General features: G+C 39.7%; 2 protein-coding genes across 4 annotated transcripts; one reads left to right on the plus strand and one right to left on the minus strand.

The window, feature by feature from the left end:
* Positions 1-356: 356 nt before the first annotated feature.
* LOC121896739 lies at positions 357-4,994 on the plus strand. 2 transcript variants are annotated; one of them, XM_042410696.1, is made up of 3 exons: positions 357-569; positions 1,747-3,146; positions 3,290-4,994. In XM_042410696.1, the coding sequence occupies exons 1-2, from the start codon at positions 497-499 to the stop codon at positions 2,367-2,369; spliced, it is 696 nt and encodes a 231-aa protein (XP_042266630.1). In that variant the 5' UTR covers positions 357-496; the 3' UTR covers positions 2,370-3,146; positions 3,290-4,994. The 2 variants fall into 2 exon arrangements, with proteins under 2 accessions (XP_042266630.1, XP_042266631.1); XM_042410697.1 differs by having other exon boundaries at positions 3,293-4,994.
* A 1,037-nt stretch (positions 4,995-6,031) lies between these two features.
* On the minus strand, positions 6,032-38,619 carry fa2h (fatty acid 2-hydroxylase). Of its 2 annotated transcripts, none has more exons than XM_042410694.1 (7): positions 38,166-38,619; positions 13,474-13,605; positions 10,511-10,653; positions 9,634-9,734; positions 9,292-9,464; positions 8,679-8,931; positions 6,032-8,570 (listed from the first exon to the last, which is right to left on the minus strand). In XM_042410694.1, the coding sequence occupies exons 1-7, from the start codon at positions 38,445-38,447 to the stop codon at positions 8,503-8,505; spliced, it is 1,152 nt and encodes a 383-aa protein (XP_042266628.1). In that variant the 5' UTR covers positions 38,448-38,619; the 3' UTR covers positions 6,032-8,502. The 2 variants fall into 2 exon arrangements, with proteins under 2 accessions (XP_042266628.1, XP_042266629.1); XM_042410695.1 differs by lacking the exon at positions 38,166-38,619 and adding an exon at positions 15,471-15,802.
* Positions 38,620-52,875: the final 14,256 nt, after the last annotated feature.

Genomic DNA, 52,875 nt, shown 5'->3' on the forward strand with positions numbered 1-52,875 from the left:
ATTTGAGAAGCTCGAGCCAACAAGCGTTTGGCACATTTGCTTGAAAAATGACAAAATGATTAGTCTAATCAATTATCATAATATTTGTCTGTTGAATGACAAATCGTTTTAATAATCTAATATAATCAGGCCTTGATCTTAAATCTTAAAAAAACGAAATAAAATCTTAAATAATAATAAAATAATAAAAGAAAATAATAATAATTACTATGATTTAAATCTATTTAAATTATTGTATTTCAATGAATTCATTACAAATTAAATCAAATGTTTATTATTTAGTTTCTGTAATTTTGGCTACACGTCACTACGTCACTGGATGTCATGGTAACGTGCCACTATAAAAACCAAATTCCACCATTCCAAACTCATTCTGCACCTGACCTGCTGACAGGAGCTGAAACTGTGAAACCAAGTGGTGAACTGTTGACCTGTGAAAATAAGAAGTTGCTGAACTGTTGAAAGCTGAATAAGCAGCTGTTGAAGTGAGGAAAACATGGCCTCCTCTGGTTTACACCGAGAGAAACACCTGCTGACTTTAGGCATCCTCCGTGTAGATGCACGATATGGTAAAAACAAGACAGGCCACAAATATATCATTAAACCTGCTGTACACCTGTTATTTAGGTGTAAATTTATTATAGACGATGACATTTCATGAGTGTGCACTTGACAGGTGGAAAATATGTGAATATTAATTTAATAATTGAGAAACAAACACATTTTTAGGGAGTGCACCATTGTCGTCGAGTTTACATTGAAAGTATAGGACAAAGATGGCGACTGGGCCATTTTTCATAAAATGCCAAAAGTTGTGTATAATATGCGCGCCATGGAAACGACGTCAGGTGTTGGAACTAGCCAGAGACAGACGTCTGACGTCAGTGTAACCTGGAGCCCCGCTTTTGTATGTGACTAATTGAGTTGCATGCATCCATAAATTCAAACCATTCAAACCTGTAGAGGCGCAAATTCATCCAAACCTAAAGTGATATTATTAATAATTATTAAAGCATATGACACAGCCTGATTGTCAGATTGGGCCTTTGGAGAGGCACCGGAAGATCAGTGTTATTGAGGTTGGAGGTTGTGTTATGAGAAAAGTTATATTCATAATTTATGCGCAGATCTAACTGGTTGGTAATAACTAGAGAAACAAAGCCTATCAGTTTATAATATATATGTTGCAGGACTGTGACTATGTCTTTAGTAAAGTGATTTAGGGAAACAGTGTTACAGAATACAAGTGGCTTAAACAGACTTTTACTTCACTAACACAACAGAACAGGGACATTAGTCTTGAATATACGTGACTAAATGCAAGAAATGTGGCCAAATGGGACCTAGTTGGTCACTTAAGTCCTTTGTTATTGCCATTAATCCATAAATCAGAGAAAGATATGAAATGAATGATGATGATTTGTAATTAATTTATCACAATTTGACATGTGCTGCAGTTACACTGCTTCAGTCCATGTGTTTGTAAATGTGCAAGAAAATTATGCTTTCACTTTAAAGTACTTACGTTTTTTATTAAAATGCAGCTAATAAATGATTTCAGGCTTCACTGCGAAAGCAGTGGTTTTATCTCTTAATCTGATTTTAAATGTTATGTTAATAAAAGTATAGAAATGAAACAGACATCAATGGTGACATTTTATTGTAAGTGGGGCTGAATCTGGATTCAAAGCTGTTTAATGACAAGCTGGCTAATGTGACTGTTTTTTTTTTTTCTTGTCCATTTAGCTAACCTTCCGAGGCCAGGACCAATCCTTCAGCTGTTTCTTACAAACCTAAGAAACCGACCTCTGAACACTGCAAACATCAACTCGATGAGGGAGTCCATACTTAGCATGTACCACAGCCTCATCACTGGTTCTAAGACCTTCCCTGTGATTCCCTTCAAAGGATGCCTCCGTTCAGTTCAGACGGTCACACCCTTTCTCCGAACTGAGCAGGAGCAGAGAGAGAACACCACGCCGTCTCCTTTAACGGACGCACCAGCAGGTGTGATGGTGCCAGCTGCAGACTCCAGCTCTTCTCCTCCAACCATGATAACTCCAGTTCTTCCGGAGAGGACAGCGATCGCAGCCCTGAAGGCAGACCGCAGGAACTGTGTCCGCAACATGGAGTTTGATGGCAGCACTTTCACCAGAGTCATCTCCACTGTTTACTGCTCCGAAAGCACTGAGATGGCCAACCGCTGGAGAGTGACGGACTACAGCACAGATGGCCACGTTCTGATGTCTGCCCTCTGTCAGTTTACCAAAAACTCGGCACAGTGTGCAAGGACTTCAACACGGACGAAGAGGAAGGTGACAGAGGAAGAGAGCAGCCTGTCTGCACCAAAGAAGCGATTGAGACTGTGATTGGAAGACTTACGGGCTTCTATTGTACATTTGTATATAGTTTGTATATAGTTTGTATATAGCTGTTTCATCACAGGTGTGGTGCATAGGTCAGTGTTTGTGGTGCGTCGTGCACCGGTGCATCCTGCACCTTTCTTTATTTCTTTATGCTGGCTTGTGCATCCAACACGGTGGGAACTATGACTGATTATATGAGCTCTCTTCGAAGAAGAGTCAGGACATTTTTATTGTGTTTTTTCCATGCAAGATGATTTGGAAACCCATCCAGGATTTTCCTACACCTCTTGCCCAGTGTATGTAGACTGGCACCAGTCCACCTGCGACCTTCAACAGCAAAAGCGGTTTAGATGGATTTCCTCATTGTCCTCTAAAGCCATTAATACCCTTGGATGTGTTTTCTTGAACCAGAAATACATTCAGCTTTATGTAATGGGGCTGACTCCTCACCAGTTAAAATCAAGCTTCAAATTTAAGCCTGAACTGGGAATGAGAAGATCAGTCACAACCGGGAGCATTATGGCTGTAGGGACAGTGACAAAACTGGCAACTCTGCTGTTATCCATCAAAACAGGCAGGTGGACACGGAAGGACGAGCCAATAGAAGAAGCCCAAGATGACAGGAACAACAAGAAAGAAGCCAGTGAAGATATGAACCCACCACCTGCTTCTCTCCCAGCTAACTGGAGCAACCAGCGGTGGAAAGGGTGAAAACACTTGGCTGTGACATTCTGACCTGTGAAGGAAGACTTTTACACATCACCAAAAGTTAACAAATTGGTAAGTAATCCTTTACAAAAAGTCTAAAAGTTAAAAATATGCTTCCTTTCTAAATACTACACATACCATGATGTCCCAAAATATTACAAACACTTGAAGGTATTAACTGTTATCCTCCCTTATCTGCCATTTGTCTTTAAAAGAAGAGAGGAATCGAGATGAGAAGAGACAAGAGAAGAGGATGCAACGCAATGCACTACAAACTCTCTCATTTCAAATGACAAATATACATTTATTTGATTTCTGATTTCTGTTCTTCTGAGGTAAGTAACTATTCCCTCTTATCTGCCTTTTGTCTTTTAGAGAGAAGAGAAGAGAGGAGTTGAGATGAGACAAGGAGACAGTGTGCACTGTGAACCCTCTCATTTAAAAAGATAAGTGTACATTCATTCTTTGATCAATGCAAAATTGTCTATACTGATTTATAGTTATTCTGTTTACCTCATTGTTGGAGTTATTAACTGTTATCCCCCCTTACTGGTATTTGACTTTTAGAGAGGGCAGAGAAGAGGAGAGAATATATTTTCTAAAGCATCAATAATTCTTCTGTTTATGTCATCTATGAAATGTATTAACTGTTATTTCTCTTTATCTGCCATTTGAGGAGAGGAGACGAGTCAGGACGAGACAAGGAAACAAGAAGACAATGTGCTTTGTGATCTCTCTCATTCAAAAAGATAAATATGATTTTTTTTCTATGTCATTATCTTCTACAGATGAATAGTTCTTCTGGTTGCTGGAGTTGGTCATTTTCTATTATTTCCCAATTTCTGCCATTTATCTTTTAGAGAGGAGAGGAAGAAACAAAAGACCAGATCAGACAAGCAGAGGAGAGGAGACAGCATGCATTGTGAACCTTCTCATATAAAAAGATAAATATACATTTATTCTATGTTTTTATCAGAATTTCTATACCAATCAATATGTCTTCTGTTAATGTCATTGCTGAAGTTATTAACTGTTATTCCCCCTTATCTACCTTTTGTCTTTTAGAGAGAGGAGAGCTAACAATATGAGGACTCAAAAAGAAGACATGCATAGTGAAACCTCTCATGAAAAAAGATAAATATACATTTTTTATCTCATTTTCAGAATTTCTGTACTGATATAATAATATAATAATAGTTCTTTTGTTGCTGAACTTATTAAGTGTTATTTTTCCTTGTCTGTCATTTGTCTTTTAGAGAGAGGAGAGGGAGACATGAGGATGAAACAAGTCAAAGACTAGATGAGACAAGCAGCAAAGAGAGGAGACAGCGTGAACCCTCTTATTTAAAAAGATAAATACACATTTATTCTATGTTTTTATCAGAGTTTCTATACTGATCAGTAGTTATTCTGTTGAAGTTATTAACTGTTTATTCCACTTAACCTGCCATCTGTCTTTTAGAAAGAGAAGAGGAAGAAGAGGAGTCGACACGAGACGAGTCGAGGGGAGAGGAAAACATCACGCACTGCAAACTCTCATTTAAAAAGATAAATATATATTTTTCTGTTATTATTTATCACAATTCATATGCAGATGAATAGTTCTTCTCATTGTTGTTTATTAGCTTTTATTTCCCTTTTTCTGCCATTTGTCTTTCAAAGAGAGGAGAAGAAACAAGACAAAGACCAGATGAGATGAGGCAGCATGCTCTGTTTCAGTTTTTAAATTAGTTATTAGTTATTTTCAATTATCAAGGAAAAAAAATCATAAATCTACCCTTCTAATGAGTCCTGTCTGTGTAGCCACATGATGAACATTGAAGCACAAACTATACAGAAAATACCTGCTACTAAAATAAATGAATTGTTGGCTTTAGTCTCCTCAGGGATTTGTTGTTAATAATAAAAAGCTAAATATCACCAGCCTTGTCTTTTAAAACCTTGTCTCTACAAATTAGTATATACACACACATACATACATTGTCACTAGGAGTCTCCAAAGTCATACATTTTCATATCCTACACAATGTGTAAGAAAAAACATCAGTTTACATGATGGGAATATAATATAATGGAAAAGTCATGGCATGATTAGTTCATTAATGTAATTAAAGAGTTAATTTGGGGTAGTCGTGGACAATATATTCTGCATCTTCAGGATGTAAAGCCATACTCACAAACAATAGATTACACATATACATATACGTAGAAACACCTTGTAATACAGTATAACGTGATATAATAGTCCTGTCTTAAATACTAACTCTCTGAGGCTTATAATATTGATGTTGAGACTTTGCTTTGAGTCATTATTTTGTATTAGATTACATTGTACATTCAGTAAAACACTGAGTAGACAGTAAAGTTATATTATTATTATTATTATTATTATTATTATTATTATGAAATAATTATATACTATTGTTCCTAAGCTGCAGTTGATATCACCATTCATACAGGGACCAGTCAAAGGCTTTAAAGGTTGACTCCAGTGATTTAGTATTGCACTTCCATAAAGTTGGGCAGCTTCAGAGAGAAATATTTAAAAAAGAAAGGTTAAAATCCATGTAGTGGAGGCCCAGATATACTGACATTTAATCTCTAGCATGAGTAAATGCCAGATCCTACATTATCCATAATGCAAATTGGTATACTCTTTTATTAGACCCTCCCTGCCTGGTAATTGCCCACATCATTCAAACTCCATGGCTCCAGTCTGTAAGGCAGGTGTAAAGCAAAAAAATTAAGTATCCATGGCCAGAGTGAGGCAACCCTGATGACATCACTATGACATCATCAGGGTGATTTTCTTAGCCTTGGCAGCCTGCAGAGGAACATAAAACATTAAACACTGTTTTCATAAGACAAATTTTAGTGTGTCCCTTTAAGAAAGACACTGTATAATTAACAATGTATAATAAACAGTGATCCAACAAAAATTACAAGTCAGGCCGACATCAGAAATATACAGACATTTATTTACAAATACGTTTTCATTTGCATAGACATTTAAAATTGCAAACTAATAGTCAAAAGATATCATAGTAAACAGATGTATGAAATATTATTTTGCGCTGCATAATTTAGAAAGAAAATTCACTTGTCAGAATCAAAGCTTACAGGCTGTTGTTTTCATCTTTATCATATAAATATACATAAATAAGATCTGTGTGTACTTAATGCTAACAGGTGGAATCATTTCACTTTTGCCATGCAGCCATCACAATCAGTAAGTATTATTACAGTCATAATCATCATCATCATGGTCATTGTTGTCCACCATCATTATAAACATCAAAAATATATTTTTGGTCCTTTCTGTACTCTTTGAGTTACACAGTGATCATATCAAATTTATGATTCCTCTTTCTTGGAAACAGTGTTTTGGTGCCACAGCCCTCTTAAATTAAAGGTTTACCTGAAGACTTTGTTATTATTGCTGCAGTGTATATATCAAGAAAAAAGGAATCCAAATGCAAGCAGCTTGCTGTATTACTGAATTTTTCTCTCCTTCAAAATTGGTTAAAATTTTCTGAAAACAGATTCTGCATGTTATTTTACATATGTAAGAATGTATGTACATATATATTATAGAAGTAGGAGTCTTTATTCCAACTAGAAAAGTTGATAAAAAAATTTCTTATTCTTATTCTCACTGTAGTCTACAGATGAGTGTAAATTGATTAAGTTTGTTCTGCTTTAGTTGTCAGCGGTGTTGTCAGATGTTCAGAGGAGACATTTTGAGGATCCGTCAGTCACTATCAAGACCTCTTGCTGTCCAGTCAGATGGTTCATCGTCATCCTTCGAGGATCTGCAGGGTCATTTGAGACCCAAATATGGTTCTTACTACTAAAAGGTTAAAAATCAACCTAAAACAGACCTTAATTCTGCCGAGTCTGTACTCAGAACCTTGTCCATCTTAAAATTAAAAATTTCCAGATGAAAATGTCAACGAAAACACATAACTTTTGTCAGCTAACTGACTCTGTGACCTTTGACCCCGAGATCCCCACAGCAGGAAGTCTGACAGGCTGACCTCATGCCTTCAGCTATGTCCCTCTGGCATCGTGACAACACTCTACCGTCCATCTTTTTTTTGTATCCAAATGCATCTGCACACACAGCACATCCATCCACGGATGCGTTCACCATGTCCTAACCAACAAGAAAACACCTGCTGACAACCTAAAACTGCTACAATTAAAGAATCTCCTCTTCTGTACAAAGCATCTTACAAAATATTTTTTAACATCTTTGTGGTATCATTAATGAAAAAGAGACAGAGAACGGAGGAAATATTACAACGACTTGCAAAAATATATTGCATTTAGAGCTCTGCTTTACATGACATTAACAGTGTACTGCATTAGCACTCTACAGCATAATCTCACTTCTGCGGCTTTGCTGATAAGTAATAAGTTAAATCTAAACTGCCAAATGAATCTCAGCATGTTCAAATATCTGGAACCAAACAGTGCATGTATTCTGTTCACTGCTGTTCCAAAAACTAAAGTGAGGCCAAACATGGTGGAGGGAACTTCTGTCGACTGTAACCTGCAGTGTAGCAGTGTGTAGCAGCGTGTAGCAGCGTAGCTGGGTAGCTTAGTGGACGACAGCGAAATGCTGACAGCTGTGAGGAAGAATATTCAAACAGCAGATTGTGAGGAGGAAGGATTAAGATTTTTTTTTTCCTGAGTTGGTTCACCTGGTGAGATGATACAGTCTGGGGGCTCTCTCTCGCTCTCTCACTCTCTCGCTCTCTCACTCACTCTCTCACACACTTCTGTCATTCTTTCCTCCCCCTCCTTCACTGTCTTGCACATTCACCTACCATCTATCACTTCCTGTTTCCTTTCTCACGCTCTGAGAGAAGCTAAGACAGTGTGTGTGCATGTGTGTATGAGTGTGTGTGTGTGCGTGCGTGTGTGTGTGTGTGTATTCATGTGTTATGCTGGAGGCCAATTTTTAAGAGGCAGAAAACAACATGCGTTATTGTGTCATGTGTCTGCGTATGTATTTGTGTGTCCCTCTCTTTCTGTCCTCCCAGCTGCACATTATGATGTTCTGACTGGCATCAGGTGATGACTTGACAGGTCAGGTCAGCAGTGGTAGACGTTAGTTTGGCTATTTATAAAAATGTCACAGGAATGCCTTAAAACAACGAGGAAACAATGTGGACTGGTCCACACCCAGATGACCGAGCACAAGAATGTGGTACTGGCTGGAATCAGAAAGCAGGTGGTAAAGTATGTGCAGGTGGATAAGTTGCGGGTCGAGGAGTCTTCAGAAGTGAATCTTCCTCCTTGGATGTAAAAGCTATGGCTGCAGAGACTGGACTGAGGGTGTCAGGGTGGTTATAGCATGTGGGCTGTTTGCTAAGAGGGTGGTTGATAAGTCCTGTGGCCCTTCAGGAGAGCTGGTACTGCGTTAGAATTTCTCATCAGGGATGACTGTGTTGAAGGGGTGATCCCAGAACGTGGAGGTGATTCCAAAACCTGCAGAGACAAATCAAGTTAGATCAGACATAAAACAGAAGGGGGGGACAAACAAGCCTAAAAATCAAACAGGTTCTGTCCATCTAACGTCACTTTTCCGGCGCTCACCTGCTCTCTGGTGCTCAAAGTGGTGTTTGACGTGGTAGGCCTTCAAGCTGTACATGTACGAGCCTCTCTTTGGAGAACCGTAGTGAAGGTAGTAGTGGATCATGTCATAGACGACGTAGCCACACAGTCCTCCAACAAACACGGATACCCCAAGGATCTCTGGGAGCACGCTGTTGAGGATCACGTAGAAACTTCCCACCACCAGAGAGGCCAGCACGGGCGGGAAGACCAGCCGGGAGCCATCAAACGGAGACTGTGGAGAAAGAAGTTTGATGTGACAGGAGCCGCAGGTAGAGAGTGTGTTTTCTGGAGCAGATGAGGGGTTAAAAAGCCAAATTCATTTACACAAACACAGTGATGTATGTTACTTTTTCTGCAGTTCAGAAGAATAAAATAGCTGTTCTTAAACATTCATAGTAAGTATTCATTCAGATCAGAAAAGTTTGAGGAATTGAAACTATGTGGAACAGTGAGAAAGTTATTTATTACCTAGAATATAAAATGATTCGTTAATTATTACCTCTCTTTTGTACCATTATACTTGTTTAGTTTCATGATTAAACCAGGTTTACAATCAGTTTTATAGGTCCTGTTCCTCGCGGTGTGTGTGTACCTTGTGATGCTGTCCGTGCAGGAGAAAGTGTAGCGTGATGAGGTAGTAGTTATGGGCTGGTGGTTTCATGTGAAAGACAAAGCGATGGATGCAGTACTCGATGAACGACCACAAGAACCAGCCCATCAAAAAGAGCAGCGGGAAAGTGTACTTATGGATCGGGATAGAGACGTCTGGGAACACGAACATACACACACACACACGAAAATTATGAAAACAAACATGTATGTGGATGTGTTGTCAGTGAAAATGAAAATGAGAGTCTCTGGTAGATGTGTGTGCATCATGCAAGCATGCATCCTTTTTTGCTGTGTACAAGCAGGCATGTGGTGTGTGTGTTACCTGAGGTGACAAGTAGCTTGGTGGTGCCCTTTGCCAGCGTGGTGTAGCAATACCAAATGAGGTAAAATACAATAGGAAGCCACACCACTGGTACCCAGTACCTGTAGCAAGAGAGCATATAGCGATGTGATCACACTCTCAATCTTGTAAATATATCACATTTGTTTGTATTTTCCATCATATTGTATTGAGTGGGATGGAGCCAGGACGTTGGAGGAGCAGACCTATTCAGATAAGCTCAAGTACCCCTTCAACAACACAACCCAAACGTGTCAGTTTTTATGAACTCTCAGTCACAGCACGTTGTTGTGTTTGGGTGTTACAGCTGAAGATCAGCATCGCACCAATTTGTAATTCTATTTATGGGTTTATTTTCCTCCTGGAAATGGATACACATACAGTACCTAAGTAATTTACGACATTATCATTTAAATTTTTTCAAATTAACTACTGCCTGACAACTGCAGAACAAACCTCTAGTATAGAAGTTCAAGTGTTAGTCAATAGGTACAATAACAGTCAACCTGCTGCAAGTTTTGAATTATAGATGAGGAGAAACTGCAGCAATTCATTGATTTATATTAAACTTATCACCTATTAATATGTATAATAATCAATTATTACTCATATTCCTATGTGGAAACTTCAGGAATGAACAAACAGTTGATGCATGTCTGTCACATCCAATGAAAAACATGCACGTTTTGTCTGCACAACTGAATTCCTGTTTGTGATTAGGTAAACATCATATTAACTGTGTCTCTAAATAAGACTTTTTTGTTTAAGAAGTAATATTTAGAGGCAGAGTTAATTTCTTTAGTTTTTATTTGATCACCTTCTCATCAGTAATATAAGAGCAAAACAAAGAGCCTCCTACCAGGAAGTCTTGGTGCTGGCCTCCAGGAAGGAGTTTCCAAACAGTCTGATAGGCCTGTCGACCGGCTGGTGAACCCATGCATCATATTTCTCTCGGAGGTGGCCTACCTGCCATGCCAGGGGCTTCCGCCAGTCCACCAAATCCTGACAAGACAACAACGAGAAATCAGTGAAAAATGATCTATTCAGGTAAATGTGATGGTGCTGAAGAGAGCACAAAGTGTTTGAGCAGAATAGAAAATGACTCTATTGCCTCCAGCAGGTGGCAGCAGAGAGTTATAAACTGCTCAAGGACCAGTCAAACCAGGAAGTGACAGCTTGTGTGTGTTTGTTGGTGTCTCTGTGTGCTCTTGCAGGTTTACTTTTACTTTTTTTATTTTGAGACCAAAGGCCATAAAACAAGCTGTTTTTACAAGCTCTCTGTGCTTACAGCCACATGTGTGACATGCAGCTGAGGTGTGGGCCAACAATGCAGACAGTAGTCAGGTTTCACCCTGATCTGCGGTCAGTTCAACATCCACAGGAATGTTTCAGGTTAACTGATCTTGAGTCACAATTTGCTCGGAAAAGCTTATTCATGAGGCAGACGAGTACAGTAGAGCCATGATCTGTATAGAAGAAAGGCTGAAATCACAAGCATGAAGTCAACTTTTGCACTTCTAATAGTTGCTGATTATGATGGTGTTTCACCCAAGACACACATCTGAGGTCGGCCGGGTCGGGCACCAACTGAAACAGTCACCAGAGGTTGATTGCTGGGGCTGGGGGAAATTAAAAGTAACTACAGGTGGGTAAGTAAGTAAGTGGGTAGGTAGGTACAGCCTGGGTGAATATGTGTTCATCACATACTGTCATTTAGACACAAACAAGGAGAAGATGGTCTTCAGCCTCCTCTGCTGTAAATTCTACCATAAAATGTGTAGCTGTTGTGTTTTAAATCCTGACTTCAGCAGTGAGTGTCATGTAAAAACATTCAGTCACACTGACAGTTCAGACTGCCACGGCACTTTTGCTGATGCTGACTGGTCAGCGACCTGTCATATCACTCCAGAGTTTACAAGCAATCAACCCCAGATCGCTGCATCAGAACAACCATGTCTGTCCCTTATTACCTCCATTCATTCAGGACAAAGTGAGAAACACAGCTTACTCTGCTATCCTGCCAGTGGTAAGGAACACTGTACTGTGAAGAGCTCTCTACTGTTACATGTGAAACAATAAAAGAATGACAACAAAAATAATAAAAAGCCTAAACACTAACACATATTTTGTTAGAAAAGAGTTAGAAGAATGCATTTTCTCTTTGCACAAAAAGGTGTTCTGTCACATTTTGTAAACAGCTACATACTTGTGGAGCAAATAATAATAAGGCTAAATATCCATTCATTCGGAAATCAAATATATATATATATGTATATATATATATATATATATACAAAAGAAAAGTCACATCTGTTGTTTCCCCAACTGCTGGAGAAGTGAAGGGGGTTAGTTCCAAAGCTAGCAACAATGGGTTAGCCTAACCTGATGACGCTAAATAGAAACAGAAAATGGAGAAATCTTTACAATAAATTTAGTCTTGTATTAAACAAAAAAAAGAAGTGAGATTGTCTGTCACATGGTGGGGATAATCACACTTGTGACCAGTGAAGGAACTTCCCAGAAACAAGTAATAATGTCTGAAACAAGGTGGAAAAAGTAACATAAATGAAGAAAACAACACTACATTCAACTCATTACCATGTCACTGAGAGATATCATTATTTATGATATTTATGACCTTCCTGGTAAATACTAATAACAAAATACTATTAATAATAAACACTAATAACAGTGTTTACTCTGAATATCAGCAAATGTCATACTGACATTCTAAATATGTGACAGTTGAAGTTTGCTCACATGAGCAAAGATAAGGCAGCTGGTTTCTTTATCTAATATTAACAGGTGAAAAAAGACAAAAGGAGACATTCATGTGTGAAGAAATGCATCACATTCCCAAGACAGCTCTGAGAAAATGTGGTAACACACACACACACACACACACACACACACACACACACACACACACACACATTGCTGGCCTGATGCTTGGTTGAAAAAGAGCATGTGAGCATCCAAATAATGTGAGCAGCGTTCCTGCTTTACCAGTTTGCCTCTTATGAAAACTGTCAGTCTCTAGGCCAAGTGCTGAGTGGACCGTGACAACAATACAACATTTTTATGATGTGCAGTGGCTCGTGTGTTTTTTAATTTTTTTTAATTGCCAGGCAGGGAAGCACATGATGAGTGTGGTGACACTGCTAACAATGCAGCCAGACTAAAACAAAACTTAGCAGAAGGGTTTGGTTATTAAAATCAAACCACACTGCAGCTCTGAGAGTGGAGCATCTGCGTAAAATCCTTCTACATTCTTCTACAATGTCCAAACACTCAAAATGGAAATACTGGCATTGAATTGTGAATTTCACTGAAATTGGTTTGACTCTGAACTGTTTGGTACAGCTGTAAAGTCAGACGGACTGTGAGGCTGTAAGCTTTATAAGGCTTGGTCAAGGTCTGGTTTACGATGTGAACAGTCGAGAGCAGTCCATCTAACTCAGTATATACTGATGCCTGGCAACGCAGTGAACAAGACAGACTGGTTGAATCTGTCATCACATTGTGCTGCGCGAGGGGCTGGTATGCTGATGATGTCTGCAGTTAGTGGAAAAACACTTGTCAAATGAGTTGATCACATGAGTGTGATTTCAGTGAACGAACGGCTCATTATGTTTAGTATTTAGGTAAGAGGGAAACATACACTCATAGTGGTGAGGCGTGTGCACGCCCTGGTGTGGCAGTGTGAGAACGTTAGAGCGTACTGACAAACAAGGACAATTTTGGAACAAGGCAGGGTGAATAACCTCATGACTGTTCACCCTTCTTCCACGCTGACATGCTCTCTCTTCTACACACACAAACCTTGTCCAAGTCCACAGAGCTGAGGCGGTTATACGGGGAGTTCTCGTCCTCCTCTTTCAGTTTCTCTTCTGTTGTCTTTTCTGCCGTCTTCTTTTCTGTCTCTTCACTGGTCTTCCTCCTCTCTCTCAGAGTCTGAAGCAGAACAAAACAAAAACAGATGTGATCAGATATGAGGAGATGGACCAGTGTTTGTATCTTTTGTTTCTGCTGAAAAGAGAAGTGGTTAAAGGGGTCATCAACATTGTGGTTTTATTTTATATCTTAGTTTTTAGGTTGCTGTATCATCCCTGCTTAAGAGGAAATACAATAAACCCACATTTCTGCGTTGCTTCAAACTACAGACTGCTACGGTCAAGATGTACAAATACTGATCACACAGTCCATGACATTCAGTCTAACTGCAGCCATATGTGACATACACCATAATGCTGCACTACACCTTATATTTGTAATCTTCAACCTTTGAACATCTTTGTATCACCTGAAAACCAGCTGCAGCAGTCTCTGCAGGCTTATGGGCAAAACCTTCAATACTGCACATCATTCATTGATCTGACATGATGTTTCATGTGTTAAAAAACAGTGGAAAAAATGCCATTTACAATTTCTGTAAGCCCACAGTCACATCTTCAATATGCTTGATTTGATGTTGATGTTCAATTTACTGTCATATATGACAAAGAACAGCAGCAAATCCTCACATTGGAGAACCTGAAACCAGTGAATATGAGACGTTTTTGCTTGAAAAATGACTGAAACGATTCATCGATTTTTAAAATTTCTGTTAATTGATCAACTAATCATTGCTGCTCAAAAGGTCTAGTCGGTCCTCATTACAAAGTCAGACTGCGTACATGCAACAACATGGGCTGCAGTTGGAAAGAAGACCACGTGGGCCATAATGAGCCAGAAAAGGTTGTTCTATCAGTTGAGGTCTATTGGTGGCACAAGAAACTTTTTTTCAGATCAGATTTCTCCACTGACTGGAAATAATGGTCTACTTGAACAGAACATTAGTGGCTTGCATGCGATCATTTAATGACAGTAAAAGGAAGTGGCAAATGTGGCCACAGCCTATATTTATGTGGGCACAGCCTGGTGCTCTGTATGGTATCTACATGCATGGTATCAGAGTATTTTGATGCAAAATGCAAAAAAATAAGGTATATGAAGAAACAAATCAGCTTGTTTTACAGGCTAGATCAGTATTCATGTAAAAATAAAAACAAAGTGTCCTCATCAAAATAGAGACTCACAGTAAACAGAATACCAGCACAAGTAAACACAAAGCACATTTCCAAACCAAATATGGTGAATACTGCTGTTCGGCTATATTTTACAACAGAGAGACAGCCTCCATGTATACACAGTCAGTGAAAAGATGCAGATCCACAGCGGAGGGCATGAATGAAGGAAAAGACATGTGAATTGAAGGATGGTGGGTGTTTGACGTTGGCGGCATTGTCCTCTACAGACAGTGGTTAGCTCGAATTCATGTCAGTTAAAATGGTTTCCTATGGTGACCCAGTTTCACCCAGAAAACCTGCTCGTTGTTTCTTGCGCTAATTTTTCACAAAAATGTGGACAAATTTCCTGCTCTCGCTAGCACAGTAACCTGTTCAACAACGACGACCAATGAGAGAAGTGTATTTAGACGTATGTTTAAAAAGATATGTGTTTGAAATATGGACAGGATTATGCCACAGGAGTAGTTTAAAAAGTGACTGGTTTTTATGCTTTTTGTTATGAAACTGGGGTCTATTTCTTCTTCTTATTTCTAAAATCACCCTTTTCTGATGTGCAGTTGGTTGCCTCTGCTCATCCTTTACTCCGCCACTGGCTGTCACTTCCCATCAGTCGGTGAAATATTTATCAGCTGGTTGTTGCACAAGCACACAGACACACTCACGTATATACACCGATCAGCCACCGCATTAGAATCAACTGCCTAATATTGTGTTGGTCCTCCTCGTACTGCCAAAACAGCTCTGACCTACCAAGGCAGGACTTCCTCTGGTATCTGGCACCAAGAAGTTAGCAGCAGATCCTTTAAGTCCTGTAAGTTTCAAGGTGGGGCCTCCATGGATCAGACTTGTTTTTCCAGCACATCCCACAGAGATCTGTGGAATTTGGAGGCCAAGGTAACACCTTGAACTCTTTGTCATGTTCCTCAAACCATTCCTGAACAATTTTCGCAGTGTGGCAGGGTGCATTATCCTGCTGAAAGAGGCGACTCCCATCAGGGAATACTGTTGCCATGAAGGGGTGTACTTGGTCTGCAACAATGTTTAGGTAGGTGGTACATGTCAAAGTAACATCCACATGAATCCCACCCTTTGACAGGTGCCAGTGTAACGAGATAATCAATGTGATTCACTTCACCTGTCATTGGTTTTTATGTTGTGGCTGATTGGTGTATATAACACAACACACACGCCTACTCACACACAGGTCCCCAACATCACCTTAGCAATTCAACACCTACAGAGGCAACGTTACACCCCTCATTATCACATTGTACTAAAACAAAAAAAAAAAAAAAAGAAACAAAGGGAGCTTTAACCTGTCTCATCCTTGGAAAAACAGATTTGATGTTGTAACTCTGGACAATAACGTCTGGTAATGTGAGATCAATACTTATCAGTCTTGTTTTTAAATGGAGGTACTGAAGTGATCCTGTATTTCCAGGCCTCATCTACGATGTCAACAGTAGAACTTTATGTAGCAATAATACAGATAACACAAATAATGATGTAATGTATATGGTGTTAATACAGTATTATAAGTAGAAATTTGTCAGGACAAAATGTTTGGGACAATGTTGATGCACTAAGGTGGTGAAGGAGATGTAGAAAAATATTTAAAGCTTTGACATAACTCATACATGTACTGCGTAAAAGAAATAAAGACGTCATAATGCACAATCAGTGAGTCATTTCTTCCGTCCTGTTATGGATCTCATATCAAAACAATCACACTTGCAGGAACCAGATCAGAATAGCAAAGACTACTGCCTCAGCACACACACACACACACACACACACACACACACACACGCTCCATTTCATTTTTTCTCTGCCTTTTACATACTCACACACCTAAACAAGCAGAGTGATAACATTATGTTGGTGAGAGCAATAAGCAGGCACACCCTGTGTATCAGTGGCGGTAGTGGCAGCAGCAGCCATGTGAGCCGCTGAGTAATATGTGATCCCAAGGTTTTATGAGCTCTACGTTGTCCCACTTTAAACATTATGGGAATGGCATGATAAAGGTATCAATGTATTCTGCAGGCGTGGTGCACTGTTTGGCCAGCATTGGGAATGTGAATATCCCATCGGGTTTTCACCAACATAGGAGGAGCACCATATTTGGCAAGACATCAACATCATTGTCATTTTCAAGGCGGTAATTTGTGGTGTGCAGTCTAATACGATACCACCATAATGTTTAACCTGAAAACATATTATAGAAATGAGTCAACAAACTACTGAAACAGTCTGACACTTTTGGCAAGGTAGCAGTATTTATTGAGCTGTTGCATTGTATTGCATTATATGGTACAAATTGAGGTATTTTTCTGGACACTCATTGTCTTTGGACTTTGAATAAACACTAATATGATTCCCTGTAAGTCCATAATCATACAGCTACTGCCTGCATTGTTTTATAAAATCAGGGTGTGAATATCTTTCTGTGTTCATTTAAAAACAGCTATGAAACCTGTTCAAAAACTTACAGCTAGTATTTCTACTACACCGACGTGACCTGGCTATTTCAATCAGAAAATCAAATAGCACTTCCGTTCCACTATCACAACTGTGAGTAAAATCTGCCCAGATTTCAAATATACTCACATATTTTATGCTCAAGTCACGGTCAACGTACTTGACAAACGTCCAAAGCAAACACACATGTCACGCTTCTGCCTCAGCAAATATGTGCAGACTTCCACACACCATACATACATACATACGTTGTTTAATATAGACAGTCAAGAAAATACATACACACGTTCATACTGCATTGTGTAATACTCTGATAAAGCAAATCATTCCCACGGTGCAACACAGAGGCTTACTCTCCTGGAGCTGACAGTGGAAACAAATAAGTAAACAGGAAGTGCAATCACATGGCTCACATCTACCCATCAGAACAGTACAGGAACAGAGCAACACACAGTATCGAGTCATTTGCGTCTTTAACGTACCTGCAGGTATGTTAAAGATGAAGGGATGTTTTAGTGAAGACAGATTTCTTACATCTTCTTATAACTACACCTGGCAACTCAGAAACAACACTGCAGCTACTGTTGTCAGTGATAAACCTTTACAGCACATGACTTAGTACACGTTACTCTCATATATTCAAAAATCAAACAGTTTGGAATCCTCCACCAGCTTATAACGTGCTTTCACAGCCCCCCAAATCACACATCAGCAGCCCAAGGACACTTCTGTACCTGCCTGACTCTGGACTAACTGCATCTGGAGTCCTGCAGTACCCTGGTTTATCTACATGATGAGTTCATGGGAGGTGACACAAGAACATGAAATTGTTTCAGATGCCTGTGTTGTGGAGATCAGGCAGCCATGAATGATCCAGGGATGCAATGATCATAGATTTTGATACGATTATAGTCTGGGGAAAAAATGATTTCAAAATTATTGTGCATTAATTTATTTCACAATACAGATGGATAAAATCACATGAGCATGCTTTGTTTCGAAGAAATAGCATAGCAACAGGATGTAACACTGGTCACATTGAGGCCCTTGAGGTGATTACGTTGAGCATTAATTTATAGATGGTGTGATACTTGGTGTATACTCCTTTTCCTGTTTTGTTGCTGTTGCTTTACATTGCAATGAAAACCCAACTCTTAACTCACCACTACTTCATTGATTGCAAGTGACATGTTTATATTTAATTCCCTGCCAACTCAATGTTCATCAAGTAAATTGCCACTAAAGTAATGTTTTGTTGTTTTTTTTTTAACTTGTTTATTACCTTCATTTGAGCATGTATAGCTGGATGTGATCTCAAAGTTGCAGTCAGTTCCGGGTGCTGGATTCTTTAGTGGTGACTTTTCTTTGGCAAGTTTTACAAATTGGAGATCCATCTTCTTGAACGACCCCCTAGCCATTCTTTATGTATCCAAAATACTCCCACACTGATGACTTAAGGCAGGTTTTTTTGTGTGGATAGAACGCTTCAATTTTGGGTCCCTCAGCCACTGCCTGAACACTTCTCGTCTCCTTTAGATAATGTAGCCCTGCTCAAACACAAATGAGGGGAGTCACTCTTGTGACAGCATGTGTAACTTTACGTAACTGAACTTGTTGCAGCACGGCATTTTAAGCTGGTGCACCAGGTTTGTTTTGGTTCTGCGGCGGACCTTCCGCCTGCAGTCTGCCGGTTGCACCTATGGACATTTTTTTTAACACGACTGTCTAGTTTAGTTTAATTTTCCTCACAGCACAACCGTTGTAGAAAAATAACGTACCATAATATGTCCCTTTTTTGAGAGTGAGAACAGAAACACTCGGTGTAGCTCAGCCTTTATGGTTACAAAACCATGATATTTGAAAGCGCGGTTAATAGTGTGATCAGTTAATCACTGAATCCCTGGATCGATCAAGTGGTGAAAACACTGAGTACTGTTTATTAATTTAGCTCACCAACTTCATAATCGATGCATTCCTAATTAACAGTCAAAGTTGGTTATGGTGAAACAATTGGTTGTTTATAGTTGATAATAATTTGCCTTTGTGTTTGTGTGTGTGTGTGTATAAGTGTGGGTGTGTGTGTGTTAACGTTGCATGACTTGGCTAAAGGGAACAGAGTGTGTCAGCAGGTTCTGAGAAGAGGAACATAAAGTCTAAAGAACAATAAAACAAAACATGACGATCTGAGTTTTGTCATGTGGATTACTGGAGTCAGATCAGAGGACATGAGTTCTTTTGTTGCAACTCTTATCAACACAAGTTAAATGACTTAATACTCTCACAAGCATAATCGTCTACCATGCCAACAGCTCTGTGAGGCTGTACTTGGGCACAGCAGTGCAAACATGCTTGTAATGGCAATGCTAGCATATTGATGTTTAGAAGATATAAAGTTTACCATGCTCAGCATCTTAGCTTAGTGTGTTAGCATGTTAATATTTAGTAATTACCAGTAAACAAAGTACAGCTGAGGATGATGGTAATGTCATTAGTTTTGCAGGTATAAATCAAAGTATTGGACAACATGAAAATTTGACCTGATCATGACGCTGGATGAAAGGTCAAGAGATCACAGTTATTACAATTCATCCTCTGGGGACCATGACAGTGTGTACCAAATTTCCTAGCAATCCACTCAATAGTTGTCGAGATATTTACATAAAAATCCAAAATGCCAACCTGGTGCTAGAGGAAAAGTCAGGGGATCACCAAAGTCTTTAGAACATGTCCTTTGGTGACCTTGAATATCTGTAGCAAATTCAATGGCAATCCATCCAGTATCCAGTATTGAGAGTCTGGACCAAAGTGGTGGACAAAGAGAGTGACTCACGACTTTCTATCCCTAGAACCACTAGCATGGCTAAAAACTAAAAGTGTAAGCAGAACATAAAAAGAGGGGCTATAGCAATGTTACATACCCAAAATAATTAAAAGAGACAGCTGCAATGAAACACTTAGGCTGAAGTCAGATACACTCAAAATGATCATCTATTGATCATTTAATTTAATGAAGTTATTTACCCTGACACAAGACATTCAAAGGAGGTGGTTTCTGCTATTAAATCACTCTTTGTAGCTTGAGGGAATTTTGTTTTCATTTTCTAGCACTATAGAAGTTTGAAGTTTTAAATGGGGCTAAATTTTAACCTGTGATAACACACTTTAAGATAACGCACGCACACACACACACACACACACACACACACACACACACACACACACACACAGAGTCCTGAAAGCCATAAAGGTGAATGCATCCACCTTTGAAGGTATCACATGGCCTGCTGCCAGAGACAGTCTCTCTATACATACATACACACACACACACACACATACACATACACACATACACACATACACACTGTAAATTATTAGGTGTTAAATATTATTTAGCCATAGCTTACTTATAGTTTGTAGTGGAGCATGGAAAGGTGAGTGACTGAAAAGAAACACAGCTCATTAGGGACATTCAAAGCCACAGTACTGCGGGTACATGGTGTTCCTCAGCCTGTTCATCCACTGGGATTAGAGCCTGACCGATATAACGGTCAACTGATATTATCAGCCGATATTGGCCTATCACTGATACATCGATATCAGCGTATATTTTGTCCAATATGCACCAATATTTGTTTTTATTTTTTCTATAGGTTCTATAGGCGGCATTTTATGTATATTTGATCCTTTTTCTTAATTAAAATTTAACATATACATACATGTTTATTGTTCTGTGTTTTTTATTTATAGTAATTTATAATGATTAAATTCCCAGTGAAGTTTACTGTTTCAGTGCACTGATATAATTTTATACAATAAAGTTTATTCTTAAACTGTAAAATATCATGCCTCCTATGTAATGGAGGCACCTAAGTTTTGTTGTACTCCGCAGCTGACCAGGAACAACCAACCAATTTATAGTTATGACTACATCTTTGAACAAAATAAAAGGCAGTTTTTTGGCAGAAAAACATTATGCTGTTTGGTTTAGGTGAACATAGATTGAATATTGACAGTTTGACTGAAAATAAGGAAAAGCATTATAGGTCCCCTTTAACTACTATTTAATCTGGTAGATTGACAAAGATCACAGTTGATTATAATTCATTGTGTTCTACAACTGGGGTGGTCACTAGAAACTTGTCATGCTGCCAGTACCAGAGGTCAATAACCTGTCTTAAAATATGTCAACAGTTGATAGAGTTTTATTGGTGTGCAACCATATATCTGTGAAAAGAAAACCACATTGCCCTCATAGGTGAAATACTTCTGAAACCACATTTCCTCTAACTGCAGAATCTGTAAAACAAAACACTGGTTGACCCATTTGGTGTCAGTGTTTGTACATCAGAGGAGCTGTATGCACGAACCTCCACCACATTTGTTTGACTTGAGTTTCTATTCATTCATTCTTCCTGCATGATAAGTAGGGCTGCCTGTGGTCAACCAAATATGTCAGTATATCTATACCAACATTTTTCTACTGAGCACGCCCAGGTTAACTTTTTCCTGATAAGCAAGACTTCAATATGGTTGAAAAATTCAAGAGAAGAGTCAAACAGACAAGGACAGCAACAACACCACAAACACGCCTTGTTATCTCCCCTTCTGTTCCTGAGTGATGGTGTTGAATAATGGCCAGAAAAACTGCGGAACATTATGATGTCACAGTGAAGTTGACCTTTGACCTTTTGAACATAAAATCTCATCACTTCATCATTTTATCTTATTAAGACATTTGTGTGAAAGTGTGTCATAATCAGCATATGAATTCTTGAGTTATGGCCAAAAACGTGTTTTGTGAGATAACAGTGGCCTTGAGCTTATACCACCGAATTCTAATCAGTTCATCCTTGAGTCCAAGTGATCGTTTGTGCCAGGTGTAATGAAATTCCCTCCAGGTGTTCATGAGATATCATGTACACAAGAATGGGATGAACAAATGGACAACCAGAAACCATAACGCCTCCAGCCACAGCAGTCACCTGCACGGAGGCATAAATATGACAGTCAAGTTCATTTGACACCTCTCTCTCAGAGCAGGATGGAGTATTTATTATGTACATTTTGAAGTCATTGATATTCATGTTAAATCTATTGTGATTTCCATTATGTTTGCTTAAATTCAGCACTGTGTACTGTGATTATACTGGAAACTTATATTTATCCTCATACTGCTACTGCAGTTGTAACTCAGGTAGAGGCTGCTATGGCAACATATCAACTGTTTCCAAGGGATGTGAGGACTTAAGCAACCCCCCACACTCCTTTCCTCTCTGACTCCAACTGCTATCCATCTCACCGTCTCTATCTGACCCTTTTTCTTTCAGTCGAACCTTCACACTGCTATCAGCTCTGTCTCAGTCACATGTTGCGTGTGACACATTTTCTACATTACTCCCTAAATGCAAAGCCAGAAAGCTAAAGAAGTAATGAATGGCAGGTGAATTGGAAGTTGTTAAGCAAACACTGAAAGCAGGAGGAGGGAGTTCAGTATCTCATTGTTGGCGTGTGTACACTCTTAAGTCCTGAGCTGAGACAATAGATGTATGCCTGTGCTGTTGACATTTCTTTCACCCGTTGGCCCATTGTCATGTCAAGAACACCTATTGACTGCATTGTACTGAAGAGGAACACTTAAGACCTTCCATTATACTGCTTTTGCTTATACTAAAACCATTCTACAAGCTAACACATCATTCATCCATAATATACATCATAAACCTGCAAACATCCTTTTTGTTGTCTTTTTGAAATCTCAATTACATCACACATAGAGCTGTTGCAATAACTGCAATATTGCAATACCGCACTATACACAAGCCAACTGTGGGGAATGGCAAGCAACTGCCACGAGCCACTTTTTTTCAAGAGGCTAGGCCTTTCTTGTTTGACAATTCAAAGCGTGTGTATTGAATGTTTGGTGGCTCCCCTGGTCCGGTCTGGCAGCTCTGGAGGATCCTGCCCACCACGCACAGCAACTTGCACACTGAGTTTTCTCCACAGAGCCTCACGCAGCCTCTCACAGCTAGCATGCAGGTTAACAAGCTGACCTGGCGCCAAGCCCTCATAACCAAGCCAGACTCAGGATGAACTGACCGGGGGTCGGTGCTGTGGTAGTTAGAAACAACCCTGTATAAATATTATGTTTAAACTCTCCAGGGTCACCGTGCGGCTGAGCAGGTTGCCATTTAACCTGCAGGGTAAAGTAGTTTTCCACCAATCGTACAATCTAAATGCACGTCCAGGTTTAAGGGGACTCAGCTGTAGGCCAACGTTTCCTGCCACAACACAAGTGTTTTCCGTGTTTGTCAGGAAGTGCTGCTCCATTCAGCCAACACATAATCAGACTAACATACCTTGACTTTTCACAAAAAAAAAAAAAAAAAAAAAAAATGATACTGCATAGACCGCATAATGTGCTGTTGAGCTACCCTCAATCACCACAGGGGAAATTCTCTGTGGTGATTGAGGGTGGCTCAACGGCACGTTATACGCCACGCTTTCTTCTTTGAATTTGTTGCTTAGGTAGATTATTGACTTAAAACATCAGCTTCCCCTCATATCACACTGCTTAAGAGTCAGGTTATCACATTTTTGAATCTTGTCCCTATAACACATTAATCCACGTATCACGTTGAATGGAAACACTTTAAATCGAGAAGACGATTCCACGACGCCTTGTTAAAAGAGGGCGGGTTGATGAACAGTCTTATTTTACTGGAGGAGAACAAGGTCAAGGAGAGAGACATAAGGAGTGGGGGGAAAACAGAAACCACACTGGGTTGCTCTGTCACAGGAGGAGGAGTAGAAATATAAAAGAATGGGAGACAAAAAACAAAGGAGATGGTTAGGGTAGGGTGGCGATGTGGCCTGGTACCATCACAACACAGAAACCCTAGTCAGGCTCCGTGGGGAGAGGAGGAGGAGGAGGAGGAGGAGGAGGAGGAGGGAGGAGGATGTGAGTGGAGGAATTTAATGAATGGGGTGAAGATGAATAAAAACAGATTTGAGGGCAGCAGGGCACTGAGTTTGGTTGCAAAGAATGTCACTGTAATCAGTATAAACATTAGATAAGCAGGATGGACATCACAGTGTGCCGATACAATTTATTACTTTTCTTGTCTCACGAGGCTTTAAAATAAAACCAACAACCAATAAACATTTTCATGAGGCCAGTGCACATAACAATGAGGCCATTAACATGACTGAAACTGAAACTTATTACTATCCAGAACATTCATTTATCTGACTTACTATGTCAATTTACAACCCTGATAATCACAGCCTACACTGTAAATCCATCTACTCCCTGACATGTAGATTTGTTGATTTTGCACTTTGAGGTGAAATAAAAATAACTTCATAATTCAATTTTATTCCGCCAGCAAAACTGTTTAACTCTCTCTTCTGGATGTGTGTGTTTCATTGCTACATTTTATGACTGTACGTTTTATGACTGGTGATAGTGAGAGTGTTGCAACTAAAGGTGGAGGTACTGTATGTTGTGTAGGTTGTAGTTGCTGTTGTCCTCTGGACAGCCACTATGCAGGGCTGTGTAAGCACACCTGGTCATGGTTTGGGGAGTCAAGATTTTATGATGGAAGGATGAAGACTGTGGCGTATGCAGCACTCTGAAGTAGAAGTCTTCACGGGTCCAAAATGTTGGACAAAACCTATCCGAACCCAATGTGCAGCAGCCGTGTGATGTGCTATCAATTAATTTGATCAATTAACAAGCAGCCGCAGTGGGAAAAAGCAGCAGTATTATAATAATAATGCCCTGAGAATGAATGTTAAGTCATAGAAACAAAAATCATTTGTTTATATGCTTCAAATACTGATAACATGTAATATATTAACTAAAAATCCCATTCCACCTCCTGTACCAACAATAAAACCTTCTGTAGCAAACTGGATGACAAAAAGACAACCTATTTTTATTTTATTTAATATAAATGAATAATAAATGTAACATCTGAATCAAAAGCCAAAGTTAATTTAACAGCATAAATCTTGTAGACAACTGATTTTCCTAAAATAACTTTGACTTCATCTACCTCGTCAGAACCTTTTTCTCATCTTTGTCGACTGTTTGCATAAAACAGGAGCAAACAGCTGATGTTCCAGCTGGTTTTACTTCCTTGTTTTCCTTTTCCTTTATCTCGTTCCTCACATCAATTCGCTTCACAGTTTACATTTCTTCTCTCACTCAAAACGCAACGTTTTCTCCTGCTGTGACTGTGACGTATCACATGATCAGAGCTGATCCCGCGTACAGTCGGGTCTGTTCGGGTCCACTCGAGTATCGGACACATTGACATACAGACCTGAGACCCGTGGTGGTAAAAGGAGACGGGACCCGATTAGAATGAGTAGAATTTAGACTTGGTCTGACTCGGGTCCCAGGTTGGGTCTCGGTTCCTCAGAACTAAGTGGATGTGTGGAGACCTCTACTCTGAAGTGAGCCAGTTGCTTAACTCTTTAAAATGAAAAACATATTCTCATTAATCATTAAAGTATCCAACACAGACTTCACATTCACTACGTCAATAGTGGTTTTGGCTCAGTTACCAAAATCATTCTAAGCTTACATCACCCATCTAACATTTCCCTTAAATTGTTGCCAGCTATGTGCCAAAACCTGCATTTCTGGTTAATCACCACTGTTCAGTAACTTGACTCTTTGTGGTCTTTTCTACAATAATAAACTCTGCACACAGTGTAGTTAGATGCAGCACAGTTGAGGACCCCCCCCCCCCACTACTGGATTTTAGTAAATAAATAAGAGCAAACACACAACAGATAAAAGGAAGCCGCTCTACAGGTGACCTCAGTGGTAGCAAAAGCTTTCATAACCTCTCATGTCTCCGGTTACAAAGCAGAGGACCAGTCAGTCAGTCAGTCACCTGGAGAAACGGCCTATCACTACGCTGCTGTACGACTGATGTGACGGCTTTGTAAAAACGACACAGGCAACACCCAGAGATCTGTGTGCAGCAAATATTTCTTATTTATTCACTCTGGCTTTGTCCTTTAATCATTCGGGGTCGAGTACGATCAGGGGGTGGCTCCTGGCTTCAGTTTCACTTGTTTCAAGTTTCTAATTTGCCGCTCTTGTTTCATGTCAGGCAGGTCTGAGCACGGTGTGACGAATAATATCCATGTATCTACAGTAACATGAATTGACAGAGAGTGTGTTTTGTTTTGTGATGAGATAGTTGGTGATATCTGATGATCCACTACACAACCTTCATGGATGTAATAAAAAATTGAAATAAAAACTGGCTACCTGACTTATTCTCCTGAGAATAACATTATTAAATTATACCTGCCCTGAACTGGGTGCTTTGACAAATATGTATGCGTGTTTGTGTGTGTGTGTGTGTGTTTGTATGAGCAGTAGGATGCATGTAGAAACAGCAGGGTTAAAGTTCAGTGACACAGTGGGGAGTTCAATGACACAGAAAAGGCCAGGAGCTCTGAATTCTGTCCCCACTCACACACACACACACCTGCGGTGCATCGATCGGACCTACACTTTACAGAGAAGCAATGAGAAAACTGTTTATTTAACCATCCGACAGTAGTGACTGACCCGAGTCTGTTGACCTTTATGTTTCACACATTATCAAATGCTTTGAAAAAACATCACTGAGCACGTTAAGACTTCATAATGTCATCTTTCTAACAACGATGTGTTCAAATCTGAAGCTTCGGAGTACAACTTGTAACCAGTCTCTCCTCTTGTCGGTCTTATCAACTCTCACTAAAACACTGATGGCGGTGGTGACAGCCAAATACACTGGCGACAAGTATTCAAATGTACAGCATCTCATTAAGCAGGGTGTGTGTGTGTGTGTGTGTGTGTGTGTGTGTGTGTGTGTGTGTGGGGAGGGGGTGGAAAGCTAAATCAAGTGCAGCACAAGCAGTACAAATGTGATCAAGATTGTTACTCAATCATAAGTGACTGCTTTTCTTTGCTATTCAGATTTGACAATGATGACATCAGTGTCAGCAGGGAAGATAACATGACCGTGTGGGAAGGTTGAATGCTCTCACGGTCTCCCACTGAGCTAGATGAGGGAGAGATAGCTGCACACACACACACACACACACACACACACAATCATGTCTTTACCAATTTGTCATCTCATTACATAAAGCATTTCACTCATCCCCAATAAGCCAAACACACAGCTGGATGAAATATGACTGCTGTGAGGTGTGTGTGTGTGTGTGTGTGTGTGTGTGTGCCGATCAGTTTGTGGTCAGAGAGAGGAAATGCATTCTTTCAATGTTTGCGCTGATCATCACATGGATAACAGTCACAGGTTCTGCTATCAGGTGCAATCATGTATCCCCTGTAGTTTTAACAGAGCCTCAAAAGCACACCTATTGTGATCGGTCGGTGCGGGCTGCTTGTGTGTTGTATCCTACATGTTTCCGATGCCGGTAGAGTGTGTTGACAGTGAAGACAGCATGGAGAAAGTGGAAGAGAGGCTCAGTAATGTTCACCTTTTCAGTAAATCAGCACAGACTTCTCAAAGAAGCTGTCACCCTCTATGACAGAGTGAATAAAATGACGTATTGCTCAGTAATCACCTTCTATTCAGTAGCTAAACAAATCTGATACTTTAGCTCAGCTTCCAGAACAAACCTTCCAGTCATCGCTCTCTCTCACAAATGACAGGATGTAAATATCATTACTTCACGTGTACAATGAATCTGTCACCCAGCCTGAGCCTAATACTGTACAATACATCCATCAAGCCTGAAATCCTGTGCTGAATTCTCTTCGACATCAGAGGAACGCAAACAGCCAGACCACCTTGACGGAGGGGGGTTGTGTAAGTGGTTTAACAAGGGGGGGTGGGCAGACATGAGGACAGAAAGGTTGGGTGAGGATGATGGCTGTGTGTGTGTGTGTGTGTGTGTGTGTGTGTGTGTATGTGTGTGTGTAATAACAAGATTACTCGTCTCCCTCTAACTAAAATAACCAGTCAAACCTGAATGACCAGGACTCAAGATTCCAACCTCTCTCTCTCTCTCTCTCTCTCTCTCTCTCTACCTGTTGTGTACGTGTGTGTGCGCACAAGAATCAGAGGCTCTGTGTAGCTAGCCAGTTTGTGCAGGAGGTGTCATGTTACTAGTGAACTAAGTGCCATATAACAGCCGCACCGTGCTGCTATGTTCTGTATATATTTTTAAAATTTTTCTTTCATAAATAAAAACTGATGTGAAGCAAAACTGCAATGCTGTTAAGACCTTTTTTTTAAGATTTCAAGACTATCAGGTCTTGATGTAAAGAGACAACTGACAACTCATTGAATTCACTGAACTCTACTGTAGACTCGTAGGACATCGTTACAGCTTGTATCATTTAGGTGCAGCGGTAAATACACATTTTCACATCAGACACAAGTCAGATAGCTAACTTGAACAAATTAAAGATCCTTTGCACTGGCTGATTTTTGGCTGTATGAGATAAAAGGTGACAATCGTTAGAGAAATGTGCTAAAATCTTGGGTGATGTAGGACAACTGTTATTGATTGACAACTTGTCACACATCCACAATTGCAGATTTTGTGATTTGTTCACTACAGAATAGAAATTTGGGACCACACTCTGCTACATCTACAAACCGACCAATCAGAATAGGAAATGAAATGGTGCAGAATCCACTGGCCAATGCGACGTTGTAAGCCTTATTTTTGAATCAAGTTTAAAAAAAGATTTATTGGACCCGTCTCACACACCGTGACATGCAAACTAAACTAAACTAAACTTTCCCCACTAAGTGTTAGCAACAACAGTGACAGCTTTGTGTTTTATTTATACTCACATCAGTCTACAATTGTGGCTGTGTCTAAAATCCACCAGATTGGTGTGTAGTATAATATGACACTGAGTAAGTGGAAATAAGGGAAGGAAGGCTGGCAGGGAATGTACTGAGTAAAAGTCAGTAGATAGTTCCCCTGGCACACACGCACACACACACACACACACACACTCTCTGCATCAGCTCGCCAAAATTTAGTAGCTGCAAGTTCTCATCATGCACCACTGCCAGCTCACTCTTTACCTCACACAGAGGTGTTTGACCGGGAGAGCATATGTTATTCCCCAAGAGACAAATATTCATCCAACCAGCTGCCAGGTCGTACTGTATGTAGCTAAAAATTTCATTTCATTCGATATCGATAAAGGTTGAATTTAACAACTTTATTTTGAGTTTAGCTAATTTGTTTATCAAGACATACAGCTAATAATTTTATTTTTACAATTTCCTCACCGTCTGCACTCATTTTCTCACTCCACTCTGTTTCTGTTATTGTGTCACATGTCGATGGTGCAACAACACACCTGTTAAAAGATCGGCTGTTTGCGTGTCACTCGTAGCACGCTCCATTATAAAGGGATACTATAGGCTGTTTATGAGCCAAGGACGGAGCACGCTCGGGGTTCGTTCATGCAACCAAACTTTGCATATTTTTAATGTGCTTTCATGGCTGTTTGCATTTAATGCAACCGAGTGAAACTATCAAACATTCTATCGAACAATTTCCTTATTGCGACTGATGAAGTGTGTATGGCTGGTATCAGGGTTTTCTGGAGACAAAGGTGGAAAAGGCTGGAGAACTGCGTGCACCTTTAGAATGTCATGCAGTTAAGTGAAAAAAATCATGATTTGACAGACAAAAGTGTCCAGAGGGATTTAAATTTTTTACCAAGACGGAACAAAAAGATGAAAAATAAAGGTTGTGAAAATGACTGTGTTTATTTTGTAAGCCTGGAACAATATGCTTATCTCTTGATTCAATACTATCAAGATACTTGGGTGCTGATTTGATTCAGGATGTTTGCCAAACCATTGACTGGTGTCCTTATTTCACTGAAATACAATATGAAACATAACTGGCAGATAAGATGAATGGTCTGCAACCCTTTTATTTTAAAAAGTTAACTGCATTAATTAATTGATTAATTAATTAATTTGAGCCTCTCTGCTGCACTGTTAGCTGCAGGGACAGACATCACTGTCCAACATGCTGAGCGGATGCAGGGTTTTTGAGGTGAAATAGCACCAAGTTATTTTCTTTGCACCAGATTTGGTTTAAGTGGTTTAGTGCTGCAGTGTGTGTTTGTCAGCTGGTCTCATTTGTTAACAGCTGATCACTGCTCTGCTAACATTAGTCTCTGAGTGACGGCGTATAAAGTGTTCACAATATATTTCACTTTGTTTTGCAAAGGTAATTATTTAGTCTTTTATTAAAAAATGCTTGCAACCGCTGCAGTTTTTGAAGATGAACTACGAGATAAGTCTTGGAACTAACTATAACTGCCTTTTTCATTCCGTCAATATCACATGTCGGAATTTTCAACAAAGGCGGCAGCCAGTGATACAAAGGCGGCTCGCCTTTGAGTTAGATAGGCAGGGAAAACTCTGCAGTACATATCACTATTGTTTATCATTCAGGCCCAACTGTATGCAAAATATCCACCACAGAGACCCTGACTCAGTCCTCTCTACCTGTAGGCTCCTTCAGGTTGACTGTCTCTCCATCTCCTCCTCCTCCCTCCTCCTCCCTCCTCCTCAGGGTGTGTCTGAGAAGCTTGTCATTTTCTCCAAAACCTTCAAACGGCTTGTTTTTCACCAACAACACACCTCTGTGTGTGTGTGCGCGTGTGTGTATCTGTTCACCCCTTGGGCTATGAGCCAACCAGTCAAGATGACAAGATGCACAGATACTACGGGAAAGAAAGAGGTCAGTTGGAGGGGACTAATGAAAAAAAGCAGATTAACCTGTTAAGCAACACAGTCCCACTCGTGGACAATTCAGCCTTGGGGGTATTATTTTCAGGATCACTTCTACTCATTCTGACCTTTTGGATGTAAAATTTTAAGATGTATCTTTTAAATGAGAACAGGGTTATGACTGTCATCAAAAAGGTTGAAGAACAGTAAGCTTCTTGTTTTGGGTACATTATTTTTGGGCTTGTGCACAAAAACGGGGTGTTTGGTAAGAGCAGCCTACTCCAAGCAGACACACACATCTGTCAACCATTAATTAACACTCAACCTATCCTTTAACTGCAGTTTTAACCTAAACACTATTTTGTTCTTTTCCATTTACTTTAATCATCTTTTTTAGCCAAACAGATGCTCCTGTTCAACGATGAAATGGTACAGGAGGCTGTTTAGTTTTCACAAAATGAGTCAGTCTGTTTTATGATGCAGAATTTATAAAAAAAAAATATCCTGATATTTTGAGATAGTCACCACAAAAATTGAAGGTTTTTGTTGTCCTTTTCTTTATGATCACCAGAAAACATGACTCACAACAGACCAATGAGGATGCACGATGCCACTGGGAGATAATGTGTTAAGAAAACAAAAAAAAAAGTTACCATCTGACATCTCAGGATTTGTCTCATTACAAGAGATGAGAGAAAAGAGTGATGGCACCTTCTACACATACGCTCACCTCCATCCCCTCTGACTGTCCGTCCAGTTTCCCTTCACCTCACCCTCTCTCTTTTTTTTCCAGGTGTTACCATGGCGACCTGGGGAGCCACCTGAGGCCTGCACCTGAGCGCTAATTGCCGTGTTGGCAGTCTCTATGGTAGCAAAAGTAAACAATGCGGCGGGTAATGTGTCACCACGGTGATAAACTCAGAGCAGCTCTTCAGAGTTGTAAAAGAGGCAGTTCACCTGGACGGCTTGTTGGGGGGAAAAACTGATGACACGAACGCCGGAAACACAGAAAGACCTGAACGAAACAGACAAAACATCTGTGCTGTTTATGCGCTTCGATGTGATTGGCTCACCTGTAGTGAAAGTCTATACTGACCTGCAGGGACAAAGTCTTATATAATAACCTAATGTTATTACCCCCCCCCCGCCACTCACTCCTCAGTCTCTCCCGCTCTTCCTCCCCGCACCCTCTGATGAAAGACAATCAGATCATTGAGCAGAGAAAGATCCATGCAGATGAAAGTCCGCATTCCAGCGCTCCACCAGCCCGACCAGCTCGCCCTCCAGCATTCCATCCACAAAACTTATCAACACCCACCACTACTGTGACCTCTACTGACGCTCCACTCTGTACTCTAATATACTTATTTCTACTTTATTACACATTCCCTATCTGCATCGGGCTCCTCTTGTATGCTACTCGAAGCTAGTCTGTTTTATTCTCTTCTATCAGACGGCTCCACTCACTTCACTTCTCCTCCATCTACTCCTATGTCAACTACTCTCTTCTATACCATCTCCGTTGTTCATTCATTCATTCATACACTCACTCATTAGCCATTCCACTCACTTAACAATACATGTACTATCTTTCTGACGTCACGACCGCGCAGTCACATTCTCTCGCACATCGGGGCATAAATAAGACTGCCTCTGTACTTCGCTCTGTTGAATTAGTTTACATTCTAAGTCCATGTAAAGAAAGAGACAGTCAGACAAGTGAGTGAAATACCATGGAAAGAATGTGTCGAGGACAGTCAAGCAGTCGATTTCCTCATCCTGAGGTAGATAGGCCACGCTGCCACGATTCCTTCCAGACAATGCGACAGGAGCAGAGAGCAAACAAAGGTGCAGTTTTGATTGGCACACTGGGGATAAGCAGATCTGTCTTTACTCACGTACACACACACACTTTAACATACCATTACACTGGTGCTAGTGGTCAAGGGTACGTTTCTTGGGAGACTGCACACACGTACTTAACGACCATTCTTGCTTCAGATGTTGTACTATAGATTAAAACGTGTGATCTTTTAAGCTTGATCTATAATAACAGGGACTATAAAGTTAGTATATCTCTAATTAAAGTAAAGTTTATCATCAAACTTTCATTTTAGCAGTATTTCAGAGGTGTGGTGCACCTGAGAAATGATGCTGAAACATACACAAAACAGAAATCAGCAGAAATACTGTATAATATTTAATGCACAGCTTTAGGTTGAGCCTCATAAGTGATGGAAAGAATCAAAATGTGCAAGGATTTATATTAAAATGTGTACAGTTTACTTAATGACAGACTGTGCCAGTTCCTGGTTTCATGTTCATCATGGAAAATCCCTGTCAAGCACTGGTTGAACGGAAGCAATCACCTTCTGTTACAAACCAGTTTAAGTTGTTGACAGTGTAAACAGCACCCCTGTTTGATTGTAAACCTGCTCCCAAACACATGCACACACACACACTAGAAGCTACGGCCTCCTGCAGATCTTGGATTGAGTCTTGGTGGACCCTACTCTCTGGTATCCAATCAACCCTGCCTCAAGTTATCATCACTGTCTCCAAATGAACATTTAAAGACATACAATATATCAATTGTTGACCATTGGTGGAAAGATTTCTGACTGCTTGAGTGACGTTTCTGGGTCATTTTGGGGGTTGAGATTCTTTTTAGGAGATCAAACGAGGAAATTATAGACACAGAAAAGCCAGTCACTAAAGAATATGTGTATGCTGACCACTTATGCAAAGAAGAGGGATACCATCTCCTCTAATCTCCCCTTTAATCTCCTCCTGTTTGTTCTATGAGTAACCTCAAACAGACAGTTGTTCAAGTCCTATAATGTCTGCTGAGCTTTCTAGATACCATTTGCTTATAGTCTGTTTAAACACTTTGTCCTGTGTGGCAGAGCGCTGGTACAGCAGTCTCCCCTGAGACAGAGAAAAGTGCAGCCTGTATCTCCTTCCGCTTAGCTGGGGTTAACCCTTTAGGTGACAGGGCCTCCCTTAAAGACAGGAAGAAGGGGGCTATACCATTGTGGTATATCCTACTCTCAAAGTAGGCCATTTAAAATTGATATGTTGGGGCAATTAAAAGCAATGGATGGGGCTGATAATCTCAGGATAACACACATTACACTGTATGATACTACGACCATGTATATGTGATAAATCAATCATTATTTGGTTTTAGAGTGTTGATTGGAGAAACTAGACAACTGAAAACACAACGTGGGCTTTCACTGTTTTCTGATATTCTATGGACTAATCAATTAATCAAGACCATGATCAGCAGATGAAAACATGTACACACACACAGTAACATGTGTTCATGTGGTATCATTAAAATGCTGAACAGACATAAACCAGCAAATAGTTGAACTGACAGAAAGCAGAACAGTTCAGAGAGAAAATGTGAGCAGTAAAAGAGGGAAGCACCTCTGTTTCACAGTATTTATGACATATCATAACAAACTTTATCACAATACTAATGATTAATGATTTTTATGTCCCCCAACAATGACTCAATAGTATAGCTGCAAAAGTTAGTGGATTAATAGATTAGCAGATCTGCAGAAAATGAACTAAAATAGTAACTATTTTGATATTCAAATAATAGTTTTAGTCCTGTTTTAAGAAAAAATGCCCTTTCAGCTTCTAAAATGAGACGATTTAATTCTTTGCTTCGTCATACATAGTAAACTGATTATCTTTTGGTTTTGGACTGTTGGTCACACAAAAAAAAAGACATTTGAAGACGTCACATTTGACTTTGGGAAATTGTAACGGTCATTTTTCACATTTTATAGACAAAACAATCCATCTCAAAAATAACCCGCAGATGAAGCGATAATGAAACGAATGAACATTGGTTGCAGCCCTACAGAACAGCTGCTGAGATTTATGTCACAAACCCAGACTGACTGTGTGATAACATTCTCTTTCCCTTTTTCATCTGATAAATGTTGATCCGATAAGGAAACAACTGAGTTATTATAACTTTCTGTATATTTCATTCTCAAACCAAATAGCAAAAGGAAGAGCAGTTTTATTTCTAAAGTATTTAACTTGCAGATTTTACTTTACTACTGTGATGGTTTGTTACACTGGATCATCTTGGAAACTGTTTGGTAATGGACAGGCACTTTTTTTGGTTGATTGGATCAACCATCTGCCCATCACCCAATCCAAGCAGCCGGATTCACAAGATCACGTGTGAATCCTAATAGGACACTGATTGGTCCGAACCACCGTTAACTAGAAGCCTGACAGGATGGATTCTGGCATGATTTTGTGACGTCGTGATCTCGCAAATCCAGCTGCCTGGCGAGGTAATGATGCAATACAAACACAATTAAAATGCCTTTAAATGTTCACTGTGTGGCTCCGGGTTGGCACATCCTGTCTCTGCACTGGTATTCAGTTGCCTGGTATAAATGGCATTTAAAGCTATCAGGTAAATGATTAAAGAACAAAACACGGGGTCACTCTGACATTAGCTGTTAGACCGAGGTGCCCAGAGGACTGGAGAAAGTGAGAAGAATAACATATGCAGCCATACCTGGAGAACACATTATGCAAGGCCATATTTAATAAACAACTTGAACGTCCTGTGACTCAGAAATCTGTCACATAACCTCCATTGTCACCAGAGGTTCACACCCAGCATCCGCTTATCGCTGAGTTCCTCAGTAAGGCTGCATGTGCATCGATTTAATATCATCATTTATCATTATTCAGATGCATCATATAGAGACTGTTTGATCACCATATTTCCTTACTTCAGCTACAAGACGTTCTCCATTCACTGGACTTTTGCAAGACGTATAAGTGCTGAATCATGTCCAAAAGGAAATTAAGAGGAAAACTTGTGATTAACGGGATGTGACGAGAGCAGATAAGAAAAACCACTAACGTCTCAAACAGCCTGTGTGAGTATGTGTGAAAATGTTCTGAGTGTGTGCACAGTCAAAACTACTGCTAAACTATGACACACATATTCATATATTCTCCATTCAACCTACACAAACACACACGTTTAATGAAAAACCGGTGCAGGCCTGAATGTTTGGCCCCTACAGTGAGGGGATCTGGTGGCTCTGTTATGCTTTGGGGGGTATTTTGCTGGCATGGTTTGGGTCCACTTGTCCCCTTAGAGGGAAGGATCACTGCAAATCAATACAAAGTTGTTGTGAGTGATAATGAAACGTTTCTATCTTGATGGGAGTGGTCTCTTCCAGGATGCACCGATTCACAGTGCACGAGGGATCACTGAATGGTTCGATAAGTGTGAGTAGAGTCCAGAGAATCAGCGTCAAGGCCGTTGAAGCTGTTCTGGCAGCACGTGGAGGCCCGACACCTTACTGAGACACTTTATATTGTTTTTTGCTTTATGTGTTGTATCTTCAAAAAGTCCAAAAGTCCCGTTATTACAGATATGATTTATCAGTGACTGAAACGTGAAGCTTAACACAGACTTCAAAGAAGAAGAGAGGATAATAACTTTAGCTGTTGTAATTGTGTAAACTTTGGCTCACAGTGATACACCCGACAAAAGAGCACACACACACACACACACACGTACGCACATACACACACTGACACACATCAGAGTGGGCAAGCCATGTAAATGTCAACTCTGTTGGCAAGAGATTTATGCAAACTCTCTCTGTTTCTCCCTCCTCACACTTACAGGGAAACATACGGGGACAGAGAGCTGTAGGTTGGGTGTGGATTCACCCAAATGATGTCAAGTTTCCGGTTTCCCTCAAATTTGCCCCGTTTGTAGTCCTTCTATCCCCAGTGGGACAAGACAAACCAGTTTCTTTCTCTCTCCTTCTCTCTCTCGTACACACACACACACACACACACACACACACCTCTTGAATCATTCATTAACACCACTGGTCCCCTCCACCCCCACAGGTCTACCATATCACCTGAATTAAGAATTAAGCAAGAACCTCCCTGTTTGTCTCATTCCCGCCCTTATAATCAATACTGTCCATGAGAAGAGGGAGAGCAGGGAGTTCCTTACCTCTGCCTGCCTCACAGAATTACCCAGTAAAGTCAGGCGAGAGACAATTATACACCTGCTACTGAAAGAACCACAAGTATCAGCTTTCTGCCGCCTCAAAACCGCCAAGCGTTTGGCAAAGTCACTGTGTCTGATATCATATGCAGCCAATAAACACTTCCATACCAGCTTAGCGCCCAAAATGTGTCATGACTGACATGATGTTAGTTCAATGAGGGGTATTTACAGCTCAGAGGGGAACATTTTTCCTCTGGTTTGACTCATTTTGAAGAGGCGTCAATAGAGCCGTTTGACATTTGGTGGGTGGCAGTTTGCCAAATGATGTCTATGTCAAGCGTGACAGAAACAATCAGATCAAATGTCTGTATTTTGGTTTGACTACATAATAATGGAAAAGCACTCTCACAGTCTCACATGGGGCCGCAGCCCTGCCTGGAGGCTACATTATTCCTGCACCGCTGGAGCCTGAAGGAAAGCTTTTCACAGGGCGGGCTTCACCGTTAGGCAACTGCCTGGGGGCCCCAAACAGCTATAGATTATGATGTTTAGATATGAAAAATATTGAATTATGTTATTTCAATTTTTGTACATTGAAATAATGTACAAAAAGCCCTCACTTTTTAAAAAATGCGACTGTATACTTCTATTTTACAGGAAAACATTATACCACTACATTTACCTGAAAGACAAATGTAACTGTTACACTGCAGATTCAGATTTTACTCACAAAATATAACAAATATGATATAATGCATTACTATTGCTTAAACTCTCCAGCATTATATGAGAATGAAAAGCTCCACCTTGAATAAAAGTTAAGTAAATTTAAGCACATTGTGCTGATAATCTCTTTCACTCTTTTATCAAAGTAAAAATTTGAATGAAGGACTTAACTACCACGTGAGAAAAAAGTTTTGAGCCCTTCTACCATTGCCAATATCAACATTTAGTTGGAGAAAGAGTGAAAAGAAAGCAAGACAGAGTTTGCTGCCCCCACATCACTAAATTCGGGTCTGGCTGTTAAAGTGGGAGACTTCACTCTGGGAAGTTTTGTTAACATTTAACACTCAGCAACTACATCCACTATGACGACTCTCCAGTAGAGACATACAGTAGCAACAGGTGTTTCTTCAGGTGTCTGTATGACTGTAGGACAGGTGTCCCGGGCTTTACCTGTGCCTCGTCGCTGCCGCTGTCTCTGTCCAGCTCCCCGATGTAGTACTGCTCCATCCACCGCCGGGCGTTCTCCGAGTGCCGGTGCGGGGGTCCCTCCATCTCTCGGCTCACGTCTTTGCCCGACCGGCGAAGTATCAGTGCCTCCCCTCCAGGGTGCATCCGTAAGAAGGCGGTCACATCGTAAACCCTGGTCCCCAGCAGCACCCAGCAGGACTCCTTGGTGCAGTGGCGGGCCACCTCCCTCTCCGTAAAGAACCGGGGGGATGTGGACGGAGACATCCTGACAGCGGATATGCAGAGTGTCCACCTGACGGTAAAAACGAACACAGGGAGGAAGACAAATAGGAGACCTCCTCTGAGGGCCGTCGATTTGACTACTGGCTGGATGAACGGTTCAACTTCACGATGACACCCAGTCCGGAGAGGCGGGGTTTTTTGAGTCTTTCAACTGCTCGGAAAAGATGTGACACAGACGTTAGTGCAAGTCTCAGCAGCTAATATGTGTTTCAAAATGTGAGCTGTGCTTCACTAGAGGGTTTGCGCTTGTATTATACTCAAGTGTTTGCTGTTTTCTATCACTACCCACCTTAAAGCTGAAGAGAAACGAGTTTTACGTAATATTATTCATTTTTACCCGATTCCCCCTGAATGCAGCATCGCATCCAGAAACACCTGCTGCTCTATAAGCAGCAAAGATAACTTCACAAGTTTGCTCTGGAGCGCACATTCAGATGACACCTAACAATCCAAATCTGTTCTACAAGTACATTAATATCTCATAAAGTGATTTGTTCAAATTAAAGTTGATTATGAATATGAACTGAACAGTGACTTATCATGAAGAACATGTCATGTAATCCGTCATCACTTCCTGATTAATGAGATAAGGTCGATGCCCACAGGCTACTTTCAGGTATTTAACCACTGACATGAAAGCCAACCAAAGTTAAATGACGGCAAATTTCACAGTGGCGCAAACCTGAAGTTTGGATGGTCTCGCAGTATGTCGACACCTAAATAAATAACAGAAATATTTATGTGTATGACACTTCCTTGATAATGTCGTTGTGAGCCTACTGTCTCCAAAAATGTTTATGTGATTTATTCATTATATATATTAGATTAAGTGTGTATTTGGGTATATTTTCTCCTAAAACGAAGGGCGTGTTTGTTGTTTAGATGTCTCTGTCATCTTTATCTTCACCAAACAGATGAGCATGGTGAACAGCTGCTGCCTTCACATGGTGTCGGAAATACTCAATGCCACATTTGAACCGAAAATTAGACCGGTAACAAATGGTAAAATTAAATACTAATGAGAAAGTGCGACTTTTCTGTTATATCTAAGTTGTCGAGTTGTTATTCTCAGGATACGGATAGCATGGAAGTTTTGTTAGCAGCTGGTGAAAATGATGTAACCTAGACTAGGTTGAGTAAACAGCTAAAAAGTATCCATTTGATCTAAATACCTATTGTATTTAAAGCGTGCTGTTGGAAAACTTTCTAAGAAAATGCTGTTTTTGTTATTTGTGCTAAGCAACATCATTTCCTTTGCGCTACCAGTTGAATTTACGACTTTATATGACATGGTTGGAAGAGATACAAGCAGTACTGTAAGGCAGCATGACACCCAGCACTTGTCCAAGAGCGCCGTCCTGCGTGTTTTGATGAACATGCGCTCTACTAACCTGTCAAGGGCAAGGTAATGTGAATATTAGGCTAATTATAATTAGACAAAATTAAATCCAGAATTCAATACTAACATAAAAAAGATAAGGTTTGGCTGTTACTATAAGACATGTAGCGGTGGCTCCATGCAGATCTTTTTTAAATTTTTAGTTTTTAAAAAAGTACTTTTTAATTTTTTCCAAGAGTGATGACAGTAAGGTTGTGAGTCCAAGTCTGTGACCAGATAAAGTCTGACTGTATCGAAAAGGCCTTGTTCTAAATTAAAATAAAATGCAGTTGAGATATCTACTGAAGACACCCTGGACTAAAATTAGGCATTCATGACAGACATAAACATAGTTTGGCTATTTCATCTCTAATGTCAGAGTCCACTGACCCGAAGCTTAGCTGGAGAATACACTCAAGCAGTCATTGAATGGTTTATATTTACTGCAGTGTTATACTGTATATAGAGTTTCTGATGTCAGGAACTGAATGAATGAACTTAATCTTAATGCTTAATGCAGATCATGTTAGTGTGCTTTTTCTGTCTGTCACAGTGTCTTTTTGATGCTATGGTAGAAGAGCAGAAAGTGATAAAGGGCAGCTATATTTAATCACTTTCTACGGTATACACTTTCTACACCAACAAAACATGCTTTCACATCTCTATATATTTAGGTATCTGCACAACAGTATAAAACTTACATGTTTTCTAAGAATAGCTATTTCATCCACATGCATGAATAAAACAGAATAACAATAATAGACAATATTGTCCACAAAAAGTGATGCTTTAATTTTAGTAATGTTATAATAATTACTATAAAATATGGCCAATAGAATAGTGAAACAAAAGGGGGTGAAAGAGAGAGATATTAAATGAAACAAGCTACATAATCTCACTTCTTGTTTTTTCACTTCTTTTTTTCACAACAAGACTCAACACCACTCTTTTTTTAGATCTTTTGTTTTTTGGCATTTTCATCTTCATTTGAGATTCAGTGTAGCAAGACAGGAAGCAAGTGAAGAGAGACACAGAGAGAGAGAGGTTTGACATGCAACAAGGGTCCCCAGCCTGGAATCAAACGGTGGATGGTGCATTTATATAGTGCGCGCCTTAACCATTAGACCACCAGGTCATGCTGACTCAGCACCACTTTAACATGACATGTTAAGTCTGTTGCAGATGTCTAAAGGTAGCGAGATGAAAGGGAGCAGCACTTCAGTTGTTAACAGAAAATATTCACACACACACTCTCTCACTTTAGCTTTGCATTTATAGAGTCAGATGAGTCATAAAGTCTCACCGTTCCTTTGGTTACTAATGAATAAATTGAGCGCTAATCTGAACATTTGTGTGTGCTACAGTGTTGATGGTGCCCTCAGCAGATATGAATATTATGACACAATCCATATGATGCAACAGTAACATGCAGTATGACTTGTCCTTGCAGGGGAAGGTGAGGGCTAATTCCCTATAAAATAGTAATTAGTTTTAGACATGACTCTATTTTATAGAGAGGAAACCAGAGTGTGCTTGTATTGATAAAATATAAGAAGTATTCTTGATCTCAATACACAATATTCCTTTTTTATCGTGTGACATACTTCAGCATGTATGTACCTTTAACCTTCAATTTGCAATAAGGTAGTTACAGGGTCAGGAAAAAGTTTTAGCATGCAATATACTGAAAAAAATCACACACATTTGTCAGGGAGTAGCAGGAGATGGACTCAAAAGCAGGAGACTAAAGGCTGAGCGAGGCTGAAGAAAAACTCCTTTATTAAAGGCTCGTGCAGGCAAAAACAAAGCTGGCAGGTCAAAAGCAAAACTGAACGCAGAGCAGAGATGAACAAACTGAACCATACAGAACAAAACCAAGGATCCAACAAAGACTGAACTGAAAACCAGGACTGAAATACAGACAGAACTAATGAGGGAATGGAGAACAGGTGACTTGACAGAGGACTGGCAAGGAGCTGATTAGCTGAGGAAAACTCTAGGAACAGAGCAGGGCTAACAAAGCTGATGCAGGCTGTGGAGGGAAAAGCAGCACAGAGACACGGGAAGAAAAAACACAAAGCAACAAGAAAAAAAAAACCCCAGAAAACACAAGTAGGCTCCAGAAAGCCTGAAATGCCAGCAGACCAAAAAGCTAAATGGGCTGCAAGATAAATAGATGTACAAACTCTTAAAGTTCAAAACATAGACCACTTCCATTACCCAAAAACTGATTCACCAATTAGAGTGTGAATTGCATGAAAAGCATTAAACCTGGAAGTTCAGAGAAACTAGCCCAAAACACATTCTCTAGTCATAAAACAAACAAGCGGTGAAAATCAGTAACATTTCATTTTGTGAGTCACTGTAATTTATAGGAACTTATCAGTAAGTGCAAATTTAGAGGAAACTTCATGGAAACAACTATGTAATTTGGTACTAATTATAGAGAAAACAAAGACAGTGTTCAACTGGTTCACTTCCAATTAGCTAATTGCTAGTGTAACCTAGAGAGTCTTTTAATCAGCACACAGCAGGTCAGCTGAGCATCCAGAAATGTGAAGTTGGTCCACTGACAAGCATTTTGGTTTAAACAGAGCAGTTCTTTAAAGGGAACAACTCTGAAAAACAACAATTGTGTATAAACTCAGCACAACTAACTGAGCTCAACTGAGAATCAGAACTTTATCTAAGCAACATAGTGGCCCCTCTGAGGGTCCCAAGATAAAATCCGAGGGGCCACAAGATGATTAAAGGGACAAAAAAAAATTTTTTTTTCTGATATTCTGGTTCTTCTGTTTCTGCTGTTGCCTTTTACAATACTGGATACTTAAAAAGATGTTGAAGTAAAACATATCTTTTGATGAGGGACGTGTTTTAAGAGGTCACTGGACTAGTATTATTTTCCCTACACCCAGCACCAAATTACATGATTCTTTCTAGGAAATGTACAAGGAAATACAAAAATTTAAAAAATCCAAAATCTAAATGTCTTGTGCATCATTTTATTCATGCTTCCCATCATTAATATCCTGGGGAATGTTGAGATCTTGGCTAGAACTTAAAATTCAGTGTGTGTGCTTGAATAATGAGTTGAGATAATGGTCCTGTTTACACCTGGGCAGAGGCATTTGATTTTCATAAGGGGGTATATTTGTTTATCCTGTTTATCCTAAAAACAACAATGAATTAGGTCTTTGCAAATAGAAATGATGTACGTGTTTATTTGCATATAAAGCGGGGAAGAGAGATCCAATCACCAGAGGTCACTCGAGACATGTGGAGACGCGTGTTAATGCCAGGTGTAAACAGGGCCATTGACTTGACTGATGTATTTAACAGTCTGATGTTTTGCTAGCTCAGCTGTTCTCTGGTGTCCTTTCTTCACAAACTAGAAAACACGTTAGAGCGTGCGCCAAATGATCTTTTATGAGCTCTCTTCCCATCAGTGGTGTGTAATATCATACTGATTGATGATATTTAACACGCCGAAGCACCACTTTGTTCAGGGACGTCACCTTTTACACTGTGTGTGATGCCTGCCTCCCTCCTCGCCCTGACACTCTGCCTCCTCCTTCTGTCATCCCTCTCTCCCTCCTTGTCATCTCCCACTCTTCCTCCAGCCTCTCTCTCTCTCTTTCTTCCCTCTGTTTTTTTCCACATTATCGGAATTGCAGCTGCTTCTAAATATACCCCGCACAACAAAAGAGCCCTCGATGATAGACTGCGTGTCAGTGTCTGAAACCTGAAGCAACAGGCATGTGTGTGTGTGAGGCTGAGCGTGACCTCATCGTGGTGATGTCAGCAGTAGGCAGGGTTATTTTGTGTTTTCTGAAGAATGATTGGCTGATCGTCTGGCCTGGTCATTTTGGCATGTATAAGAAGGCAATAATCCCCAGACTGATGATTATTTCTTTACTACAGAGCATCAACACTTCTTCATGGCTACTGTCGTCCCTGTAAGTATCTGCGTGTGTGTGTTTGTGTGTGTGTGTGTGGGTGGGTGTGGGTGTGGGTGTGTCTGCATGTGCGGGTGTGTCTCAATCTTTCAAAATTGCTGAAATCTGATTGTTCAGTCAAGTTTTTCCTCAGTTAATACGTATATTAAAATTAGAAGTAAGTGTTGTATGATTCTTGTAGTGTGACTTGAGGTGACTGTTCCTTACATGCAGGAGTTCATATGATTTTAAGCAGTTTCAAAACTAATGTCATATGTCACATGGAGAAAAGGAGAGTTGTATTGTAGATACTGCATACTGGGAATGATTGTGTTGTCTTTTTTCTGTATATAACAATTTAAAGCTACAGTAGCAGGTCAGCTATTGTGTCCGTGTGTGTGCGTGTGCGTGCATGTGTGAGTAAACAAGTGTTGGCAGGAAAATGTTCACGATCGAGTGTCAGTTCCTGTAAATGAATCTGCACAGCTGAATTCTCTTTGTGCGATCGAACCTTTGTGTGTGTGTGTCTGTATGGTGTCTTGGGTTTCTGGTGGAGAGGGTGATTAAGTCCGGGAAAGGAAGACAGCAGCTCGTGCGCTAATTAAAAGGGCGTGATATGTGTGTATGTATGGGTGTGTGTATGTGTCAAAGTGTAATATTTGAAGTGTGAATGACAGAGGCACACAGCTGAGACTGTAGCTGCTCACATGGCCTCATTCTGTTCGGCTGCCTGAACTACAAAGTCTATTATGTTCCAGTAAATAGACATGTTGGGAGGCCAGTAATAGCAATTTGTAATGAAATAGTTATCAGTATGTCCCATGATGCATCAGAATGATTTCCTAGTTAACAAAGATGTAAAAATAGAGCTTTAGATTTACTGTAAAGAAGCAGAGAAAGACACGAATCACACAGCAGACTTTACATAAACATTTGTGTTATGGTGTCAGTTTAGACTGTTAACACATACAGTCAGTCTGCAGCTGTCATGGCTACAGTCCAGCAGTGTGTTGCTCACCATTACACACTGCATTCATGCTATTGAAGGATGACATTTACACACTTATCAAGGTCTATATCACAAATACCATGAAATTCACATTATCATTGAAACATTAATGAGGGACGGTTCTCTAGCACTAAACTGTAGAGATAACTAAGCAAAAGTAATACATGATTTCATAAACAATGCAATTAAATGCATACTCCATGCACTATTTTTATATGTTTGTAAGCAAGGAACAGTTTGGTTATTGTGATTCTATTCTTTCAACATTCAATCTCAACTCTCACTGGATTTTTGTACCACTTAGAATATCACACATTACTAAGGAATGATTTTAGTTTGTACAGAAGAGGACTGGGACCTCATGAAAAAACATTATAGTGTCAAAATTTTATGGTTAAAGTTAACCTAAAAAATTTAAATAATGTTATTTTGCGTGGCCTTAACCCTGTTTCCACAGAGTTGGAATCCAGCCTATTAGACAAAATTAGACAGCCAGTGGAAACAACTCCCTCATATCCAGTATTATCAGCACAATAACACACACAGAGAATGTGTTTGTTTCTATCTATCTGTAACAAACTGCTCTCTCTCCCTCCATGACTCCCAGTGTGCATCCTGCTATGCTCACAGCAGTGTTCAGCCCCTGCATCTATTTGGAAAGGGACCCAGAGGAGACAACTTTCTGGCACTCCTCACATACCGGGGTCCTCGCTGCACCCCGAGACCCCACCTGACATGCCACGCTCCCAAGATGACCCTGCGACAGATCTGTTGCAAGCTGAAGGTGATGAAAAAGGTCAGGAACAGAGACGCTGCTGCTGCTGCCGCCGCCGCTGCTGCCAGGTGAGGAGCGACGCCACTGGAGGAACCTGTAAGCAATTACTGCTGAAGCAATTGGCACTTAATAAGTTTTAAAAAAAATCCAGTGGATGAAGCAGGAAAATCTAACTGGAGTTTAAGAATGGGAGTCAGTTTTGTTCTTGGACAATGATGACATGTTAAGCCTAATACAAAATAGATCAAGACAAAATTAGGAAAGGTCAGTAGACACCTTGCAGTCCACTAGTAGGTGTTGTCAACAAAATAGAAATGTAATATTAGGTTATAGTATATTATAGGCCCAATACTGTTTTAATAGACATTTAAATATTCAGTCATATTCATTTGTAAACATTTGATTAACACATGCAACACATGCCAGCGTTCACTCATTCATACACAAATGACAGAGGCTGCCATGCAAGGTGCCAACCTGCTCATCAGGAGTTCTAATGCTCATTCACACACACACACACACTCACACACACCGATGGCACAGCCTTTGAAAGCATTTGGGTTTCAGTATGTTGCCCAAGCAAACTTCAATACGTGGACTGGAGATCTTCCCATTGGTGGACGACACGCTCTATCTCTGAGCCACAGCCACCTCGATTACCAATAAGGCACCTATTATAAACAGTTTGTAACTGATGGCTTTATTACTGTTAAATAAAACATTCACTAACCCTTTATAGATGACTGTAATTCATACTTCACAAACAACTTTTGGGTTGCTAGGTTGTGAGAATTCATCCTTTCTGTTTGATAACAATGCAGTTTAAAATTCATCATCATGGTATTCATCAATACATGTTTAACTAGACATTAATAAATGGATCCTCAACAGCCTTTTTCCACAAAAGTAAGTCAGGTCATACAATCTAATCAGTCAACAGGAGTTTTCACACCTTATCAACCATAAATCTTATCATATTAATGGATTGAAACTGATCTACAGATATCTCTAGTAAATTACTTATTAACCATTAACCATTAATAAAGCCATTAATTACAATTTATAAGCTCTTTATAAACGGTGCCTTATCAGAAGGTGATACCAAGGTGGTATTTAATTTAATTTATATGTTTTTGTCAAAAGTATTGCTTTTTTGTGACACCAACAGTATATGAATATATAAACACACCATGTGAATCCAACACTGAGAAGCTTTTCAAAGACAGAAGTGCAAGTACAGCAAATGTTATAGTTTTAATAAGCACCGAATCTTCTGGAGAAACTAGTCTGGGTTTAGTGTGGAGAGTTATGTGTCCATCCATCAAGCTGATGATTACATTATTGATGCATTTAGGAAGAATAATAACCAGCCTGTTTGTGCCAGTCTTTGCTGCCCTAAACTGGATTGTGATCACACCAGTGGTTCAATAAGTGGAGGCAGAGGCCGCAGGAGTCTGTAGTAAATAATTGAATACTCCCGTGTCAGTGCCAGAACAAACACTCAATCACACTTCCTCCTCTCATTTCTCGCCCTCTGTGTCTGGTTTCTCTCTCTCCACAGGAAGCAGGGGTCTGCAGCTCCGGCCCCGGTGTCGCCCGGCACCAAGTCGGAGAAGAAATGCGTTCCGAGCTGTGTCAGACACAAACGCAGTATAAAACGTGCCGGCTGACCCACAAGCCCTGGCCGACCGCTATTGACCCTTCAATCCCCAGCTGATACCCATTTGCCATCCAGTTACAACCCTCACAGTGACATGGAAGATCATCATCCGGTCCCCCTCCGATGGAAAAGTTCATTCAGATTATTCCACTTTGGACAGCTAGATGTGTGACTGATGTTGGAGGACGATGTTTGCTTGGCTTGTGGTCCGTCAGGAGACGATGACATGATCTCTAATTTAGAGAGTGGAGACTCTGCTGAGATTATCTGAGGACAAAAAGAAAGAACGTGCAAATTCTTCTGCAAATTCTTCAGCTTCATGCATGTATTTTTGTTGTTGTTCACCAGAGTGGAACTTTTTTGACTTCTGTCATTCTTTTTATTTCTGTTTCGGTCCACGTCAGCCTCCAAACCCTGGAGTAACAACATCAGGCTGCCTCCATGTCTCCTCCAGACCTTTTTTTTTTTTTTTTAATGCAGCTTATTTGTTGTGTTTTGATGTCCCTGTAATAACAGGGTGGATGTAAATTTTCTAAATAAAACCCAGACAACCTTAAATCAGTTTGGTAAATTAATTTGTACATTGATGCTTATTAAATAAAAAAAGTTCATTACTATGGCTTTAAATGTGGCAAACTGACAAAGCTATAACTATATCTGCTACATGTGGTCACAATTAACTAAGTTTTACTTTTAAAACATCATCCAGTCTGTCATTTTTGGAAATATCTCTACTCTTATAAAATTCTGAATATCAGTGGATCTTCTGGTTTCAGGTCTAACTATGTAACTAAAATTAATGTCTAAATTAATTAAATGGAAACTCTTTCCTCTGTTCTTTGCATGCAGTGTTGTATTTGTGAATTTCTTTTTAAAATGTGCAATAAAACTAAATTTATGATAAAAAAAATTGTAACTGCACATCCAGTCTTTGTGTGTTTGAATGAAGAAAAAAAAAAAACAGCATGAAATTAAAGCCCCTGAAAAGGGGGTTTATTAAGAGTTTATCACTCAAAAACTCATAAGCCTCCTATCGTGTGTTTTTGGATTAGATTTGACTGACAGTGACCAATAGCCCCAAAACTGTAGCTAGCAGTATGCTCATATAGAATACCATCGCTCACAGTAAAAAGCTGAATGACAAAATCTCTTTCCAGGGCCTTTTAATGTTGTCTTTAAACCAAACACACTGTAGATGTGTGGCTGAACTGAATTCTCATAGGAGGATTTATACCACATATGACCACAGATGCTGGAGCCCAGTCCTTCTTACTCTTTTAATGCCCTACAGCTGTCTATACCTCTAGACCACAAGTTCTGAAATAATCAAATTGGTGGTTTCAAATCTCTGCCACAACTTAGGCAACAAAAATACTCAACTCAGCCTGTAACAAGTTGAAGCTGTATTCATTAACTGTTTGCCAAAAGGAAGAATAACCATTAAACAAGCTAAAACACACAGCCCCGACATATTATCACCTGATAATGTTGCAGACATGGGACAGCATTAGCATTCATTTGGAGTCTTGTTTTTGGCCACCTGATGAATAGAAGTCCAATATTCACTCTGCTTTTAGCTCTGTTTTGGTGTCCACCAGCTCGTGAAAGTCTGCTATTAGCTGTTTAGCTCCAGTGGCCTTCACACACTGGGGCCTTGTTTTGAGTGTGTGATTAATTTGCACGTCAATATATTTTTTCATGAGTTGTTTTTGCTATGAGTACTTTCACATTTCACTTTTTTTTTCTGAATCAATCAATCAATTTTTCTGAGCATTTGCACCGCAAATAGAGGCATCAACCAATCATGTTGAGTGGAACAGACATCACGTAACAACTCCTAATGACAATGGTGAACCTGCTGATTGTTTGTGTTTCGTCACCCTGTATTGTATGACAAAGGACAAGGGACACAGAAACCTCCTGCGTTTTTTTACGCTCCGAGTCTGTTTCTGTCATGTTTAGTGAAGCATAATCTGAGCAGGCAGCTATTTAAATCACACATATATCCTACTGTATATGTGTTCTTCCTGTGCAGCCGACATGAAAACTGTTTAAGTTCAGTAAATTTCTGCTGTCGGTCAGCCTGGTGAAGGCAGATCAGGAGCTGCTGCTGACAGACAGCTGGTTCTGTGGACAGAGACGCTGAACACATCATCACTGGATGATGTTGAATCCATCTTTTTTTCTGAAGAATGAGCTGTCGCTAGTTCTTTTGCAAATTTGTGTTTCTGTTGCAATTCATATCACCGTCGGTGTGAATAGTTTTAATGTGAAATATTTGCAGGCAAGTATTTCACATTTTCATATTGTTTATTTGTGACATCCCCATTGTGTAAAGGCCTTAAATCCTGAACCTTTTTCACCGGCTAGTCACTAACTTTTTCTGTCTGCTGTTAAATGCTTAGTGGGCAGTGTACAGAGGGTTTGTCGGAACTTTTCTCAGAAATCAGCTGCCTGCTGCAGCTGGAAACAGGGTTGATGAGAGCACTGAGGCTGAACCAAACAGTAAATATGGCATAAAAACGAAACAAAGAGCAAAAAGAAGTTAAAAAGCTCAGTAAAGCAGCAGAGTTGGGTGATAATTCTGTGTGGTTTCATCACTATGGGTGGCAGGTCATTGGATTTAATTTTATCATTAAAAAAATACTGAATGATACAGCATTAATATTTGTCCAAGAACACTTCTCTAGAATAAAATTAATCCTTAAATATAAGATTCCTTTCATGAAAACGTATACATTACATATATATGGATTGTTGTTCTTCCAAGGAATTCAAGGAATACAACAACAAAAAGCTACAGCCTCCAAATTAACAGCAGAGATGAGCGTATTGTAGTACAGTATTGTGAGTGTAGGAATGTAAATGACAAAAACAATTCACATGCACTTTAATATATATTAAATCTACCTCCACTGCAAATATGTCAACTTTGTACTAGCTCCCATTGGGTACTTTTCCAACCTCATACTTTCTGTCTTTCCTTAAAAAAAAAAAGTAAACAGTATAACAGGTAGATGTAAAATGTTTTAAACAAAACTCCGGTACAACGTGATCTTTTTCCCTCCGAATACAATTTAAAAGACATGTATGGGGGTCTTTTTTGCCTTGAAATGCACATGAGTATCATGTGAACTACATTGAAGGTAGTCAGATGGAAAAGTACTGACTGAAAAAAGGACCACAAGTCCCAGAGTGCTTCCTGCCTTGAATGATTCACCTGTTGACTAAATACTGTGGAAACTAAAGCTCACCTGTACTTTTGCACACAGAAAAAAGAGCTGGCCAGGTGCGCGTGTGTGGGACAGAGAGACTGGAGACCCTGTGACTGCACAGTAACTACAGCTACACAGCTACAGTTTAGACAAGACCGCTACTGAATGTTTCATGGCCAAGATGCTAAAAAAGGAACACAGTGCTCCTATGCATCTGTATACATGTCTCTATATGTGTGCGTGTGTGTGTGTGTGAGCGAGTGCACCTGAACATGAGCGAGGAGTCAGGTTGTGGTTTCTTCGCAAAGAGGAAGTTGATATTTGAGACGCGCACACACACACACACTCTCAGGTGAACCAAATAATGGAACGATGGCCCTGTTCCATTTGTGTGTGCTAGTAAGCCATCTAAGTCAGGCATAAAACACCTTATCGGAGGTAATTGATGTTATTAGTCACACCTATGCTTGACAAGTCAAAATGTCTGATCTACGATTGTATCTGCTTTTTACAAGAAAACACAAGAAAAATTCACACATCACATTTTTGTAAAGTCTTAGTCATTGATACAAAATATTCACATCACCTCTACCTTTATGGCTATATAATTACAGGGGAAGGTGAGGGGTAATTCCCTATGTAAAATATAACAACAACCTGTAAATGACAACGATGTTATACATCGTAATCAATCATTACATACACATTAACATCATGAAATGTACAAACAACAGGAAGAAATATAATAAAATGTGCTACTTAGAGTAAAGTTATTTTTCCTGCCATCTGCTTTGATAATAACATACCATAATAGTCTGATAGAAGACTGAATTATCAAAAGTGATAATACAAATTTCATCACTGTAAACTGTCAAACTGGCAAGAATCATTTCAAAAAATTATATGATTCTTTTGTTTTTTTGTTCAGGAGTTTTTCAGGAATTCCAAGAATTCCAAATGAAATTGTGCAACTTCAAAATCATAAAACAACTTTTAGAAAATCAAGAAAGCACAATCCTCCAAGGGTAGGACAGTCTTTAAAATGTGTTATTTTAGTTGTAGAAAATGTTCCAATCTGCATCAGGATCTCCATTAAAACATCTTGCAATATTAAGACACTTCTTGAGACACATCTAAAACTAATCACTTGTTTCTTGGTGCAATTATTTGAATAGGATACATTGTCTGGCAACTGTGAATAAGTGGAAACTTTAACCTGCTGGTGGTCATTAGGGTTTATGTTCTGAGCACCATGGATTTATTTCCATCTAATAGATATTGAGATATTTCACTAAAAGCCAAAAATGTCAAATTCAAATTTTGACCTGTTGATGGTGCCAGATGAAAAGATCACTAAAGTCAGTATTAATATCCTTGAGACCAAATTTCGTGTCAATCCATCAAGTAGTTGTTGAGCACTTTCAGTCCAAACCAAAATGGTGGACAGACCGACCAACAGACAGACAGACACTGTCATCCATAGAGCCAAGCTGCTAGCATAGCTAAAAACCTTACACAAAATAAGAAAGTGAATAGAGAGTGGTGAAACACTGAAATAGCACTGTGGTTCACTGTAGTTCAGTTTAATTTCTTATAATTATACACCTCTTACCTCTTTATCATATTTACTTAAAATGTCACAAACTGCCTGGCAAATGTTGATGATGCAAAACTGCTTAGTGTTATGGGGACATGTGAGGTGAAATAATCACTTACTAACCAGAAAAGTTATGTACAATCTGTCACATTCCTCATCCTGGTTGGATGTTTAGGATGTGACTCTTAAATGAGGACTAGGACACTGAGGAAGTGCCTTTTTTAAAATTGGTACTGTCAAAAGTAGCAGTGTTTTTCATTTTGAGGCCACTACAGAATGAAAAGTGATTCAAAATGTTTTCAGCCATCAGATGGTGGGCATCAGATATGCAAAGTTTAGCCTGGCTCTGAACAAAGACTGGTTTACTGTGAGAAATGATATCATGTACAGTGAACATTCACAGTTCAGGTAAAAAAGCAAAATTGTCTTTATCTTTTAGCATCTTTGCATTGGCTTCTTGTCTCTTTTAGAACTGATTTTAAAACTTTATCACTAGTTCACACAGCTCTTAATGGTCTATTAATATAGCATAGATAGTGTGGCCTCTATGAGAGTTCTGTGAAATGAGCAGCTATCGCCCTGAATGATGCAAATACAACTTTCCCTTCCTGTTTTTGCTCACTAACAAGTCACATAGTATAATTTTTAAGTCATAACTGCCAACAGCACACTGCAGATACTGGTGTCTGTATTTATAGTTTCATCCCTATAAAAATAGTTTTTGTGGGATTTGTAGTGTATTACTACTAATGCAGCAGTGCCCCACATGGACGTGCTTCCATGACAATTCCTAAGTTTAGTGGCTTCATATTTATGTTTGACTTTATGTTAATTTCAATTA

Source organism: Thunnus maccoyii, chromosome 5, assembly GCF_910596095.1.
Source record: "Thunnus maccoyii chromosome 5, fThuMac1.1, whole genome shotgun sequence".
Taxonomy (NCBI): Eukaryota; Metazoa; Chordata; class Actinopteri; order Scombriformes; family Scombridae; genus Thunnus; species Thunnus maccoyii.

What these genes read in the sequence shown, in the direction of transcription:
- LOC121896739 (XM_042410696.1), top strand. Translation starts at nt 497, where the DNA reads ATGGCCTCCTCTGGTTTACACCGAGAGAAACACCTGCTGACTTTAGGC. An exon ending in CCGTGTAGATGCACGATATG is followed by an intron (nt 570 to 1,746) that starts GTAAAAACAAGA and finishes TTGTCCATTTAG; the next exon opens with CTAACCTTCCGAGGCCAGGA.
- fa2h (XM_042410694.1), bottom strand. Translation starts at nt 38,447, where the DNA reads ATGTCTCCGTCCACATCCCCCCGGTTCTTTACGGAGAGGGAGGTGGCC. An exon ending in GCGGCAGCGACGAGGCACAG is followed by an intron (nt 13,606 to 38,165) that starts GTAAAGCCCGGG and finishes GTTCTGCTTCAG; the next exon opens with ACTCTGAGAGAGAGGAGGAA. An exon ending in GCTCTGTGGACTTGGACAAG is followed by an intron (nt 10,654 to 13,473) that starts GTTTGTGTGTGT and finishes TTGTCTTGTCAG; the next exon opens with GATTTGGTGGACTGGCGGAA.